This window comes from Lathyrus oleraceus, chromosome 4, assembly GCF_024323335.1.
Source record: "Lathyrus oleraceus cultivar Zhongwan6 chromosome 4, CAAS_Psat_ZW6_1.0, whole genome shotgun sequence".
In the NCBI taxonomy this organism is placed as follows: Eukaryota; Viridiplantae; Streptophyta; class Magnoliopsida; order Fabales; family Fabaceae; genus Lathyrus; species Lathyrus oleraceus.
The window spans coordinates 222,083,317-222,155,405 of NC_066582.1; the positions used below are offsets into that span (position 1 = coordinate 222,083,317).

Sequence of the window (72,089 nt, forward strand, 5' to 3'; positions counted from 1 at the left end):
ACAACAATGTTATCCTGAATGAATCACCCTATCTCTCCTCTTCGAATAAGAATTGAAGAAATTACGCGTTTGCAACCGCGGGGACAATTTCACTCTCCAACAAACAATGCAAAAGTCAATTCAATTCATACAATGTCTAACAATTATAAATGAAAATGCGGAAGCACGAAGATCACTAAGGTCTTTTCCGGTTGTAGCTTGGTCAGGTTTACAAACAAGGGTCATATCTAAGGCCATTGAAAACGAACTTGCCGACGCAAAAGAGACATTCACTGTACAAGCTATTCACACATCTCAACTTCGTTCCACTTGTTTCTCATTTGAAACCTTCACAACTCTTATTTCACAACTCAATTTTGTCTTTCACTATTTTTCTTCCAAGCAAGCATTCATTTTCATTTTTTTTATTGTATTCACAAAACAAATGTTTCTCTTTTCTATTTTTTTTTTCCAATGCTTGCTCGGTTATTCAAGAGTTGTGGCACCTACCGATTCTCATTTTCGTTCTCCCCAACTTATCTTTTACTCACCCCAAGTGAATACTCTTGACTTTTTACGGCAAAAGAACAATTATAAAAAATTTCAGGGTTTCAAGAAAAAAGATTTTGACATCTTGCCTTATTTCAAGCAGAGATTCAACTGTTTAAGCTCAAAGGGGTTCACGAATACTCTCTGCTCACAGGTAAGTTGTATTTGGAACTGGTTGTGCTCGAAAGAAAATAAGTGCCTTGATCATTTCTAATTGCTTCCACAAATTCACAATAATAAAAGACAAAGCATGAATCAACACAGTTTATTAGAATCCAGCATTTTAGTGTACAATGGAGGTTTCCTCACAATTTGTGGTTCTAATCCCTAGGTGAATCATTCATTCAATTATGTTGCAAAAAGAACAATATTCAATTACGAAAAGAGTAAAGTTCTTAATGCATTCTAAAATTCTAACTGGAGGTAACCATGTACCTTAGCATTATTCGCTTGTTTATTTTTATCATCGCCATCCAAGCTCGGATGCACCTTCATTGGATACTTCTTTGAGGAGTAACCAATCTAGAAGGTTTGACCCTCAACAACCAAAAATTTATTAAACAAAAGAAATTCAAACCAAACACAATAATTTAAAACATAAACAATAACCATCACTTCAAAATGTTAAAATGTGCGTGGGGGACAAAACACCCTAAAAAGTACATAACCAAAATACCAAATATCTGAAAATATAAGAAAATAAAACATAACATAAAAAAAACTTAGTCCTCATAGGACTCAGAACTCTCTTCACTACCGGCCTCAGAACCGGAGCCATCATCAGCAGCAGTATCATCATCATCATTAGCATCATCAGCGCCACCAGAACCAGAAGCACCAGCACCCGCCCCCTCTCCGAAAATAGGTATGTCCTCAGGCCAGCTAGCATGTTGCAGGAACTGCTCACGCGTCATCATAGGATGCTCTCCAGAAGGGTCACGTACCTGCAACTGTAATAACTACATAGAGTCATGTATATCAATCATGGTGCGCTGAGTCGCTGCCATCCAATCCCAATTGTAATTGCAAACAGCCTGCTGGAAAGGATCAAACCCCTGAGAAAAAGCACCAGGACCATCAGCAGCCCTGGTATCATCAGCAACTGTACTACCTCGGAAGTTCTTCGGCTTACAGTACTTGGCCACATATCGATCGTCGATTGCGGACAGAATCCTTACCTGACTGCGGGAGGGTAGCTTCACCCTCGACTGTTGGCACAAAGCCATGATGAGACAAGGAAAAGCAAGGGGGCAGTTAACTCGCGCCCCGACTTCAGCCCGCTCTCAACCACGAACTTCATCTCAATCGCAATGATTCGCGCCACATCGATCTGTACATTAGTTAGAATACAGTGGACCAAGTGTGCCACTGGGATCGGCACGGTCGACGTGTGTGACTTGGGCTTAATGTTAGTCAGAACCAGCATCAAGATCAGCTGAGCCAAGGGAATCATATCCTCCCGATGGTACCTCACAGAAACCCCAGATGGGTTCACCTCAACCGACTTTCCCTCAAACAACAGGGTCGCAGAAATAGTATTAGTGTCCCTGTGGAGCCTCAGATCTCTATGGTACACATCCCTCTCATTAACTCCCAGATGGAGCGGTTCACCAAGCACTCAGTTAATAACATCCCTATCAAAAGCGACCTGACGTCTTGACACTCTTGTAGTCCAAGTGAAAGGCTCGTCGTCATTTGGCAGCGCGTTCGCATAGAACTCGCGCACTATCTCAATATCATAGCTTTCGAGTGGAGAGATCAACTTGTCCCATTTCTTGCTATTTATCAACCCTACAAATGTCCGATATTCGCCTTGTTCGTTGATCAAAAACCTCTTCTCAGGTAAGATTTTCCTTTTCTCCAACACCACATAACGTGCGGCTTGCTTCGGCCCAACGAATTTATCGGTGTCAAATTGAATTGGCACAGTGCGAGAAGTGCTCCCGAACTTTCTCTTTTTTGCAGCACTTGACCTGGATGCCATCTGTAAAATCATAGAAAAGAAACAGCACACAACCACAAAACAAATTAGAGATCAAAACAGAAAAACCAGATACTGTCATGGTCGCTACAACTTCGCTTAGTGAGGACCCAACGAAGGTTCGCTATGGGTTCGCTTAGCGAAGTGACAGCGAACGCTCGCCACAGATTCGCCTAGCAAAGATGCTAGTGAATATTACGGGATTCTGAGTTCTCCACTATTTAACAATCCAATTTCAGAAAACCCAAAGTTTAATGATACCCAAACTCCCAATTTCAGAAAACCCAAAGTAATTTAACATGCTAGGAATCGTTCTAAACATACATGCAAACCTAAAATTCAATCTCTCAAATTCAACCCTAATGACTCATCCTTCAGAATTTACAACATTGAAAGCACAAAGGAATGGAGACAGAACAAACCTGATTGAAGAGGTTGATTGATTCTGAAATGCAACAGTTAGGGTTTGCACAAGGATTATTCTCTAAGTTTTTGTGTGAGATGGAAGTGAAAAGTGTGAAAGTGACAGTGAGTTCGTGACCTTATATTCAGACTAAAACAAAATAAATGGGTTTTGGGCCCAAATGAGTGGCCCTCTGAAAAATAAATGGGTTTCTGCCACGCAGCGTTCACCTGGCGAAGAGCTAGCGAACGACTCGCTACTGTCTTTGCCTAGCGAGCAGCTAGCGAATCAGCTCGCTACTATCTTCGCCTAGCGAGCAGCTAGCGAACATGACAGGAACTTGTTTTTTCAAAACCACTGCACAACATAATTCAGCAAGGTTCCACCAATTTGAAAACCAATACCACACAACACAAAGCTGTAAATACTTACAATGTTGGGGTGCCTCCCAACAAGCGCTTGTTTAACGTCGGATAAGCTTGACGGTTCAAGATGCTCACAGAGGAGCATTCAAGCAAATTGCACAGCTCTCGCGATCCACAAGACCGCCAAGATAAATCTTCAAACATTGGACGTTAACCGTCCAACTATCTTTCTTCTCCAAGTCCTCAATGACAACAGCTCCATACTCTTTGACTTCTTTGACACGATATGGCCCAGACCATTTAGATTTCAATTTTTCGTGGAATAGCCTCAACCTAGAATTGAACAAAATGACCAACTGTCCGAGCACAAATTCCTTCTTCCTAAGCTTTTTGTCATGATACTCTTTCACCTTTTCTTTGTACAACCAACTCGAGTGATATGCGGCATTGCGCATTTCTTCCAACTCAAGCAATTGCACTTTTCTTTTTTCACCGGCCAAATCCTTATCAAAGTTCAATAATTTCAGAGCCCACAAAGCTTTGTGGTCCAATTCGACCGACAAATGGCAAGTCTTACCAAATACCAATTGAAAAGGAGTTAGTCCAATTGGAGCTTTAAAAGCGGTACGGTATGCCCATAAAGCTTCATCCAATTTTTGCGACCACTCTTTTTTAGAATTCGACACGATTTTTTCAAGAATTCTCTTAATCTCACGATTAGAGACTTCGTCTTGACCATTTGCTTGTGGGTGATACGGAGTCGCCACTCTATGTGATACATCGTAATGTTTCAAAACGCTTTCTAACGGTGCATTACAAAAGTGCGACCCTCCGTCACTAATCAACACACGGGGGGTTCCAAAACGAGAAAAGATGTTTTTCTTCAAAAAAATTATTACCGTTTTAGCATCCGCCCGAGGTGAGGCAATCGCCTCAACCCACTTAGAAACATAGTCAACCGCCACAAGCATATATTCATTACCATATGAGGGTGGGAATGGTCCAACAATCGAATACTTTAACCTCTTGGATGTTTTGGAGAGGCATCTCGTCTCTCTTACCAATCCCACCACTTCTTTGGCAACTATCACAACTTTGCGCATGGGCATTTGTGTCTTTGAAAATAGTAGGCCAATAAAATCCTGACTGAAGGACTTTAGTGGCCGTTCTTGCCCCATTGTAGTGTCCGCCGTAAGGTGAATTGTGACAATGCCAAAGAATGCTTTGCGCTTCATCTCCAGTAACACACCTCCTCAAAAGGTTATCACCACCAAATTTAAACAAGTATGGGTCATCCCACACATAGTACTTAGCATCCGAGAGAAATTTCCTTTTTTTGTTCGAAGTTAGGTCGGGAGGCACCAAACCACTAGCCTTATGGTTCGCAAAGTCCGCAAACCAAGGCCTAACTTGAACTTTGAAAAGTTTTTCATTAGGAAACTCTTCCCGGATTTCCTTCTCGGAAGCGGTAACCTCCACATTAACTAAGCGAGATAAATGATCCGCCACCAAATTTTCCGATCCTTTCTTGTCTTTGATTTCAACATCAAATTCTTGCAACAAGAGGATCCAACGGATGAGCCTTTGCTTCGAGTCCGGTTTGGTGAGCAAATATTTAATCGCCGAGTGGTCGGTATACACTATGACCTTGGAACCAATAAGATAGGACCTAAACTTTTCAAGCGCATACACTATCGCAAGTAATTCTTTTTCAGTGGTGGCATAGTTAACTTGAGCCTCATTAAGAACTTTACTTGCGTAGTGTATCACATGAAATTTTTTCTCTTTTCTTTGGCCTAATACCGCTCCGATTGCATAGTCGCTCGCATCACACATGAGCTCAAAATTTAAATTCCAATTTGGAGCGACTATAATTGGAGCGGTAACCAATTTTTCCTTTAAAATTTCAAAAGCTTGTAAACACTCATCAGTTAAAAGAAATACCTTATCCTTAGCTAGCAAGTTACTCAAAGACCTAGCTACCTTTGAGAAGTCTTTGATAAAGCGCCGATAGAAACCGGCGTGCCCCAGAAAGCTTCGGACTCCCTTCAAATTCACCGGAGGAGGCAACTTTTCAATCACTTCAACTTTAGCACGATCAACTTCAAGCCCTCTTGAAGAGACTTTATGGCCAAGCACTATCCCCTCGGTCACCATGAAATGGCACTTCTCCCAATCAAGAACAAGATTTGTCTTCACACATCTTTCAAGAACCGTTTCCAAGTTGTCCAAGCATAGACCAAAGGAACCACCAAATACAGAGAAGTCGTCCATAAAGACTTCCATTGTTTTCTCGATAAGGTCGGCAAAAATAGCTTGCACACATCTTTGGAAAGTCGCCGGTGCATTGCACAACCCAAAGGGCATTTTACGGTATGCGAAAATTCCAAAAGGACATGTGAAAGCCATCTTTTCATGATCGGTCGAGTCAACCGCAATTTGGTTATACCCGGAATAGCCATCTAAGAAACAATAGTATTATTGCCCAGAAAGTCTTTCTAGCATTTGATCCATGAACGGGAGTGGAAAGTGATCTTTTCGAGTTGCGGTATTCAACCGCCTATAATCAATGCACATACGCCACCCCATTGCCACTTTTGTCGGGATCAACTCATCCTTTTCATTTCGAATCACGGTAATGCCACCTTTCTTCGGAACCACATATACAGGACTAACCCATGGGCTATCCGAAATCGGGTAAATCATTCCCGCATCCAACAACTTAACAACCTCCTTTCTAACAACTTCCTTCATAGTAGGATTTAAGCGGCGTTGCGGTTGAGCTACCGGCTTAAAGTCCTCTTCCATTAAGATCTTGTGCATGCAATAGGAAGGACTAATTCCTTTGAGATCGGAAAGAGTCCAACCCATGGCTTCTTGATTCTTTTTCAAAACATTGATCAAACGGGCTTCTTCATTCTTTGACAAAAGATTGCTTATGATAACCGGCTTTGCTTCGGTCTCGTCGAGGAATGCATACTTCAAATTAGAAGGTAACATTTTCAATTCAATCGGCGATTTTTCTTCATTAACCTCCTTCTTCAATACTTCCTCCTCAACTTCTCACGAATGTAACTCTTTTAGACTATCAAGTTCCCTTAGGCATTCTTCAAGAGCTTGCTCTTCTTCAATTGTGAAAACTTCAAAGGAGTCATCAAGAGCTAACTCCATAGGAGATATCTCATGAATATGTTTAGAAACTTCAAAAGTTGCCTCTTCGATCACATCAATGCGAAAGCTATCACGACTATCCTTTGAATGCTTCATGGCTTCGAATAGATCAAAGTAACTTCTTTATTTTGGACCCTTACTTTCATCAAACCGTCGTCAACGTCAATCATCATGCGTGCGGTTTTCATGAACGGTCGACCAAGAATAAGCGGAGCATCGTCATCCTCTTCCATATCAATCACAATGAAGTCAACCGGGAAGAAGAATTTGTCAACTTTGACCAATACATCTTGGGCTAACCCATGAGGATGGGTAGTCGACTTATCGACCAATTGCAAAGTCATCCGGATGGCCTTCATTTCAATGTTGCCAAGCCTCTTCATAATAGACAATCGTATTAGATTAATGCTTGACCCCAAATCAATTAGCCATTTTCCGACATAGAAATCCCCAATTGTAACCGGCAAAGTAACTCGTCCCGGATCAACCTCTTTTCTCGGAAGCGTCTGTTGAATGATTGCACTACAACTAGCATCTAGGACAATTATCTCCGGTTCCGTGTACCTCCGCTTTTTAGTAAGTATGTCTTTCATGAATTTCGCATACTTAGGCATTTGCTCCAATGCTTCGGCAAACGGAATGTTCACTTGAAGTTGTTTGAATATATCCATGAACCGGGCGTAATGCCGTTCATTCTCCCTCTTAGATGGAGCATGTGGATACGGAAGGTTTTGGATTGGAGTAACGCCCACTACCTCCTTTCCTTTAGAAACTCTAAAATTCCTCTCTCTTTTCTTTTTTACTCCCTCCACCTTCACTTCTTCACTCTTGTTTTTTTCAACTTCCACACTTTCTTTATTTTCTAATTCACCATTTTTTTCATTCTTTTCAACTTCTTCCTCACTCCACTCCCCAACTTCAACATCAATGCTATCCTCTATTTTTTTCTCCTCATCTTTTTTCTCATCCTCTTTTTTTTCACTCTCATCTCTTTTTTCACTCTCACTAATCAACTCCCTTCCACTTCTCGTCGTTATCGCTTTACAATGCTCTTTCGGATTCGTTTACGTGTTCGCCGAAAAAGATGGTCTGAGTTGTTGTTCCGCTAGTTGTTTAGCAAGTTGACCGACTTGAGTTTCGAGATTTTTGATTGCCGCATCGTTTCTCTTTTGATTAGCCATCAACAATTGCATAAATCATGTCAATGTCTCTTCTAACTTTGAAGTCACGACCGGCGGTTGTTGAGGTTGGTAAGGATTTTGACGGCTAGAAGTACCACCCCCATAACCTTGGTTATGCTGATAGTTAGCCCTTGGTTGGAACCCTTGATTCCCTTGAAAGTGTTGTTGTTGATTTTGAGGATGTTGTTGATACAGTTGTTGTTGTTGTTGCCTCGGTTGGTAGTCTCGTTGGTTCGCCATGTAATTCACCTCTTTGAACCCAGGAGGTGGACAAAACCCGGTGTCATGATCACCCTTGCAAAGCTCACAACAAGTTATTTGTTTAGCTTTTGAAGGCTCTCTCAACTCTTTTATTTGTTGAGTTAAGAGTTCAACTTGTTGTGAAATGAGTTTATTTTGGGCAAGAATAGCATCGTTTGTCCCAAGTTCAAGCACTCCCGGTTTCTTCAAAGTGTTGCCTCTACTTTGACTTTGGAGGTCATTTAGAGCCATACGGTTAATTATATCAGTAGCTTCGTCGGCACTTTTAGACAACAAAGAACCACCCGAGGCATCATCCAATAAAGTCTTGCAATTAGGTTGAAGGCCATTCTTGAAAATGTGGATTTGCGTCAATTCGTCAAAACCACGCCCTTTGCACTTTCGAAGCATGGATTTAAATCTTTCCCATGCCTCATTCAATGATTCGTTGGCTCCTTGCGAAAACACGAAGATAGCCGTTTTGGATTCCATGAACCGGTTGTGGGAGAAAAATCTTTCAATGAACTTCTCTTCCAACACGTTCCAATCCGTCATGACTGCAGGTGTTTGATCCAAGTACCAATCTTTGGCTTTGCCGAGCAAAGCATGAGGAAATAGTCTTTTGAACAACGGTAGCTCTTGAGCTTGATCAACTCCGGCTGCCAATGCTATCTCGTAAAATTTGGTGAGAAAAGCAAAGGGGTCTTCATGGTCCATTCCGGTGAATGGACTTCCATATAGCAAGTTAAAAGTTCCCGTTTTCATCTCGGCTTGCCTTCCCTGGTGGTTGGCAAACTGAGTTGTATTCCTCGGACTGTTGACACATGGTGTGGAAGCAGGTGGTGGTGGATCCATGATAGGTGTGAAAGGTGGTGGGTGTGTTGTAGGAGGACCTTCTCCTTGTTCTTGTCGTTGTCTAGCTTGTTGCCTCCTTCGTCTCGTTCTGCTATTCAGTCTCCTTGCGATTCTTTCGATCTCGGGATCAAAAAGACGTTGGTCCTCAGGAACCTGCCCTCACATAAAACGAAAGCTGCACACTAAACCAAACAAATTAACAAGCACAAGTCAAAAATTCAGAAGTTAAAATTCAGCAACTATTGCGATGCTCGCAATATCAATTCACAATCCCCCGCAATGGCGCCATTTTGTTAGTACAAGGATAGAGTATCAGGATTTGTTATCGTCTCCACAGGGATTATGTGATATTGTCGTCGTTTGACAGTTGTTAAGTTCTTAACTTATAGTAACAAGGGGGGTTTTAGTTTTCGGTTACGGTAACTCGCATAAAAAGTAAGAAATTGCGGTAAAAGTTTTGGTTTTACGATTTGAGAAAGATTGTCAAAGTTAGGGTTCGACGATCACTTTGCATGCATATGTTCGATCAAACAAAACTCATAAACTCCATTAGATGATAAACACATTCACAAAGTCCTCCCAATGTGTTTATTTCTAACACACATTTGAAGGTGAGAAAAACAAGAAAGGGGGGTTTGAATTGTTTGAAAAATAAGCGCTTTTGCAAAATAAAATCACACAATGATTTTATACTGGTTCGCTTATAACACAAAGCTACTCCAGTCCACCCGGCCAAGGTGATTTCGCCTTCAACAAGGACTTAATCCACTAATCTTGAAAGATTACAAACAACCCCTAAGAGAAAAGAAAATCTCTTAGTCCTCTCAAGTCTACAGACTACAAAGAGTCACTTGAGGAAATCAAATAAAAATAGATACAAGATGTGTAATCTAGAGTGCTTCTAAGAAAGCAAATATTACAAACTTAAGAACAAATTTTTCACTTGATAAGCAAAAGCTTAGTGAAAATCTTTGAAGATCAAAGATGTTTTTCTTGAGCGTGATATGATTTCAGTATAGTTTTGGCTAGTGATTTCTTCTTGTATACTGAATGAGATTTCTTCTCTTATTTATAGGAGTTGAAGTAGAGTTGAAGTGGCGTTGAATCTGTTGGATATTGAGATGTAGTTACGCCATTCCATTAATAGCTTCTGCAGTAGACTTTTTCACTTAGAAGTGACTACTTACCACAATTAGTATCTTCTCTCTTGGAAGTAGAGATTAACGTCTCTTTCTAATTGAGGAAATCCACTTGCAGAACTTTAACTTGGCTTAAACGTTACTTCATCATGATTAACAATTCTGATTAGAGTCTTCGTGTATCTGGAGAAACTTGCTTCTGATGTTATTTCTTGAATGTTCAGATGGCGCTGATAACTTCAGAGTTTGCAGAAGGCATATGTTCAGAGTCAGAGCTTCTAGACTTTACTTCATATTCAGATGCTTCTGATACTTGCAGTTTTGTCCAGAGTCAGAGCTTCTTAAAACGAGATTTCTCTTTAGATGCTTCTGATACTTGAGATTTTGCATCTGATCTTGTTTTGCATCTGATGACATCATCAGATTTATTTCTTCTTTCTTTAGAACCCTGCACACTTAGAAACTTTTCGTTAGGGTGCCATTTTTGGTTTCATCCTTTGTTATCATCAAAATCATGGAATCTGTTGTAGAACAATTTTTGTTCTTACAATCTCCCCCTTTTTGATGATGACAAAACAAATAAAATTATCAGATGAAACATAAAAAAATATTAGATCAGATAGACAAAAGCTCCCCCTGAGTTAGCACTAGGGAGTTCAGAAGTTCTTACCAGAGCTTTCCAAGCAATAAGATTTCTGAAAACTTTCTGCAATTTCTTAATTTTAATGTTAGAACTATTTAATCAGAGCTATTGTTTAAACAGAGCTAATTTATATCAGAACTATTTCTACAATTGTTGCAGAATGCTTAAGGTTTTAGACATAGTTTTCATCAGAGCTATTTAATAATTTCTCCCCCTTTTTGGCATAATCAAAAAGGCATAAAACATAAAAAGAATAATAGAGAGAAAAAACACTTCATTAAACAAAAGCACAAAGGCAAGCAGCAGTCAAAACATCAGATTCAAGAGAATATCAGAGCTAAAAAAGAAAAGACAGAAGCAAAAACACTAGGCAACCAAAATAAATCCTAAGTGCCTAAGGGTTTGGAGGAGGAGGAAGTCTCTGTAGTAGCATAGCAAACATATTCTGGAGGTTTTCATTCAGAGCGTCTTGCTTGTCCATCCTTGCCCGGAGCTCACTCTGATCTTGCTTGATCTCTTTCTGATCTTGCTTGATCTCCTTCAGAGTGTTAAGAATCAGAGGGATCGCAGAGGAAGACTCCCCCTGAATCAGAGCCTGCTGAGCTTCAGCTTCAGCAGCAGCTTGGGCTTCTGCATCTGCCTTAGCCTTGGCTTCAGCTTCCTGAATCCTTAGAAGTTCTGCTTCCTTTGCCAGGCGTTCTTCTTCCAACCTCTTAGCTTCTTCTTCAGCTTCCTTAGCCAACCTTTCTTCCTCTAATCTCTTGGCCTCAGCTTCTCTAGCCAGTCTCTCTTCCTCTAATCTTTTGGCCTCAGCTTCTCTAGCCAGTCTTTCTTGGAGTCTTTCCTCAGAGTCTCTGATGTAGCCATTTCTGACTTGTTCAGAGATACTCTTCAGCCTATAAGACTCAGAGGTCATCCAACTAATAACTCTGTTCCAGTGTGTCCTAACAGATTTAGGATCATCACTGACTTCAGAATTTTTAGCCAGAGACTTGATCTTCTGGACTGAGGATTCTGCAACCTGTATAATGGCCTCCTCAAGGGTAGGTATGATAATTTTAGGTTCAGGTTCAGGTGAATGAGGTGGAGAGTTTTGAGGGCTGAGATTTAGAGGTTGAGGTTCAGTTTGATGAGGTTCAGATTCTGCTTGAAGTTCAGAATCTGCGTCTGGTTGAAGACTAGGGGATGAAGCATATAGTGGATTTAGGTCTAAAGGGTCAGAGTCTGGTCCAGGTACAGCGGGAATAAATGGTGGAGTGATATAAGGTTCAGATGGTTGAATCACAAGTGGTTGGGTTTCAGAGGGTGTGGTGGTTGTCTGTTGTGGTGGAAGTGAGGTTTGATTTTCAGAGGAGATAGTGGTTGTTTGTTGTGGAAGAGAAGTTCGGAGGGGAGAGGTTACTTCAGATTGTGTTTGAGTTTGTGGGGCGAAATTTTTAGCATAAATTTCAGCTATTGTTGGGGAGTTTGGGTCAGAGTGTTCTTGGTCAGAGGACTCTTGGTCAGAGGACTCTTGGTCAGAGGAAGGTGAATGGTAAGGGGGTGATTCATAATCAGAGGATGATGAAGAGCTGTGGTGATATAGTTGATTAGGGTCAGAGGTTGTTGTAAAAGTACGAGCAATTTTTAGAACAGGTGGAGGTTGAGAGGTTCTGGTGATTGAAGGTGGTATTTCTGAGGTTGTAAATATGGGAGGTGTTGGGAGAGGAGTAGAAGAAGCCATTACAGGTACAGAAGTAACAGGAGGAATGGACTTACCAGAAGAAGAAGTTTGCAGAGGAGCTGGAGATTTGGTTCCAGAGGTTTCTCCAAGTCTGGCTTTCTTTGCCTTCCTTGCTTCCTCAGCTATCTTCTTCTCAGAAAGGCCTCTTTTGTATCTGACCAAATCTTCTACAGAGTCCAGACAGTCTTCAAGGCGGAAATCAGAAATGTCAATGCCTTCATCCAGACGATCCTGAAGGTAGATGGCAATGGCATCTCTGGGTTCATTCTTGAAGAACCTTTCAAGGCCATGAGGCATCTTCCTCTGATCCTTCAGAGCTTCCCAGGTCACATTCATAGTGGGCTTGACTCTGATGTCTTTGATGATTCCCATACTCCTCAGATTTTTGGCATTCAGAGGCTTTCCCACATCAATTGCCAGATCATCCATACATCTGGTCTTCTCCAGAGCATCTACCAGCCCATGCTCAATGAAGATGTCAGAGAGCAATCTTCCCAGAGGAATGTAGGATCTGGGCTTCATATTATTCCTTGTTTCTCTGACTGAATCCCTCAGATATCTGAAGAGGAGAACAGGGAGGTTGATAGGGATACCCTTCTGAATACAGTAGAGGATGCATTTCTGATCAGCATTAATATAATCTGAAGAGTTGGAGGCTGGACGATGATGGATTGTTCCCAGGATAATCTTCAGCCAAACTCGGAGGTTCTGATGAAGCTCCTTGTTCTTAGAGGGGTTTCCTTCAACATTTGCTTTGAAGATTGTAGGGTTAATGACTTCTGTGATGCGCTTGGACCTTGGAGGAATGTTGTAAATCCTTTTACCTCCAGCTTTCTCCATATTCAGCAAAGAAGCAATAGACGCTTCTGTGATAATGATCTTCACTCCCAGAACAAAAGAAACAATGAACTCGTCATCAGCATCTGCACATCTCCAGAACTCTTTCACCAGAAGAGGATAGATTGGACCATACAATCTGTTGAAGTAGGTTTCCCAACCTTGCTTGCGAAGATCTTCAGTTAAATCAACGCCATTTCTTCTCAAATTCTCAAAATCCACCAGCGATTCACACAGTACATCCAAACCTTCAAAGGGAGTTGAAAGATGAATGTGTTGTTCACGTTCCAAAATGTGAGGTTCTTTGTAAACTGGGGTCGTGGTAACGTCTACAACCATGGGTGTTTGAGTGTTTGAGGTTTGGGGATTAGAAGCGGCTTCCATTTGTTGGGAGAACTTAAAAACTTCTTGCTCTTGAGGATTCATGATGAAGATTGATGAAGAAGATGAAGAACTGAGAAGGTTGCAGAGAAAACTTCGAGAGAGGGTTTAGGGTTTAAGAGTGAGTGAGAGTGATAAGTGTGTGAAATGTGAGAAAAGTGTTTATATACTAAGGGTAAAAACACATGCAAAACGACACACATACCAGCGTTAGCACAAAAACCAAAATAGCACGTTTGGGGAAAAATGATTACAGCTCATTAATGAATGTCTAATCCCAACAGTAAGCACACTGCTCGAGGAGATTTCAAGCGTTCTGACCTTTGATTTCTTTTGACAGCTGTCTAGAAGTTCTAGGGTTAGACGCATGTTCCCCACGTGTTGATGTATCTGATCTTCAGGAATACCAAAGGATTTCTGAAGATTTCTAACTCAGATATCTCCTTAACTTGGTAGAAGTATCAGAGTCAGAGGCAGAAGTGTATTTGTTTTTATCAGATTCTCATTTTACATGTTCAGAGCCAAATTTTACTCAGGACAATTTTTAATGTTCAGATTTTCTAAGATGAAAAGAAATCTATCTTCAGCTAGAGGCTTAGTAAAGATATCTGCCCATTGATGTTCTGTATCAATGAACTTCAGCGTTACTATTCCTTTCTGAACATAGTCTCTAATAAAATGATGTTTAATTTCTATGTGTTTGGCTCTGGAATGTAGAATAGGATTCTTACTTAAACAAATAGCAGCAGTATTATCACAAAAGATAGGAATGTTACTCTCGAATATCTGGAGATCTTCTAGCTGATGCTTCATCCAGAGCATCTGGGTTGTGCACAGTGATGCTGAGATGTATTCTGCTTCTGCAGTTGATAGAGCAATTGTTGACTGTCTTTTGCTAGCCCAGGAGATTAAGTTGTTTCCCAGAAGCTGGCAATTTCCAGATGTGCTTTTTCGTTCTATTCTATCTCCTGCATAATCTGCATCACAATAACCAGAAAGCCTATACTCTGATGTTTTCTCATACATCAGGCCCAGGTTAGGAGTTCCTTTCAGATACTTAAGAATTCTCTTAACAGCTGTTAAATGAGATTCTCTAGGATCTGATTGGAATCTGGCACAAAGACAGACACTAAAGAGAATATCAGGACGAGTAGCAGTCAGATAGAGAAGAGAGCCTATCATACCTCGATAGAGCTTCTGACAAACCTTGTTGCTTACCTCTTCCTTCTCCAGAATACAAGTTGGGTGCATAGGAGTCTTTGCAGAGTTGCATTCAGACATATCAAACTTCTTCAGAACGTCTTTAATGTACTTGCTTTGATGAATGTACGTGACTTCTGGAGTTTGATTAATTTGAATTCCCAGAAAGAACTTTAGTTCTTGCATTAGACTCATTTCAAATTCTGCCTGCATTAACTTAGAAAATTCTTGGCAAACAGAGATATTAGCAGAACCAAAAATAATGTCATCAACATAAATCTGGCATATCACGAGATCATTTTTATGGTTTTTACAGAAGAGTGTAGAATCAACTTTCCCTCTGATAAAATTTTGTTCCAGAAGAAAATTACTTAAGCGTTCATACCAAGCTCTGGGAGCTTGTTTAAGTCCATATAAGGATTTCTTAAGTTTGAAAACATGTTCTGGAAAATTTGAGTTTTCAAAACCAGGAGGTTGATTAACATACACTTCTTCTGAAATATAACCATTTAGAAATGCACTCTTGACATCCATTTGGTATAATTTGATAGAGTGATTAATAGCAAATGATACAAGAAGACGAATAGACTCTAACCTTGCGACTGGAGCAAAAGTTTCATTATAATCAATACCTTCTTGTTGACTATAACCTTGAGCTACCAGTCGTGCTTTGTTTCTGACAACTTCTCCTTTCTCGTTCAGTTTGTTTCTGAAAACCCATCTGGTTCCAATGACATGAGTGCCTCTGGGTTTAGGAACGAGATCCCAGACATCATTCTTGGAGAATTGATCTAACTCTTCTTGCATAGCTGCCACCCAATCGTTATCTTGAAGAGCTTCATCACAGGACGTAGGCTCAATCAGAGACACTAGTCCCAGAGGAATATCTTCAGAAGTTCTGAAGGTAGATCTGGTTCTAACAGGTTCATCTTTGTTTCCCAAAATCAAATCTTCAGATACGTTGCTACGACTCTTGACTTTCCTTGGAATTTCTGGAGATTTAATTTCTTCAGAGTCTGGAGTGACAGTTGCTTCTGGAGTTTTCTCAGATTCTACCAGAGTGATCTCTAAATCTGCAAACTTTTCAACTAGCTTTGACTTTTCAGGGTCAAGCTTATCATCAAATCTAACATGAATTGATTCCTCCACAATTTTGGTTTCTGTGTTGTATACTCTGTAGCCTTTAGAGCGTTCTGAGTATCCTAACATAATACCTTTCTGTGCTTTGGAATCAAACTTGTTCAGATGTTCTTTAGTATTTAATATAAAACAAATGCATCCAAAAGGATGAAAATATGAGATGTTGGGTTTTCTTCCCTTACACAGTTCATAGGGAGTCTTTTCCAGAATAGGTCTAATAGAGATTCTATTCTGAATATAACACGCTGTATTTACAGCTTCTGCCCAAAAGTGCTTTGCTACATTTGTTTCATTGATCATGGTTCTGGCCATTTCTTGAAGTGTCCTATTCTTCCTCTCTACAACTCCATTTTGTTGTGGAGTTCTAGGGCAGGAGAAATCATGGGATATTCCATTAGAATCAAATAGTTCTTCAAAATCTTTATTTTCAAATTCTCCACCATGATCACTTCTGACTCTAACAATTTTAGAGTCAAATTCTTTTTGCACTTTAGAACAGAAACTGGTGAATACAGAGTGAGACTCACTCTTGTGCCTTAGGAATTTTACCCATGTCCAGCGGCTGTAATCATCAACGATTACAAGTCCATACTTCTTTCCATTGACTGATGCTGTTTTCACAGGACCAAATAAGTCAATGTGAAGAAGCTCCAGAGGCTTGGAGGTAGAAACAACATTTTTCTTTTTAAAAGATGTTTTTGAAAACTTTCCTTTCTGACAAGCTTCACACAGAGCATCTGAAGAAAACTTCAGTTTAGGTAAGCCTCTGACTAACTCAAGTTTAGTTAGCTGAGAAAGTTTCCTCATGCTAATGTGGCCTAAGCGTCTATGCCATACCCATTGCTCTTCGTGAACTGACATTAAACATTTAACATTTTGATCTTTTAAATCAGAAAGATTTATTTTATAAATGTTGTTTTTCCTCTTGCCTGTGAAAAGGACAGAGCCATCGTTCTGATTAATGGCTTTACACGTTTTTTGATTAAAGATTACATCATAACCGTTATCACTTAATTGACTTATGGATAACAAGTTATGCATTAATCCTTCTACATAAAGAACATCAGATATAGAGGGAAGAGTACCATTACCAATAGTTCCGGAGCCTCTGATCCTTCCTTTCTGATCTCCTCCGAAGCCTACAAAGCCAGCGTCTTTAAGTTCCAAGCTTTGGAACATAGACTTTCTTCCCGTCATATGTCGCGAGCATCCAGAGTCCAGGTACCATGACTGGTGTCTGAACTTTGCTGCATAAGATATCTGCAACATAGATAATCTTATCTTTCGGTACCCAGAATCTCTTGGGTCCTTTTAGATTAGTTTTCCCAGAGTTTCTTACAACTTTGGGTCTTCTAGCATTCTTAAATTTTTGTTCTTGTGTGTGTGTGTAATGATATGAAAAAGGAGATTTAAGCTGGTTACTGGTAGAAGTTTTATCAGAATCAGAATCATACCCAATTCCCCTTTTATTATTCTGACTTACTCCATAAATCATGGATGCCATAATACTCCTATCTATTCCACTCTTCAGAAACTTCTGAAAGGCTTCTTCATATTTATAAATAATTTCATTTGAAGTTTGTGGTGCTTGAGACAACGCTTCTTCTAATTTTAAGCTTTTTGTTTTAGCTCCATCTTTTTCTAACGTTAAAGATTTGATTGTATCTTCATGTACTAGAATTGTTGTCTCAAGTTCACTACATTCTTCAGATTTTGCTTTAAGAAGGCCTTTAATGCTTTTAACTTTTTGTTTTAATTTCTGAAGAGAGGTAAGAGTTTCTGATAAACATGATTCTAAGTCAGATCTAGAAAGTTCAGAAAATACCTCTTCAGATTCTTCATCTGAGCTGCTGGATGTGGTAGCCATAAATGCTACGTTGGCTTGTTCATCAGAGTCAGATTCTGATGATCCTGATTCACTATCGTCCCAGGTGGCCATTAATCCCTTCTTTGTTCTGAAGGCATTTTTCTTGAAGCTTTCTTTCTTAGAGTTATCTTTCTTCAGCTTGGGGCATTCATTTCTATAATGACCTGTTTCTTTACATTCAAAACAGGTAATATCTTTATTAGGTTTACCTTTTGAAGTTGACTCTGATCTATCCCCTCTGGGTCTTGATCTTCTGAAGTTGTTGTTGTTCCTTCTTTTCCAGAGTTGCTTAACTCTTCTGGTTAGTAAGGACAGTTCTTCTTCATCATCAGAGTCTTCAGGTTCAGAGTCGTCAGTATCTGCAGTTTCTGCCTGGAGAGCTTTGGTTCTGTCTGACTTCCGTCTTTCAGGTCTGGACTTCAGCGCCACTGACTTGTTCCTTTTCTGAGGCTCATCCTCCTCTAGTTCTATCTCATGGCTTCTGAGAGAACTAACAAGTTCTTCAAGGCTGATATTGTTCAGATCCTTTGATAACTTCAGAGCAGTAACCATTGGTCTCCATTTCTTTGGCAGACTTCTGACTATCTTCTTAACATGATCTGCAGTCGTGTATCCTTTGTCTAGCACTTTAAGACCTGCAATAAGAGTTTGGAATCTGGAAAACATAGCTTCTATAGCTTCGTCATCTTCCATCTTGAAGGCTTCATATTTCTGGATCAACGCCAGAGCCTTCGTCTCCTTGACTTGGGAGTTTCCTTCATGGGTCATCTTCAGAGAGTCAAGTATATCTTTAGCCGTCTCTCTGTTGGTGATCTTTTCGTATTCGTTATATGATATAGCATTTAGAAGTATTGTTCTGGCCTTGTGATGATTTTTGAACTCACGTTTCTGATCTTCTGACATTTTGCTTCTGGGAACTTCAGCTCCATTTAAGGTTGGAGGTTTGTATCCATCTGTGACAATGTCCCAGAGGTCAGCATCATAACCCAGAAAGAAACTTTCGATTCTATCTTTCCAGTAATCAAACTTTTCTCCATCAAAAACAGGAGGCTTGGCATTGTAAGAATCTTTCTCATTTGAGTGGGCCATTGTTTTTCTCGCACTGGATCTCTCTACACGGTTAAGTGTTTGATTTGAAAATCAATAACAGAGCCGGAGCTCTGATACCAATTGAAGGTGAGAAAAACAAGAAAGGGGGGTTTGAATTGTTTGAAAAATAAGCGCTTTTGCAAAATAAAATCACACAATGATTTTATACTGGTTCGCTTATAACACAAAGCTACTCCAGTCCACCCGGCCAAGGTGATTTCGCCTTCAACAAGGACTTAATCCACTAATCTTGAAAGATTACAAACAACCCCTAAGAGAAAAGAAAATCTCTTAGTCCTCTCAAGTCTACAGACTACAAAGAGTCACTTGAGGAAATCAAATAAAATAGATACAAGATGTGTAATCTAGAGTGCTTCTAAGAAAGCAAATATTACAAACTTAAGAACAAATTTTTCACTTGATAAGCAAAAGCTTAGTGAAAATCTTTGAAGATCAAAGATGTTTTTCTTGAGCGTGATATGATTTCAGTATAGTTTTGGCTAGTGATTTCTTCTTGTATACTGAATGAGATTTCTTCTCTTATTTATAGGAGTTGAAGTAGAGTTGAAGTGGCGTTGAATCTGTTGGATATTGAGATGTAGTTACGCCATTCCATTAATAGCTTCTGCAGTAGACTTTTTCACTTAGAAGTGACTACTTACCACAATTAGTATCTTCTCTCTTGGAAGTAGAGATTAACGTCTCTTTCTAATTGAGGAAATCCACTTGCAGAACTTTAACTTGGCTTAAACGTTACTTCATCATGATTAACAATTCTGATTAGAGTCTTCGTGTATCTGGAGAAACTTGCTTCTGATGTTATTTCTTGAATGTTCAGATGGCGCTGATAACTTCAGAGTTTGCAGAAGGCATATGTTCAGAGTCAGAGCTTCTAGACTTTACTTCATATTCAGATGCTTCTGATACTTGCAGTTTTGTCCAGAGTCAGAGCTTCTTAAAACGAGATTTCTCTTTAGATGCTTCTGATACTTGAGATTTTGCATCTGATCTTGTTTTGCATCTGATGACATCATCAGATTTATTTCTTCTTTCTTTAGAACCCTGCACACTTAGAAACTTTTCGTTAGGGTGCCATTTTTGGTTTCATCCTTTGTTATCATCAAAATCATGGAATCTGTTGTAGAACAATTTTTGTTCTTACAACATTGTGGTTTTTCCCATTTTGATCCATTGTTGATTTCTCACACAATCTATCAAAATGACAACTTTTAAGTTTAACTTTTTAGTGAACAAACTCATTCAATACTATCTCTAGCTAAAGAACAAGGATGGATGAAAACTTAGGTCAAGAGTTGGAAAACACCTTTCAATCATAAACCAACACAAAGAGTTATCAATAAAACAAGGTTTTCACCATACATTCATCATCAAAGAGTTTACAAATGAAGATCAGCCCATATACATACAAAGCTTCTGATCATCTACATCTAACCTTGACAAAATGAAAGACTTAGCTACTCATTTTCATGGTAGCTTGAACAACAAGTTTCGGAAGAAGGTTGATCAACATCTGAGTCGAAGAATCGAGATTGGATGGGAATCCACCTTCTTTTTGTAAAATAATGTCAAGAGAAGAAGAAGAATGAGAAATGGGGTTTCTAGGGCACAAAAATCACCTTTAGCAAGAAAACAAGTAAAAAGATGATGAAAAAGATCTAAGAGTCCCTTTTCCAAAAAGTAGCCCATACTACTTATATAAATGGTTGCTGAGTTGTCATGCTCGCTAGGCGAGCAGAATGGTTCGCCTAGCGAGCCCCAAAATAAGTCACCAGAAGAGCCTGCGTCCAGAGGAATCACCCCAAACCAATTTGCATCTGTTCGCTAGGCGAACAATCCTTCGCTAGGTGAAGCCCTCGCTTCTCTCATTCGCTGCAGCGAGTCTTGATGATTTTGCTACTGGAATTGTTCGCTACCTGCTCGCTGGATGCTCGCCTAGCGAATACTTAGCTACTTCCCTCGCCACAGCGAGTTTTGATCTTTTTGCTACTGGAATTGTTCGCTACCTGCTCATTGGATGCTCGCCTAGCGAGTGTTGATTTTTTTTGGTTCTGTCCAAGTCTGGGAGTGTTCCCTGGCATCTCGTTGCGTGCTCGCCTAGCGAGTACTTCGCTACCTCACTCGCCTAGCGAGCTTGCTTATGTTTGCTTTCTTTCTTGGTTCCTTTGCCATCTTTCTTGTGCCTTAGTTTTCTACTCTTTCATGCCTAATTTCTGCACAATAACACACAAATTAAAGGTACCAAGATCATTTCACATAGTATTGCAAATCAACAAAAGCAAGGGCGGTTTCGAACACTTTTTCGACAAAAAGGGGTGAAAGATGCCCACATTTGATAGCTCAAATAAGCAAACTTGGGCATCTAACAATAAGGCCCAAAAGATCATCCGCTATTTCACCTTTTCTTGTGAATGGAGACTTTGTCATCTTTCCAATTAAACAAGATCTGCATGTCTCAATGATTCATAATCAAAAGAGTCCAAAAGTCCATCTTTATGGAGTTTGGAAATGCGTTTCTCATTTATGTGGCCTAATCGACAATGCCAAAGGTAAGTTGGATTTAACTCGTTAGGTTTCATCCTTTTAGTATTAATGTTATAAATAGGCATTTCGAGATCAAGGACATATAGTTCATTGCTCATTTGTGTAGTAGCATAGAATATATTATTCAAATAAATTGAGCAACAATTGTTCTTTATTATAAATGAAAAACCAAACTTGTCCAAACAAGAAATGAAAATAATATTCTTGCTAATTGTAGGTACATAATAACAACTCTCTAACTGAATTATTAAACCACTAGGTAAAGTCAATACATAAGTTCATACGGCTAAAGCAACAACCTTTGCTCCATTGCCAACTCGTAGGTCAACTTCACCTTTTGCCAAATCTCTACTTCTTTTTAGCCCCTGCACATTTGTACAAATGTGAGAACCACATCCAGTATCTAATACCCATGATGCAGAAGTAGATAAATGTATTTCAATAACAAAAATACCTGAAGTTGAAGTCTCTACTCCATTCTTCGTATCTTCCAGGTACTTTGGGCAGTTTCTCTTCCAGTGTCTGGTCTTACCGCAATGGAAGCAGGTGCCTGCCTTTGCTATGCCTCCACTAGGCTACAAAGCAGCAACAGTGGGTCTGGGTTTGGCAACTTCCTTGCCTTTCCCTTTATCACCCTGCTTGGTGGGCCTTTTGTTATGTCTCTTTCTATTTACGATCATCATAATGGACTTCCCTTTTGACTTCAGATTCTACTCAGCAGTTCTTAACATGGCTAACAGTTCAGGAAGAGATTTGTCCATATCATTCATATTGAAATTTAGGACAAATTGATTGAATCTATCTGGCAACGATTGCAAGATCAAATTAGTCGCAAGTTCCTTTCCGAGGGGAAAACCCAACCTTTCAAGGTTTTCCACATACCCAATCATCTTGAGCACATAGGGACCTACAGGGGCTCCCTCAGCTAACTTGCCTTGAAAAAGGGCTTTTGAAACTTTAAACCTTTCATGCCTTGCTTGCTCTTGATAGAGCATCTTCAGGTGTTCGATCATATCGAACGCTGCCATGTTCTCATGTTGCTTTTGCAATTCTTAGTTCATGGTAGCTAGCATGAGACAAGCAGTTTCATTAGCATCATCGACATGCTTCTTATAAGCATCTCTTTCTGCCTTAGGTTCAGAATTAGGAGGTTCTTCTTCAGGAACAAGTTTCTCCTAGACATACAACTTTCTATCATGTTTGAGGACAATCCTCAGATTTCGGTGCCAATCCAGAAAATTTGTCCCAGATAATTTTTCCTTGTCAAGGATTGATCGCAAAATGTTGTTAGAGGTGTTTGTTGTCATGGTAATCTACATGAAATTAATGAAAATATAAGTATCAATGACATATTTAATTAGGCCTTTAATTAAATATGCTCCCGCTATTTTACTCAAAACAAATGACCCTCATCATTTGATTCGGAAAATCCCGTTGGAAGATTTTCTAGTGGGTCGAGATCCACATTTCACTTTGTTTTAAGTCCGCGTAAGCGGATTACACAAAACTAGGTTATTTAGGTAGGAACTCCTTCCAATTGTATCTAATACAACTCTCGAATATTTTAGTTGGGTGAATAACTCCTTATTCCAAACCATCACATGGATCATTTCCAACTTTTGCTTCTAAACATATATAATCTTATTATAATTTGTTTAGTTAAGTTTGATCCATTGTTTTAGCAATTGGATATTACAATTATTCCATCGCACCTTACTAATATAGAACATGCACCTCGCGTAGGCGAAACCTACATTATCCGATACTAGTCTTGATGAGTGCTAAAACTTGGAAAGCTTAAACTCAATATTTAATTTGAGGGAATTGTAATTATTCTGATCTCACCGACTTATTTATCATATAAATCGTCTCTCACATGCATCAACATACATTCACATGCATCAACATATATAATGAAACAGTTATGACCCCTAGCGCAATTGTTCTCCCAAGCCAATGAATGAACGAAACAGAAATAGTATATCATATATACCGTATTTTGCATTAAGCTTACTTATATCATATATATAACTTGATTGATCTCAATTGCGTAACCTATGGACGATCAATGTATCGCTGCTTCACCATACTAATGTCGGTTCCGAAGCATAGTCAACATCAATCATCCAAATCATACACACATGATGCCAAATTTAATTACTCATTTATTCTTTGATTCATTCTGTCTTTTAATCATATTAATACAGAAAATAAACAGCTATCCGATGCATGATTTCGTAAGTGGCTCTGATACCACTGAAGGAGAAGGGCGATCTAAAACACAACAAAATTAAAATTTTTCTCCTTTAGTGATCCTTACGAATGGGCATGATCAGTGATAAAATAGTTACCTCTTGTGACGATTGAAACCTTTGATGCAGATCTACGGAGCGATCACGAATGTTGAACGATGACAACGCCTCTACTCAGTCCACACGAACGAATTCCTTCAATCTCAGTGCTAGCTGCTATGAATGAAGGCTTTGAGTGAGTGAGTGAGTGAGAGAGAGAGAGAGAAAACAAAAATGCAACCGCACTGAATGCTTCTGCACAAGGGTTCTATTTATAGAACCACTTGTGTGGGATTCAAGCTAAAAAGCCCACTTAAGTGTATATGGCCCATATCTTATAATATGCCAAAATCACTTAAGCGTGTGGTACATTACCATATTTCATATTCTACTTAAGTACACCGTATCTTACGATGTTCTACAATTCACTTAAGTGCATTGTACCTTACGATGTTCCTTATTTGCTCTATCTCTCATCAATCTGTCCTTTCTGTGTGACCCTGTAGGTTTTCGCGGCATTGACAATTATATTAAATCACGTATTTAACATAATAAACAGTGAACGGTATCTAGCAACACATCACTGCTACCCAAGACACGAAAATGTCATGTGATATGACAAATCATTTTGTGATAATACTTATGTGTACAATTACCCTTTTGCCATTATGTCTATATTGAACACACGGCATAGACCGTGTCATCCTTGTCCAGTTCAATATTGGGCCCATAAACATTTATCCTGTTACGCAGGATGGGAAAATTCCATCTAGGTCACTCATGTCCCTTAGCATGCTTCGTGGAGTACCCATGAACTGTCTTTATGATTATCCAGTTACGGACAACGTTTGATCAGCAATAAAGCACTCGATTATACATCTAGGGTCCATAGTGGTTTCAGGTCGAAGGGTGGTATACACCATTATCATCATGAGAATAACTTATGACACTTTACATAACATTCTATATAGTATTCTCATAGCGGGTCAATCCAGTATAAATATTACTCTTAATATTCATATCTATGTTTAAGACTTGATAACTCCTTATCCATGATCTATGAGATGTGATCATCAGTCTATATACATAATAGTCTTAATGCTTTAATATTATCCCACTTCACAATAAAGCTCGACTACGGATACTTTAAGAATAATGTCCTTATGTTTAATGTGATCTCATGATCAAGTCACACTTGATACATTAAACGGACTAGCTATCCTAGGGACTTTATTAAACAAACATAATAAAGAAAAAAGCCTTTTATTATTAATAAATAATTCGATACAAGCACGTTTTAACCAATTCTTATTCTTATTCTTCCCTCTTCTCTCCCTTGGTAAAATCTAATAGGGTTTCTTGTTATATATATATATATATATATATATATATATATATATATTAGTTATAGAATCATAATTGATGTTGATCGATGATGTGGGACTCTAGAATTAATTATTTTAATCTCCAGTGTGATTACGCGGGGTGGGCTTGCAAGGTTAGCACTGCAACACTCAATTCAGTTAAAAAGTCTAAAGATGATCGTATAGTGAAAAATGGAAAGTAGAAAAGTGTACTTTAAATATCATGTGAGCTGAATATATACATTGGATAGTTTTGATTGGACCATGTGTAGTTGGGCCCTCATACATGGTCTTTGGCCGACCCATAACATATATTAGTAAGAAAGAAGTATTACAATCCATAATGTAGAAAAAACCATACAAACACAAAACTCTGACACAAGAGGTATAAGAAAAATACCAAACAAAAACTACATCAAAAGAAAAAAGTAAGGCTAAAAAAATTCATATAGGACAACAAGACCCCTTAAAATCACATCAGCCGACAAATATATCAACAAAGATTTCTACTTTTAAAGAATACCATATCAAGAGCCAAACATCAATGAATATAAGCTATCAGAACACAAATCTTCACAAGAAAAAGAAGGATACTCTGCATAAAAAGATTATTGCCACAAGAAAAATAAGTATAGTCCACACTATTCAAGGTATGGTTCTCTAATTAATCAGAGAAAGAGCAATAGTAATTCAAATATTTTCCCATATACCATTTTTACACTAAAGCGATGCTCATGACCCTTAAGTCCTTAATGTTAAAAACTTTACCTAAAAAATCATATCATTCAGAGACTTCTAGATAATCCAAACCACAACAAGACAAACCATTAAAAGACTCCTTTTTATCTTAATCGAGACTCCTAAATTACTAAATGACTCAAAAGGATACAATATATCCTTATTGATAACAATAGAAAAATAAATGAGAATCTTATTATGGATCACCACACAAAGAATACAAGATAATCCTATAATATTTAAGAGATCCCTATATTTTTTAAATTTTCTCTAAATGAGAATTTATCCCGAAACAACTGTCGAGAGAAGACAATCATCTTAGAATAAACTCAACTAACCCAGATAAAAGATAAGGCCTATTCCCACTTTCTATTTAAGGGGATATTAGAGTGGATTTTATCCTCAATGATGAAGCTATATACGATGATGCAATTGAGTAAATTCCATCTTTTCTTAATTGCCAGCATCGCTATCAGGCGAATGAATGTCTCCTTGTAGAATATGAAAAAAGTTGTCTACTAAGTCATGCTCACAAATATGTATTTTTCAAAAGCCTAAGCCCAAAGTTTATTTAAACGCCACATTATATGTCCTTATTAGGAGGTCTACATATCCCACTATTATATATGATAAATATTTGTAACAATTTTCTTTTATATTTAGCCATAAAAAAGTTTTTGTCCAATATTTTTTATATATATTTATCAATAACAAATATTTGTATCACACTTTTCTACGCATCTGTGATAAATATTTGTTTCATATATAGTTTTTTTCATTTGATTTCGAGAACTAATTTTTAGTGACAAATATTTGATCACTGCATATTTTTTTACTATACTATGAATTTCTAATGATTTATTTCCAAAATAATAATGTGTGAGATAAAATTTAAAATTCATATATTATTATTATTTATTTATTTATAAAATATAAAAAAAATTATTTTAATTAAATGATTAATAAAAAACATTTGTTTCGTGAATGAATTATATATTTCAACCATTTGTTTAATGAATTGTTTCCATAAAATAATATTAAAGAGATATAAAAAGTTCTACGTAATATAATTTTAACTCATTATTTAGTAGCCAACATTTATCCCTTATACTTTGATCCAACTATTTTTTTACTATATCGTTTCTTAAAAAGTAATATGTAAAAATTATAGTGAATATATTTTAAATACTTTTATTTTAAATTTAATGGTATTAAAAATGTTAATAAATAAATATTTCTCACATTAATTTTTTTATAAATTAATTTATATATATATATATATATATATATATATATATATATATATATATATATATATATATATATATATATATATATATATATATATATATATATATATAGAGAGAGAGAGAGAGAGAGAGAGAGAGAGAGAGAGAGAGAGAGAGAGAGAGAGAGAGAGAGAGAGAGAGAGAGAGAGAGAGAGAGAGAGAGAGAGAGAGAGAGAGAGAGAGAGAGAGAGAGAGAGAGAGAGAGAGAGAGAGAGAGAGAGAGAGAGAGAGAGAGAGAGAGAGAGAGAGAGAGAGAGAGAGAGCGAGAGAGAGAGAGAGAGAGAGAGAGAGAGAGAGAGAGGAGAGAGAGAGAGAGCGAGAGAGAGAGAGAGAGAGAGAGAGAGAGAGAGAGATTTTACACCGTCAGTTAATTATAGACGTCAGATATTAAAAAAAGTTTGACTTTTATTTTAAAAATCTATAAAGTAATACAACGGATGATGATGATGAGTCGACAGTGTAAAACTTTTTACACTAACAGTGTATAGTAATTAATCTTATATATATATATATATATATATATATATATATATATATATATATATATATATATATATATATATATATATATATATATATATATATATATATATATATACAAAAAGTAATATATAATAAAGTGACATAAAATAAATTAAAATGCTTAAGATTTTTCTATTTATCAAAATGAAATAACATAAAATCAAAGAAAATTAAAACGGTAAAAGCTTTTGATATCTTTGTAAAATGATAGGAATAAACAATATTCCAATCTATAAGTTTCTGTGTGCATAAGTGCATATTTAACCTAAAAAAATGGTACATATTTTTTAAATAAAAAAGTTAAATAATGATGATTTTAATTTATGATATTAGTTATTATTTTGTATTTATATAGTGAAGTCAATCGGTCAATCTCATATCATTAAAAATACTAAGTATTAATTTTAATAAGAGATTGAAATTAAAAAATTTGTTTACTTTGGATCTTTGTTAATCTTTCAAGCACGACCGATAAGTATTGGAAGAATCCTTGAGCTATAGCTTGCCACATGCTTTGGTACTTAAGAAAACATAAGGAATGAATACTACATAATACCTTATAGCTTGAAGAATGTCATATATAGAAAAATGACTTTGTTCAAGGATATTTGTTCCCTGATAAAAAAGGCTTGTCGTGTGAGGAAAGTCATCCAAATTATTAATTAGACTCTTCCTAACAACAATTAGGTTACTCTAAACACCGATGAAGCCGTAAAGAAAGACAAAGAAGAAAGATGCAGACGATTGATTATAGATAACTCAGGTGCTTGGTGTGGAGGATTTTCCCATAAAACAAGAATAACATCAATTCTTGAAACTGAGTTGAAAGCAATCTAAATTGGACTCCATCTAGCCAATGATAATGTTTATAGGAAAATCTATCTTATAAAGGAAATATATGATGCAATCACTAGGAACAAACCAATCACCATATGTAACAAATATTGAGTAGAGAGTGAGATATTAGTTTTTCATGTCTATACAGAGGTTAACAAAATCGCAGATGTGCTAGCCAATCTAAATTATAATCCTGACACCAGAACCTTTTTATATGATAAATGTCCTATGGAGGTGGATCCGACCTTTATGTCCGATTTATTAGGAAAAATTTCTTCCCAGATCGTTCATATGTAGTTCTTTTCTTTTGGATATTTAGTGCTTTTTTTTAAATAAAAAAATTTTTATACGGCAAAAACAATCCATATTTTTTATAGTAACACTCTAAAAAAGAAAGTAATAAAGTAAATATAACCAGTGATTAAGCCCTAACGATTTAACGAAGGTAATATTTCCAACCCATTATGCCTATTTTTTTATAGTAATACTCTAATTTAAATATTAACCTATAATAAATACTCATGATAATTTAAAGAAAGTAAATATAATAAAGTGATTAAATGCAAACGATTAATGAAATACTGTATACACGCTAAAACGTAATTAATAACATTGATTTTACCAATAATCTCATGTAGAGAAAAACTAATAACACAACGAATCAATTTTTATAATATTTTTTAATGTAACTATCTATTCAAACAAGTCAATTTAAAAAAAATAAATAAAAAAACAGAAAAAAGTAAAATAATAGTAATACCTGGGTCATACTCATCTCTGTGATATCCCCGATTGGCAACCCAAGTGACGTCGTTTGAATGATATCATTGGTTTGGGCCATACCCCACCCAACCTATCCAAATAACAACTCCCATCTCAACCAACCGACGCACGCAGCCAGACACATAAAACAATCCTTTTCTTCATTTTCCTGCTGTCACTGCACACTCACCACCACCTCACCTTTTTTTTTCTTCTCCGTATCCACCAACGTCACATTTTAAGGTTACCCTCTTCAACTTTTCTAGGGTTTTCCTTTTCTCTTCTTTCTTCATCTTCAGTCCCTCTCTCTCTCTCTGCTTCGTGCCGTAACGATTTTTCTTACTTTTCTTTTCAACTTTTTTTTTTGATTAATTAATAATCTCTTCTTGCCCTCATTCATTGGTTTTAGAAATCTGAGACTCGCTTCATTCTTCCATACTCGATCGATCCGGGATTTAATATGAAGCGCACGAGGAAATCTAACAGGGTTTCGTGGGCTTCTGCTGCTAATCTATGTCAGGTAATCGTTTCTTCATTCTTTAACCGCAATTTCTATTTGTATTTTTGCTATTTTCGATTTGTTGTCGTCGTTGTTGATTATTATTAATATTAACTTTCTCTGTTTCTATGTTCTTTGCGAATCAATCGCTTTCATGCTTCTGTTATTTCTTTTTAGTTTTTTTCTTTCAGTTTTTCCCCCTGACTTTTTATGTATTCGCAGCTATTGGAGAAACAGGGGACATTGCTTTCGTGTAATTTATAATAAAATACGATAAAACAAAAATAATTTTAATCATAATAGGACCTGTACTTCGCGGAATCCAATCAGTTACTATAAACTTGATTGGAACTTGTGAGTTGTGATTGTGACCCTTCGGTAACAGGGAAGCAAACTTTATGCATTGTGTTGTGTCCCCTCAATTTTAATAATAAAAGAAGGAAGAGTGTTCTTTTAAGAGATTTGTAATGATAAGAATATCTTAAAATTTCTTAAACATGGTAAAATCTTTAAAGAGTATTGAAGTTGGATATTAAAGAGTATTCAAGATGGTGTTTAAAAAAATATAACTTCAAATAAAATCTTAAGTTTTAATTACTGGAACGCGTGGACACGACGGAGCTTTAGAACTTGCTGGATGTGAGTTGGTTAAAGTATATTGTATTTTTTTTGGGCATTGTGAAGAGGGTTCACTCAACAATGATAGTGCCATGGCTGCATGGAAGTTTTTTTAACATGGAGTACTTAGCCTTGAAAAATGCTGTGAGAAAGATTTGAGAAATGTTAAAACAGAGATGGGAAGTGGCTGAACAAAGTGGCGGGAGTTTGGAACATAAGCCCGACTTTGCGGCGGGAGTTTGGAACATAAGCCCGACTTTGTTTGGGAAATAAGGGTAGCCTTGGGTGGAGAACGTTTTTGCCGCTGGTGTTTGGCTGGAAAATAAAAAGGGCAATCCAAGGCGTAAAGCGACGTTTGAGTGGAAAGTATGTTGCTTTCCTTACAATTGGTGGATTTAAAGTGTTGTTGACGGATTGACTCATTCGACAAAACGACGTAAGTGGATAATATTTGGAAGCCATGGAGGGTTTCTAACTATCGTCATCAAATCACGATTCAACGAGTGGCCTGACTAGTTTTGAATTCTAAATCATATCGAATAATAAGATTTAAAAACACCAAATGCAACCCGCTCCACAAAAGCCCACAAAAAAAGGGGGCGGACTGAACCATGGTTTTAGTCTCGCCCCACAATTGCCCACAAAAATTGGGGCCGGCCTAAATCCTTGGCTTGCCTCGTGAAAAAATGAGGCGGGGCAAACCCTGCACCCCTAAAGCCTAAAAGTTTCAAATATTAATGCCCTCCCACTTTAATGCACGCGCCAACAAAAACTCGCAAACAAACGGGGCTGTGCGTGCATCGTAGAAAGTGCGGGCCTAAAACCTTGCTTTGACTCGCAATAAAATGCGGGTAAAACAGACATTGCCCTGTGGGCCGGGCTCGTTTTTGCCACCCTGCAAACATGTGTTTGAATGAGTGATTGTGTAAAGTCCCTATTTTGGAAGAAAATACAATAATCAAATAATTGGATAACGTGTCATTAATGACACTTTTTATTTTCTTAGTTACCAATTGAAGTCATTTTCTTTAATGAGTAATGGTGAATGGAGAAGTATGCAATTTGAGTTTTGAATGTTGCAATTCTAATAACTACGTTCCTAAACGTAAAATCTTTATGGTGGCGGGAATGATATGAAATCTCCCTAAAAATGGCAGAAATTGAAGCATTTGTCGAGAAGGACGGGGATTTCGGCTTTAGTGAGGGCATTTGTTGACGGTCAAACTTGAGAGTTGATGCACCCTTTTGAAAAGAGAATATTAAAAACAACTATATTGTTGTAAATAGAGTTAAACTCTTCTGAGTTATGGAGTTCAAAGTTCAACCATTTTTCCAAAGAATTATTTTGAAACATGTACTAGTCATTGAACAAGTGAAGACATTGGCTCCCACATGATTTAGTTGTGATTGAATAATATTAATAATTAAATATATATATATATATATATATATATATATATATATATATATATATATATATATATTTATTTATTTATGGGGATAATAAACATATTGTTGTGTTGTGCATAGATAGACAAAGACATGGTTTGGGACCAAAAGTGTAGAAGCCTTGTAGTGAAATATTGTCATTTAGCAAGTTTTGGATCTGATTTTGTGAATTTCTCAAACTTAATCACTCATGCATAAACTTGTGTGATATTGAGCGAGTTTGAAACTTTGAACGAATATACACGAGTTAAACCGAGTTTTTAGAAAAAACGAGTTGTATGCAATTCAACTCCACTTCTCTACTTAGAAATGTAAAACTCATATGAGTCCATGCTCAATTCGAGATGTTGACATCATGTGGGAAAAGCGACATGACGGTGAATTGATGCTGTATTGTGAAAAATAAATGCAATTTGTTATGGGGAGGAAAACTGAAAAGAAAATGCACACACAAAATAATGCAAATTTTAGAAATATATCACAAACCTTACAACACTAGTCATGTATAGTCTAGGCAAACAAAAAAGAAGTACAAGAAAAGCAACAATGTTTATTAGTGATTATATCCATCAAACTGCCTTGTTAGTGTCATTAATTGAAAGATACGTATTCAAAGCATTATATCATGCCAAAGACCTTTTCCTTATATAAGTTATAGTTGGTGTTCAATAGGCTAGTTCAGTGAATAGTAAAAGTAGAACAAAAAAGGACCAAGTAAAAAGAAATAGTAATTGTTTCCAGGAAATAGTAGAACTAAAGAGAAAATAACACAATACATGTCTAATTCTGTTTTACTAAAGTGTGGCTGACCCTAATTGAAGGATAACAACAATGATTAGGAGAAATTCTTATTATCACTAAATATTTTTGGTGAAGTAGTTATGAATGATAAGTTGTAGTAGTTAAATATATACTAATTTTTTTGTTTGAAATAGTTAGTTATTTTACTTAAGATTAGTAGCTGAATTGTATCAATATTGTCATTGTGGACCAGTTTCATGGAAATTCTTTGTAGGTTACGACTCTCTTATGATAATGATGCTTTGCATGCAGAAAACTTAACATGAGTTTCATGGATGTATCATATTATTATGCGTTTCTTCATGAGCTACTTCAAATGAAATTTTTATATTATGCTCAATTGGGCAAGAATTATTTTCTCCATCTGATTATTTTGTCACCATACTTGTGCTTAAGAGTATTTTTGTTAAGTTTGGTTATTAATTGCATGCCATTAATATCCATGAAAGTCCAAACCTTGATTTAATTTAGAATAAGGAACTGAGTGAAATTGTAAATCGCGGGATCATAACATGGATCACAATGCCCTACAGGGTGAAATTGTAAATCGCGGGATCATAAAATGGATCACAATACCCTACAGGGTGAGATTGTAAATCGCGGGATCATAACATGGATCACAACCCTACAGAAAATTTGAAAGACACACACATGTGTGTGTGGACATAGCTATATTTGTTTATACATGCTTACTATAGTTGGAACTTATATCCAAAATCCTTAAAGGTCATATACAACTCAATAGGTCATAAACTAATTTAAGCTAAAGCACTATAAAATACACCTCAAGAACTCCAAATAGATAAATACTTTTTTTTTAAATGACTAATTAGTAATGTTAGTAATATGCCGAGAGTGAGGATCAAACTTTTGACCTCCTTATCATTGAGCTGTTTAACTCCTCCACCACAACAACCATACCAACCTTGTATCCCTAAATAGGCACATACTAAACACCATCTTTTTAATAATAAAGAAGAGATGCATAAGAGAGAACATATTGAGATGCTCGCAGGCAATGTATACTCATAATTGGGCTTAGGGTTTCCATGTACACCCGGAAATTTAGGTTTTTAGCTATCGGGTGGATAAACCTGACCTGCAACTTACCAAGCCTTTGGTTTGCCGAGAGTCATATAATCCTAGATTGCGGAAGATCTGTTGGGACCCACAACTAATTTTTCATCAAGCCCTTGGTTTACCGAAAATCATATAATCCTAGATTGCAGAAAATCTTTTGGGACCCACAACCAATTTCTGATCAAGCCCTTGGATTACCGAAAACCAATGAAGCACGGTCACAATATGAGTATCGGATACGACACGTATCTGATACGGTGATACATCACTAATGAAAAAATATTGGATACGATACGTTTAACATACATATATAAAAATTATAATTAAATATTAAGTCTGGAGAAAATGAAAGAAACGTGGCAAAAGCAAAGTATTATTCTGAATAAAAATATTCTATTATAAATAATATTAATAAGTAATAATTAATATGAATGAAATTTTAAATATTAGTAATGAAAAGAAGTTGGGAAATCAAACCAATTTTAAAAAATGGTAATTATATGTAAAGAATTAATTAGGATATTAAAGAGAATGACTAGAAACGAAGGGTCATTTAAAAAGGGGAATAAAGGGTCATTAAAAAGAAAATCTGACAAAAAAATCGGATACTCCTTCAATACTAATCGGTGCCATATCGGAGCGTATCGGTATCGAATATGATTCGGCAGAGTTTTTATTTGTTATTTGAACTGCTGGAAACACTAATTAATTAGTTGTTATTTGAACTGCTAATTTCGATTTGTTTATGTTCACATTTGAGGAAAGACCAGTATTGGCAATTTTGTGATGGATTTAATATCTGTATACACTGCTCACAGTTAGGAAAATTTGTTGAAATCCTGGGTATTAACTTTATTGTAAGCATTTTTCATGAAAAATGATCAGGATTAGCATTCAAGTTCTAATTCTGTTATTGATAAATAACTAGCTAAAAGCATAAAGGGAAATTCCCTGGTTATGGAAAAAAGCATAACTCTGAAATAAGCCCATGCATACTAAGTTTTGACACAAAACATGGTTGTTTTGGTGTTATGTGCATCTTCCGTTAATGCCATTATTTATGATGAAATATATAAAGAACATAAACATTAGAATTATGTATCCATCTTAGCGATGAATCGATGAGGATAGAAAACAGCGCTGAAAGTTTGAATATGGGTGGAAACTGTGATATAAATCGCACATGTTGCAATTTATGAGTAGGAAAATTGGAATTAGGAGTTAAATTAGTGATATAAATTGCATTTGTTGCAATTAATGAGCCGAGTTTAAACATTCAACATAAATTATGTTCGTGAGATGTAAAGAAAAGTGTCGGATGGGTCAGGAGTGTTCTCACGAGCAAGTTGTAACTGATGTATTTTTGAAAAAGGGTCTCTGATTATGTGCTGACACAAGTTGGAGTTTTGGGGAGTATCAAATACGTCATGGGAGGCAAAATGCTGTATGGAACTTATGTATTTTAAAAAAAGGGACTCTGATTATGTGATGAAACAAGTTGGAGGAGTTTTGGGGAGTTTCAAATACGTCATGGGACGTGCATCATAACATATACCCTGAGTTGCTATTATTCTTTCTCCTTTCTCTCTTAAACAACACAAAGCCCCCAAACCCAAACTCCTTACATCCTTTTCTATTTTCTCTTTTAATACCCATGACATGACATTGCCAACAACAACTGATGTGTCTCTGTTCTCTGCCTTACCTTCTGCAGCAGTAACACTTTTAAAAATGTGTATTTGGACCTCTGCCCTTCATATCTCCGTGCAAAATTGTGTGTCTAATTTGGTCCGTTGCCTGTGTTGAGGCTTATAGATAGCCATGAATTTCATATCTTAGGATTTATAGATAGAGTTGTAATGTATAAATATTACTGTCACTGTATTTTAAGTAGTCTTTTACACTTATATTCAAACCTATTTGTGATGTACACTTTCTCTTTTAGCACTCATAGAGATTTATATGACCTGACAGGTAAAATTGTTCTTGTCGGAAGATTTCCCGTCAAAAGTTGGTCTGGTATCGCACGATAATCTTGAAGCAAGGGCGTCGTCATTGTTGAGTTCCAGTACTAATGATTCTATTGATTTACCTCCTGGGTTTGAAAGTAGTCATTTCCTGAACCAATCAAAGGTTGAATTCTCCCACATTCCAAAGATAAAATGGGAATGCCCTCGACCGGTAATTCTCTACTGCGTGCTATTTAGTCTCTATGTTATTAAAATATGTATTTCACATTGTAATTTTTTGTTAATCTATTATGTTTCATAGTTTGCTTTCTCTAACTGGTTGTTTCAGATTTTTTTTTTGTCAAACTATTATGTTTCATACTTTGCTTTCTTTAACTGATTGTTTTAGATTCTTTTGTCACTATGCTGATTTATTTACTCTTCTATACAGTTTGTTTTCAGTTCTCGTTGGCTACTTGCAGCTGGTGAACAAAGTAGGGAGAAAGATGTTCAGAAGCTGAGAGAAATAAGAGTCCTTGAAGCAGTTTATCCCAGACTCTCTGCCATTCCTCCTAGGTAAAGTGTTGCATTACTTTAGAAAGCCTTGTGTTGTTTCATTTTCTCTTGTTAGTGACATTGTTGGCTGGCGTTTGGGTATGTAGCCCTTCTGTTTCTCTGGATGTAGAAGAAGAAGATTATGATGGTAGCATTACTCCTTTGATCCCTATCATTCCCATTGAGGAGGAGGAAGAGGCCATGGCTAATTCGCCTGAATCGGATGCAGCAGCGAACCCTCACCCCAATGTTCAGTCTCCGAATTTGCATCAATATATGTCAGCAACAAGTTCCATTAATTCAGACCGTAACACCTCTGGCACTGTCTCCCCGGCTGCCTGTTTATTGCCTTTCGCCGGGGTATCTTCTGGTTTGGAAGCTGATGTAGTGGCAGCCTCTGATGCTGTGGCAGCCATCCTTAAGAGTAATGAGCATGGAGGCTTAATTGATATGGATCTACTAGTTAAAATATTTAGTGACCCAAAAATGATTGAGAATTTGATCAATGAAGCCTCCAATGTAGGTGCATCCTCAAATGCAGTGTCTTTACCCACTTCTGGATTGAAATCTTCTATTCCATCATCTCCTTTTTTTACATCTGCACCTGACATGTCAGCTTCTAGGAATACACACATTAGTTCTGTGGGTTTTTCTGGGTTGAATCCTGCAAGTCCATCAGTTTCATATTTGAATTCTACATCTGGTAAGCCAGCAACTCTGTTTGCTCCTTCAATTCCATCATATTCTACAGTGACTTCTCCACATGACAGGTCAGCAACTGCATCAGTTCCATTTTCTAGGCCGACGGTGTCTGGTCAACCAGTATCCCCCTCAGTTTTTGTGCCCACACCTACACCTGCACCTCATATGCCCAGACCTGTCGACAATAATTTTCACATGTCAAATGGAATGCCAACTGCTTTAAATTCCCAGCCTCAGCCAGATTCATTTCGGGCATCTGGGGCGAAGCGACCCGCCTCTTTTGCTTTTGCTTCCATGTCTTCTAGTGAACCAAGCACAGCTCCATTGCCTCCTCCTACCGGGAACCTGCATACTGTTTTCAACCATGGACAAACCAGTGCTAGAACAAAGCCGTATCAAACAAGTACAGGTTCAGCATCTGCTGTAAAGGATGCCAACTATTATAAAAACCTCATTAGGCAACATGGTGCAGATGGACAAGATAAGCCGGACTCTCAAATAGGTAACCGTCATAGTAACTTCCAAGATATGAAATTGGGACATAATAATCAAGGAGAAGTGAAACACAAAAGCAAGAAACCATGCATTTATTTTAATAGCCAAAGGGGGTGCAGGAATGGTGCCAGTTGCCCCTTTCAGCATGATGTTTCAGCTCAGTCGGGAGCTGGTAACTTACTAGGGCCGAAGAATGTTAAAAGTTTTAAAATGTGATCAGAAATTTAGGGGGAGAGCGTAATTCTAAGCTGAATTTTTCTATGGTAAAAACTTCAAACTTTTTTAACCATGTAAAACAGAGAGTAGTAGGTTGAAACAGAACAGGAACAGGGAGTGAGAGGATAATGCAACGTTGGCAAGTTTTTGTGGCTGTGGCCTGGAATTGTGGTGGCCGGATTTTGGTATGTTTGTGGGCCGTACATTTGGGTCCAAGGTTTTGAGACTTTTGACAGGTCCTGTCGGTTCCTTAAATCGACAGGCATTTAGTGTTTTAGACAAATTGGTATTTTCTTCTATTTTGCAGTTTGATGAGATCTTTGCAGCCTGGATCCAATCAAAGTGGTGGTCCATCCATGCAGTTCAATGGCCAATGGGTATCCATCCATTCATAATTTTTCATTGCACAAAAAGAAAAAATATATTGAAAAAAATATTAAAAACATGGCAGAATTTTAATTTTGTGAAAGATAGTAACTTTATATGGTCAAATAATAATAATAATAATAATATGAATAAATAATTTCAATATTAATTAAGTTTTTGAAAATTTACTGCAGTAACAGTTAAGTACTGTACTAATACTAAGCATATTAATCTGAAATTTAGTAGTGTTAGACTGCAAAACAAGTGATACAAGATTGAATTATGGATAAATATTTTCACACTCTTTGCGAATGAGATAAAGTTGCAAGGTATGAATATGATTATTGAATAAATAAAAGATGTAAAAATAAAAATATGTAAAACAGACAAGGTTTTAAGAAAACTATACTGTAAAAAAACTATAATGTTCGATAACTAGTTTGAAACTAGAAAAAAATGATAAAAGATTAAACTATAAAAAAAAATGATAAAAGATTAAATTTATCAATGTAAAATGCATGACAAATAAAAGTTGATACTCAAGTTATTTTTAGAATTTTGTTCTGATTTGAACGCTGACTACTTTTATGACAATTTTAAAATTTTTAGGATTTTGTTCTGATTTGAATGTTAATTTCTTCTATGATAATTTTAAAACTTTTAGGATTTTGTTATGATTTGAATGTTAATTTCTTCTATGATAATTTAAAACTTAACTAATTATTCTTGTCGTCTTTAATTATAAGATTTAAAAAAAAATTGTTGTTTAATATAAAGATTGTTTACAAAATTCTACACATAGTAACAGTTTTATAAATAAGAATATCTCAATGTAATTTATAATCATAAAACAAAAATTATTCTCTAATATAATGTCAATTATCATGTAAAAGTAGCATATCTTTTAACAAATTGAATTTAAATATTTTCCCCTTAATATTGGTGAAATTTATAAGAGATCATCTTACAAGAAAAAGACAAATTAAGTATATATTTTACTCTTTAGAATAAAAAAATTGTTGGCAAGATTATTAAAAAGATATTTTTAGAAATCAATTAAAATATAATGTTTTATGGACTTAAACATATGAAAGTGAAATTTAAAACAATTTAGTTTATTTTCTAAAGGTGTAAAAATTGTTTACATTGTCAATGATTGATAATTGTTGATCATGAGAGTGATTAACTTAAGTATTTTTATTTTATAGTCATACAAATGATAGTTTGTGATTGATTAATAATATACGAAGTTTTGAATTAATAAAAGTATAAAAATTAATCTCATAAATAATTGCTCAAATCCCAGTTAGAATGCACTAGTATAAACATCACAACAATAACATTATGATATGAGTCATATAGACTATAACAGAAAAAAATAGTTGCATGAATATAGAACATGACAAACAAAATAAGAGACAAAGATACTTGACTTTTGATGTCATATTTTTTAAAATAGGTTTTTTAATGAAAATGTCAAGTGAGTGTCATGATATTGATTCCACTTTTTATTTGTAACTCAAATAACTAAACGTTAATAATATGTTTTTCTTTTTCCATTCCATAATACTAATAATAGAAATAGTACCTAACTCATACATGTAAATATTGATTCCACATCTCCACGAACGTAAAACACCAATAATATCATTTTATCTCATCTTACTATAACTTAAGCACGTGCCTTAAAATGAATAATCATGCATGCATGTGAATATTTAAGTTGTGAGAAATATATAACATTTGAGCTCATGCTAGCTTGATAATATTAATATCAATGTATTTTCATGCACATAGTGGTTTGTTTGTACGCTGATACAAGACCAAAATATAGGCCTCTAAATGAAAAAAAAATACTCAGTGGAAATGAAAATTATTCTATAGTATACTGAAAGATAAATAATATATTCATTGTGTGCAAAAAAATGTTTGTTTTAGCTGTATAAACATGTTTCTGAGTTATGTTTCAAAGTGGTTCATGTATAGTCTGGTTGGCTGTCCATGACCATGGTCATCATGAGGAATTTTGATTCATGTCCTATTGGATGAAACAACAAAAAAAAGAAACAAACGTAAATCATGGAAATTAAAATCGAACAAGAAATCTCAAAGTTTAATACACTAATTGATCATGAAAATTAATTAGTGTTTTGTATATTGGGACAAAATCAATAATATTTGAATTGATACCATGGATAATACTAATACAAATTATTATATTACATAAACTCAAAACGTAAAGCCTAACATTCAAGTTTCAATTTGTTGTGATCAACAACAAAAAATATTCTCAATAACACTTACATATTTTGACAATTTATTAAAAAAATTTGCCAAAAATTTAGTTTTATAAAAAGAAATTTAATACTAGTATCAGAATTTAGTTTTACCAGGTTTAGTCGGTTTTTACTGGTTCAATAGTTTAACCGATTCATCTATCAAATCTGATCATAATTCTTTCGATTTTCATATAAATTGATTTTCAAATATTTACTTTCTAAAAGTTTCAACTATCTTGATTTTTGGATAATTCAATCTATATCTAAAGAGATACTTTTTCTAAAGGAAGAATTTGTGAGAGTGAACAATCCTTTATAGTCATAATAACTTGAAATCGATCTAAATAAATTTGAATGAAATTCTGAGATTTCTTCTGTTAAATTGTAATAACTTCTCGATATCATTTAAATTCAAGTTACGAATTTGATCATTAGTGAGTTGAAGTTCTGCAATGAATATAAAAGATGATATGTAGTTTACAAAATGATGATGTAAAGTGTAGTATGATTTTGAAGTTTACAAAATATTTCTAGGGTGTAGAGTGCTGCGGGAAAGTATGGGTTACATAAGCGAGAAAAAGGATGGTTTACTGTCGATCAATGACAACCATTTATTCTGTCAAGTCAGCTATTAAATTTTAAATTATTTATATGATTTGACACTTTAAAATATTTTGATTAGATGCATGTGTAATACTTTTTTACACTGACAGTGCACTACCATTAAACTCTATATAAGCATGAAAGATAAGAATTCTATTTTTTTTTTGGACAACACCATATTTAAACATCATCATATCACCAACCAAGGGCAAATGAAGATTAAATGTGTAGTATGATTTTGAGCTTGATTTTTGAGTTTTTTGAATACTAAATTTTAGTTTGGATTTGAGTAAAGGAGGTTGAGAGTATTCCAAATTTACAAAAATTCCAAATTTTAGTTTGGATTTGAGTAAAGGAGGTTGAGAGTGTCCACCATTATTGCCGATAAGTTTTTGAGATTTTGTTCAAGTAAGTCTAATCCTGATTTTTTTCTTGTGTTTTAATGTTTATACATGTTTAAGAAACTTATTTCAATCATTAGTTGCATAAAAATACGTTTAAATTGAATTTTTGAAAAATCAGTGTTCTTGAGCATCCCACTATAAACGATTAATTTTAAAAAAAAATTATTGTTTATTGATTTTTAAGCATTCCATTATGTTGTGAGATCGAGTAGATGAATTTTCATTATTCATTTATGTGATTTCGTAAAAGTTTGAGAAGTTTACATGTGAATCAAATTAACTAGTAATGTATTTTATGTTACAATTTGCAGTATTTTTCAAAAATTGTTCTTACAAATGGTTCTTACTTTTTTTTTACTTTATTATTGTTTTTTTATTCTCTTTTATTTTTATATAATTAATTAATTAATTTTGTTAATTAATTTTTAATTAACTTGATTAATTAATTAAATTTATTTTAATTAATTAATTTTGTTATTTGATTAATTTGATTAATTGATATTTAATTAATTTGATTAATTTTTTTAATTAATTATTAAATAATTTTATAAAATCAACCTTTTAAAAATTAAATTAAATATTTGATCAACATCAAGTTGGTTTTCAAAGTATTTCATCATTTCATCGTTATCAAACCACTTTCCTAAGTAAATATTACATAAAAAATCTTTGTATAATAAAATCGAAAGAAGAGGAACACTGAGATTTCTTCTGTTAAATTGTAATAACTTCTCGATATTATTTAAATTCAAATTACGGATTTGATCATTAGTGAGTTGAAGTTCTGCAATGAATATAAAAGATGATATGTAGTTTGCAAAATGATAATGTAAGGTGTATTAGATTTAATTATTAGATTTAATTCATATTTAAGTTTGTTAGATATTAGATTTAAATATTAGATTTGATTCATATTTAAGTTTGTTAGATATTAGATTTAAATATTAGATTTGATTCATATTTAAGTTTGTTAGAGGCTTATAAATAGGGTGTCAATCATTGTAACTTTCAATCATGTTTTGTAGCCTCCATTCTTAATAGAATATTCATCTTTTATTCTACCTTTGCACCAACAATTGGTATCTAGAGCTCCGGTTCGGATTCATTGGGAAACACGGGAAACACGAGTGAACGTGAGGTCTTGTGTGTTTGGTTTTGATTCTTAGATTCGTGTTGAATCTTGAACAAAATCTGATCAGAATTTTAATTCTGTGGGTTGGGAAACACTGTGTGAGAAATCTGAGTGTACTGTGCAAGGTAGAAAGATGAACGGAAACGGCAACATGAACACCAAACTTCCAGTATTTGACGGTAAAAACTGGAATCGTTGGATGATCCAAATGCGTGTACTGTTCGGTGCTCAAGATGTTCTAGATCTTGTCACTGATGGTTATGTTCCGGTAGCAGCAGATGCGACGGATGAACAGAAAAACGCGCAGAAGGAAGTAAGGAAGAAGGATCAGAAAGCATTGTTCTTCATTCATCAATGTGTTGATGTAAATGTGTTTGAGAAGATTGCAGATTCAACGACAACAAAGGCTGCGTGGGACACACTGGTTAGATGTTATGGTGGTGACGCATCAGTGAAGAAGGTGAAGCTTCAGTCCTTGAGAAAGCAATATGAGAATCTCAACATGAAGAATAATGAGAAAGTTTCTGAATACATCTCCAGAGTGATTCTGATCACTAATGAGATGAAAGCGTGTGGAGAAACTCTTTCTGAAGAAACAATCATGGAGAAGGTATTGAGATCCCTTACCTGTCAATTTGATTACATTGTGGTAGCAATAGAACATTCCAAAGATCTGAGCACCATGAGAATTGAAGAGCTGCAGAGCAGTCTAGAAGCGCAAGAGTTGCGTTTGATTGAGAGAACTTCTGAAAGGGAAGTAGAGCAGCAGGCTCTGAAAGCAACTTCTGATAGGAGGTATCAGAAGCAGTCAGAAGCCAGGAGAAGATCTGATGGTGGTCAGAAGTCAGAAAGCTCAACCTCTGATAGACAAAAGAATGCTCAGAAGGGAAAAGAGAAGTATGACAAGAAGAAGATCCAATGTTACTGTTGTAAGAAGTTTGGTCACTTTGCTAGAGACTGTTGGTCAAACAAGGAGAGAAAATCAGAAGAAGCAAATATAGCCAGAAGTTCTGATGACGAATCTGTGCTATTGATGGCCTCTGAATCTGATGATATGGATCTGATAGACTGGTGGTATATGGACACTGGCTGTTCAAATCATCTTACTGGAAACAAGAAATGGCTGGTTGACTTTGACTCTGAAAAGAGGACAAAGATCAGATGTGCTGATGACAAATATCTTAATGCAGAAGGTATGGGAAATGTCAGAGTGATTCTGAACAATGGGAAAACAGCATTGATTCAGAACGTGTGGTATGTACCTGGCATCAGAAGCAATCTGATGAGTGTGGGACAATTAATTGAGAAAGGTTTTTCAGTTACCATGAAAGACAATCTTCTGAAGTTGTATGACTGCAATCAGAAGTTGATTATGGAGTCAGAACAGGGAAGGAATAGAACATTCAAGGTGAATGTCAGAACTGCAGACTCAGAATGTCTTAGTGCAACAAGTGCTGAGAAGGAGAGTGAGCTGTGGCACAGAAGATTTGGTCATTTGAATTTCAGAAGCTTAAAACATCTGAATTCAAAGAAGTTGGTACATGGAATTCCTGCAATTAAGAAGCCTGAAAAGTCATGCAAAGTTTGCATGGAAGGAAAACAACCACGATTGCCATTTGCGTCAGAAACTGCTCCAAGAGCAAAACATGCCTTGGGAGTTGTACATTCTGATGTGTGTGGTCCATTTCCAGTAGCATCGATGGGAGGGAATAAATACTTTGTGTTATTTGTTGATGAATTCACAAGAATGACATGGGTATCCCTTATTAAGTTCAAACACGAGGTGTTTGATGAATTCAAGAAGTTCAGAATGAAGGCTGAGAATCAGAGTGGTCAAAAGCTGAAGATTCTTAGAACTGACGGTGGAGGTGAGTATAACTCCAAAGAGTTCCAGAAGTTCTGTGAGGAGAATGGAATTGAGCATGAGGTTACTGCTCCTTATACCCCTCAACACAATGGTCTTGCTGAAAGAAGAAACCGAACTTTGCTTGATATGGTGAGAAGCATGCTAAAGGAGAAGAAGCTTCCTCAGAAGCTCTGGGGAGAAGCTGTTGCCACCGCAACGTATGTACTCAACCGATGTCCTACGAAGAAGTTGAAGGAAATAGTTCCAATACAGAAGTGGACTGGAGATAAGCAAAGTGTTAGTCATCTGAAGGTGTTTGGTTCTGTTTGCTATAAACATGTTCCAGAAGCCAGAAGACAGAAGCTGGATGATAGAAGCAAAGTGATGATTCTGATAGGGTACCACAGTACAGGTGCATACAAGCTCTATTGTCCAGAAACCAATAAAATTGAATTCAGCAGAGATGTGATTGTGAAGGAATCAGAAGTTTGGAATTGGGATAAGTCTCAATCTGACTCTGATGTTAGAACCTCTGAAGAAAGGTCAGAGTTCAGAATTTCTGAGGCTGGAGTAAACTCTGATATTGATTCTGATTCTGATAGTGATTCTGACTCTGGAGAAGACTCAGAAGATGAAGGTGACTCTGATGATCCAGACTCTGATGACCCAGACTCTGATGGTAATCCAGATTCTGGTGGCAATTCAGACTCTGGAAATATGCCAGACCCTGAAGATGGTCAAAGCTCTGGAGGAAGTCAACCATCTGAAGCTAGAAACTCTGAAGCTCAAGACTCTGAACAAGTTCAGAGACCACAAAGAATCAGAAACATCCCCAGAAGATATGTAGAATTTGACATGCTGAAAGACACTGAAGTAGACTTTGAAGGAGAAGTTATTCAGTGTGCCATGTTAGTAGACTCTGAACCCATAAGTACAGAAGAGGCTCTTAAGCAGAAGCTCTGGCTGAAGGCCATGAAAGAAGAACTTGATGCTATAGAGAGAAACAAGACTGGAAGTTCTGAACAAGAGATAGCCAAGTTCAAGAAAGTTCTGATGAATGAATTCGAAATGACTGATCTAGGCAAAATGACATACTTTCTAGGGATGGAATTCAGATACTCTGAGAAAGGTATTATTTTGCATTAGCTCAAGTATGAATTAGAACTTCTGAAGAGATTTGAACTGGAGAATTGTAAGATTGCTGTCACACCTTCTGATACAAATCAGAAACTGGATTCTGACTCTGATGGAAAGGATGTGGACGCTACAACCTTCAAACAGTTGGTTGGTTCTCTGAGGTATTTGTGCAATACCAGACCTGATATTTGCTATTCAGTTGGGATGGTTAGTAGGTTCATGAGTAAACCTAAGTGGTCCCATTACCAAGCTGCAGTCAGGATTCTGAGGTATATCAAGGGAACTCTGAAGTATGGAGTATTATTTCCTTCTGGAAGAAAGGATGAGTCAGAACTTCAGAGTTATTCAGATTCTGATTGGTGTGGAGACAGAGTTGACAGAAGAAGTACGTCTGGGTACTTATTCAAATTTCTGGGAGGTCCCATTTCTTGGTGTTCCAAGAAGCAACCTGTTGTGGCGTTGTCAACTTGTGAAGCTGAATATATTGCAGGTGCTGTTACTGCATGCCAAGCTGTGTGGATTCTGAATCTATTGCAGGATCTGAAGATTAAAGTAAACAAACCTCTGAAGCTGATGATTGACAACAAGTCTGCAATCAATCTTGCCAGAAACCCAGTGTTGCATGGGAGAAGCAAGCACATTGAGACCAAGTATCATTTTCTGAGACATCAAGTTCAGAGGGGAGTGTTAGAAGTTGTACACTGCAGCACTCAGAAGCAGTTGGCAGATGTTCTGACGAAAGCTATCAAGACTGATCAATTTCTCAGATTAAGGGATGGAATTGGTGTTACAAGTTTTGATGGAATATGAATTAAGGGATGGTATTAGATTTAATTATTAGATTTAATTCATATTTAAGTTTGTTAGATATTAGATTTAAATATTAGATTTGATTCATATTTAAGTTTGTTAGATATTAGATTTAAATATTAGATTTGATTCATATTTAAGTTTGTTAGAGGCTTATAAATAGGGTGTCAATCATTGTAACTTTCAATCATGTTTTGTAGCCTCCATTCTTAATAGAATATTCATCTTTTATTCTACCTTTGCACCAACAAGGTGTAGTATGATTTTGAAGTTTACAAAATATTTCTAGGGTGTAGAGTGATGTGGGGAAAGTATGGGTTACATAAGCGAGAAAACGGATGGTGCACTGTCAATCAATGACAACTATGTATCCCGTCAAGTCAGCTATTAAATTTTAAATTATTTATATGATTTGACATTTTAAAATATTTTAATTGGATGCATGTGTAATACTTTTTTACACTAGCAGTACAGTACCATTAAACTCCACATAAGCATGAAAGATTCGAATTCAATTTTTCTTTTGACAACTCCATATTTAAGCAACATCATATCACTAACCAAGGGAAAATGAAGATTAAATGTGTAGTATGATTTTGAACTTGATTTTTGAGTTTTTTGAATACTAAATTTTAGTTTGGATTTGAGTAGAGGAGGTTGAGAGTATTTCAAATTTACAAAAATTTCTGAACTGAAAGTTTGTTTGGACCTTCGCCAGAGCTTGATTGGATAATCGCTGTGTCCACCATTATTGCCGATAAGTTTTTGAGATTTTCGTTCAAGTAAGTCTAATCCTGATTTTTTTCTTGTGTTTTAATGTTTATACATGCTTAAGAAACTTATTTCAATCATTAGTTGCATAAAAATACGTTTAAATTGAATTTTCGAAAAATCAGTGTTCTTGAGCATCCCATTATAAATGATTAATTTTTTAAAAATTTATTATTTATTGATTTTAAAGCATTCCATTATGTTCGTGAGATCGAATAGATGAATTTTCATTATTCATTTATGTGATTTCGTAAAAATTTGAGAAATTTACATGTGAATCAAATTTTAACTAGTAATGTATTTTATGTTACAATTTGCAGTATTTTTTAAAAATTGTTCTTACACATGGTTCTTACTTTTTTTTACTTATTATTGTTTTTTTATTCTCTTTTATTTTTATATAATTAATTAATTAATTTTGTTAATTAATTTTAATTAACTTGATTAATTAATTAAATTTATTTTAATTGATTAATTTTGTTAATTAATTTTGTTATTTGATTAATTTGATTAATTGATTTTTAATTAATTTGATTAATTTTTTTAATTAATTATTAAATAATTTTATAAAATCAACCTTTTAAAAATTAAATTAAATATTTGATCAACATCAAGTTGGTTTTCAAAGTATTTCATCATTTCATCGTTATCAAACCACTTTCATAAGTAAATATTACATAAAAAATCTTTGTATAGTAAAATCGAAAGAAGAGGAACATTAGAGTCTCGCATTCCATGAAAACCTCAAATGATCGGCCCCGAGACATACGTTTTAGATTAACCATTTATTCTTTCTTTCGTTCTAAAACACTTAATTAAAACTTGGACAAAAAAGGAACATTGTAGTCTCGAATTCCATGAAAACCTTGAATAATCGGCTCCGAGACACACATCTTGATCTCACCGAACGTTAGTTGTCTGCAAACAAATTTTATAAACACTGAAAAAGGAACATTGGAGTCTCGTATTCCACGAAAGCCTCAAATAATCGACCCCGAGACACACGTCTTGATCCTATTGAGCATTCCTCATTCTCTTAAAAAACACTCAACAAACCACCTTTTGTTTTTTTTTCTTTTTTTCTTTTTTTCTTTTCCTTCTATTTGAACTAAAGTGAAGAAGTCACGTAGGCCCCTGCGACCCCACGATCTTTTTCTTTTTTCTTTTTTCTTTTCTTTTATTACTTTTTCTTTGTCTTTTTATATAATTAATTGATTAAACTTATTTAATTGATCGATTTTGTTAATTAATATTTTTAATTAACTTATTAGTTGATTAAATTTATTTTATTTGATTAATTTTGTTAATTTATTTTTAATTAACTTAATTAATTAATTAAATTTATTTTAATTAATTAATTTAGTTAATTGATTTTTAATTAGCTTGATTAATTGATTAATTTTATTTTAATTGATTACTTTTATTAATTGATTTTTAATTAGTTTGATTAATTGATTAATTGATTAATTTGGTTACTTGATTAATTAAATAACTTGATAACATAAAATCAATCTTTCAAAAATCAAATTAAATACTTGATCAACATCAAGTCGGTTTCCAAAATATCTCACAACTTCATCGTTATCAAACCAGTTTCCTAATTAAATATTATGTTAAAAATCTTTTTATAATAAAATTGAAAGAAAGGGAACATTAGAGTCTTGCATTCAATGAAAACCTCTAATGATCAACCCCGAGACATACATATTAGTTTATCGATTATTCTTCCTTTCGTTCTAAAATACCTTAATCAAGCTTGGACAAAAGGGACATTGGAGTCTTGCAATCCATGAAAACAATGAACAATCAGTCCTGAGGAACACGTCTTGGTCCTACCGAACGTTTGTTGTCCCCAAATAAATTTCATAAACGCATCAAATGAAAAATTTACATTGGAGTCTCGTATTCCATGAAAATCTTGAATAATCGGTCCTATCGATCATTCGTCATTCTCCTAAAAAACGATTCAACACATCAAATCTATTTTTCTCTCCCCCATCCGATCGAAAACCTTTTCAAAAAAAATATTGTTTAGTCCGTTCTACCGCAATACGAACAAACGATTTAAGTCTCCCATTATGAGCACAAGCAACGTTTAACCGCTACAGCGCGATCTAAATATTCGTTCAATAAAATAAACCAACCAACACGTAGCTTTTTATCCATAACTACGTAGCTTGAGTTCCCCATCACACTTGGGGGTACATAGGAGTGAGATTCAAACGTCTCGTCATACACTATTTTGAAAATCCAAAAATAATTCATTTCTCGCCCAAGTACAAATATTTTCAAATTCATTTCTACTCAAGTGCGAATCCTTTGCAACAAGTCTTTCTTCGCCCAAGCGGGAGCCTTTCTTAACTATTCTTTTTCCTCCCAAGTGCGACTAAACCCATTTTTCACAATTAAAGTCAACCAACAAACAAAGTTCTTTCAACGAAGAACTGCGTAGTTTTGAATTCCTAATTGTACTTGAGGATATGTAGGAGCAAGACCCACAATCTTGTCAAACACCATAACAAAAATCTTTTTGCAACCCCTTTTATTTTCCTTTTTTAACTATTAATCATTTTAAGAAAAATAACGTAAGGTAACATTCAATCGCAAATCTAACTAAATGGTTCACATCGAGTACAACAGATGTGAGTGGTGTTAATACCTTCCCCTTACATAACCGACTCCCGACCCTAAATTTGGTTGTGACGACCATTTTCCTTTTATTTTAAGGGGTTTTACTGATATTTCCCCTTTCCTTCTTTGAAATAAATATAGTTTGGTCGCGATTTTGTTCAATCATTCCGTGATCGCGCGAACGCTCGTGAGGTCGTATTTTTCGAGATGCGACAATGGGCTCCGTCTCATGACTTTAGAGATTTCTTATTAGGATTTCTAGACTTATTGTATTTAAGTCCTTTGCTTCTTGAATGCTTATCCCATTTGGTTTATATTTGGCAGGAATACTCCTAAGAATCTTCTTGACATGATCAGAAGTTATATAGCTCTTGTCCAGAACTTGAAGTTCAGATACAAGAACTTGAAACCTTGAAAACATGGCTTCAATGTCTCCATCTTCCTTCATTCTGAACAGTTCATACAGTTGGACAAAAAGGTTAGCCTTTGCCTCTTTAACCTGTTGATTGTCTTCATAGGTAGCAACCAAGGATTCAAAATATTTTTAGTAGTAGAATCATTGATTGTTTGGAGGTACTCATAATGGGGTAGAGCATTTATCATAATGCCATACACTCTGTGATGTTTACTATAGGTTTTATTTTGAGCAGGAGTGAGGCTCTTTGTATCAACCACCATTCCCACTCCATCCATTAGAATTTCAATACCAACTTCAAGAATATCCCACAACTCATCATCAACACCTATGATGTGAGTGTTTATCTTACTTTTCCATCGTTCAAACTCAGTAGAATCTCCACTGAAGTTTGGAGGTTTATAAGTATATTTGTTCATTTAAGAGGTACTATAATCATGGTTTACAATAATGTTTCTAGGACTAGAGGTTTTAGACGTATCAGTCAAGTTTTTTTCTTAGGATCTTTTTCGTACCACTGTTAACTGAAGGTGACAAAAACACAAGAGGGGGAGTTGGATTGTGTTTTATTTCTTTTTCTTTTCTCTAAGTCTCTTATAAGATTCTTAACGCAAGGTCTAAAATATGATATTTAGTTAAGAGTTTACAGTTGATAAAACACGTTCAGAGTTAGAGAGAGAGATCAAAATAGAGACACAAGCAGATTTATCCAGGTTCCTCCCACAAATCGAGAGTAGTGCAGTCCCCTTGTACTTCCAATATATTTCACTATAATCACAATTGATTACAATTTGCTCCAGCACACAAGCAAGATAATTCCAATGCTCAAACAGACAAGTAAGAGACTTCTAATGCTCAAGTACACAACTAAAGACTTCAGATGCTTAATGTAACACCTCAAAATTTGCCCTCCTCTTCTTGGGACTAGTTTAACACATTGCATTTCATATTTTAGGGCATTAGGCATTGCATTTTTGCATATCATATGAGAATAAGAAGGTCATCCTCCAAAGTCTTTTCAAGAGATGGAGAAGTTACATGATTCAAGCCTGAGGGTCACTAGGAGTTGATCATCAACCATCTGAGGGTTTGCAATTCAGTTAGGGTTTTCTTGATTCTTCAAGAGTATTGAGCATTATCTTGTTTGAAAGGATATATTACCATCATCATGGTTCTATCATCACCAAGGGTTTCAGAGTGCATCCTCAAGTTCCTTTGGATTAGGGTTTTGACCTCTGGTCAACCCTAATCAATGACATTCTTTCAACTAGGGCTTCTCAAAGAAATAAGGTATTGGCTGATGATGAGGATCACATGGTTATCATGAGGAGCTTACATAAGCTAGGGTTTCATTTTTGAGCATTTTTCTCAAGTGGTAGAGGCTCAAGCTGATCAGGGCATTTCAAGGTCATCTGTGGACCAGAAAGTCAACTGAGGGCTATGAGGTGGGGAAATGAGTTTCAACACCTCAATCATGTTCAAAAGAGGTCCATTTTTCATTCTAAACATCTATCTTGAAGATTTTGAAGTCATGGCAAAAGTTTCCCAAAATGGAAAGTGACCTGTAATTGAAAGTTTCTAAAAATGGCAAGTTTTTGGTCCACATTCAACTTGACTTATCAACATCAAAGAAGCTTCAAATGGATTTTTGGTGAACATGAAAGTTGAAGATATTTCTCTCCCATTTTCAAAAAGTCCTGTTTCATGTTCATTTGATAATTGGTTGAGAAATTATGGCCAGATGATCACAACGCATGCATGGAAGTTCAACATGGCATAACTTTTGATTCAAAATTCCAAATTGGTCCACTCTTTTTGCAAAATGCTTGTCATGACCAATACTTTTCAAATGAAGCCTTGCCTTGCATGGAAGAAGCTCATGTGATAACTTGTTCATTCATGTACATTTTGGAGGGAAATTCAAGAATTCAAATTTGGTTCAAGCTACAATCAAATTAACACTTCCATGCTGACCATTGGATGATTTGGAGTGATTTCAAGCCCTTGCATAGCACTGTTCACGTGCACATGGCCATGCATAACCTCATTTGCATTTTTTGCACTTTGCTTCATTTTTCCTTAATCTCAATTAACCACAGCCTAATTTGATTAACAACATGATTAGCACATCATATATAAGCCTAATCATAACTGCATTTGCCATAATAACACATTTCAGATCTGAAATTCAAGCTTCCCTCCATTTTTTCTCTCACTTCAAACTTCATTTTTCTTCACACAATTCATCAATTTCTTTGCATAATCATGATTATGGAGTATCATTGAGCAAGAATCCACGTTTGGTTTGAAGAATTTGGTCCAGAATTGAGCAGATCGAAAGCACGAACATGTTGATGGAGCTTGAGAATTGAGCAAGATCCACGTGCCTTCAACCACTATTTCTTGCACAAAGCTTCATAGGAGGATTATTGGAGCATATCTGGAGAGTTTGAGCCCCTGAACACGCGATTCCAGCTACTGCTATCTCAAGTAGGTGAAAATTTTATCATCTCTTTTCTTCAATTTCTTGCCATGAACATGTAGATCTTGCTTAGGTGATCATGCTGATATGTTTAAAATTAATTTTGGTGAAGAAATGAGGAAGTTATGTTGAATTCAAGTTTAGATCTAGAATTTGTTCTTGCTCGATTTGAAGAATTCATGATGAATTAGGATGAATGAATATGATATTTGAGATGTGTGATGAGAGACCTTTCGAACGGTACCAATTTTATGCATTTCTGGAATTTTTTGGTTGAAGGTCACCGGAATACAACCGGAGAAGACGACCGGAACTACTGTTCCGGCGTCTGGTTCGCTGCCTAGGGTTTTGCCTATATGGCATCCATGCATGCGCTTATGTGTTGGTTTCATTGGCTGTAGTGTGTTTGACTGGCCTCGCGTGTTGTTTGACTGATGAGTGTGCGCGCCACATAGATTAATGAAACGCTGTGTTTCATTGTGCTGGCTTGGCGCTGATGTGTGCTGTTACGTGTGTATTCCATTGGTTCTTGTTCATTTGACCTCGCTTGTGTGGCATTTGACTGCTGACTGTGTGCCACGCGTTTAATGAAACGCATCGCTTCATGAGCGCCATTGGCCTGGCATGCGTGGGTTCGATTCCCCGCTTGTGTGGTTTCTGAAATCCAATTGATTTTTCTCAATTACCCTGGATGCGTAGGTTCGATTCCTGGCAATGTGTTTTGTGAATTTAATTTTTTTTGAGCGCCTTTTGTCAACCTTCATGGCATGTGTTCGAACCTGGCTGATTGCATTTTGCTGATTTCATTTGAATCCAATGTTTCCCTCCAATTTTCATGCATGATCCATTTTATTTGTTCTAATTTGAAAAATCACAAAAAATAGTAGACATGTCCAAATTGATCCCAATTTTTTTTTTCACATGCTTGTTTTAATGTCTAGTATTTTTTGATATTATTTTCATGAATTGTTTGTTTCTGGATTTTTTAATTGTGAATTTTGATTGAGCCTTGTATCATTTTGATATGTTGCATTCATTTGCTTGTGAAATCTCCATTGTTGATCCAATTGCTTTGAAATTTGACATGCTTGATCATAACATGTGATATGATTTTTTGGCTTTGGTTTGAGATTTTTCTCATATGCCATTACTGTTTTGGACACATGAACATGTAGTGTGACAATTTGTGTCACATTCTTGACCTTGCATTTATGCATTTTCATTTACCTATCATTTGAGCTCTTCTGGATCTTTTTTGCATGATGATCATTCATAACATGTTGAGCTCTCATAAAAGTTTTCATGATCATTGGATTCTTTTCTGTTTTGATTTGGATTTTCTAATTTGGATGTCCAACTTTGTACATATTGTTTGCCTTTGCATAACATGATTTGTTTGACGGCTTTGCCTTATGAATTGGTTTTGGTCCTTTTGAGGACTCTTTCTTGTTTGATTGAATGTGCTTCATGTGAAATATTGACTTCTGTTTTGGTCATTTGACTTGCTTTTGAACCTAGTCTTTGCACTAGTGGTTTGTACACATACTAATTGTGCTTTGTGTTTCAGGTTTGAGCATTTGGCACTAATGGTTGGTTTGGTTTCACTTTGTGAGATGCCAATACCTTTGATTACTAACTCTTGTTGTCTTGTAGGTCAATTGATGTGGTGAACTCACTTGAGTGCTTTCACTTATGACTTGCATTGTGTAGATATTGGAAAGTTCCGCTGTTGTTTTCTGATTGGTTGTCTGAGATACTAACTGTTAAGCTTTTATACAGGTACATTAGTTGCTTGCTAGCTAGATTTTGCTTAAGCTTTGGAGTGTGGTTGATACACCACTGAGGTAGTTTAGCCTTCTTACTCCATGTAGTCTGGAAGTCCTGTCACCTTTTTGGCAGGCATTTTGGCTGAAGTCCTCCTTATGAGGCTCTGATTGTGTTTGTTTACATTTATGCCAAAGACCTCCAAGTGAGGCATGTTACTTGTTAAGTCCTCCTAAGTGAAGAGGCAATTAAAAGATAGAAGGGATTAGCAATCAATCCCCTGTTATTCAGTGAGTCGTTCATTATGCTCGCACTACGTGCTGATGCTCTTGAACAATGTACCCAAGATCTTTGTATAGAGTCAGTCAAGTGGAATAAGGTCCCTCTTTCTGGATCCCCACGCTTTCTTTGATTTGAGCTCACCCAGGCCAGGGTTAAGAGCATGAGGTCTAATCCTCATTACCACATTTCATCAGCTTCACCCTAACTCTCAATGTTAGTGGTTAAGAGCTTCAGCATACCCCTACAGTTTTGGCTTGTTTGTCGAGGTTGATATGACCCCTCTTGACTAAAGCCCAACCATTTGTCTGAGCCTCTTGTATGTATATAGTGTGTGATGGTTGATCATTTGTGATTGGTGTTTACTTGCTGTTTGGACTGACTTGCTTCCTGTGTGAGTTAGGTGCATGATTAGAGACCTTAACTTAGGGATTTGTTTGCATGACAACTTTTAGGCTCGAGTTAGTCTCCCTTTTAGTTTGTTTGCTTCCCTGGTCTCTGGTTAGGAGAGAGTTTCTCCCCTGTTAAGGGGAACTACGTCGCCCTGATTCTCATACCAGATGAGATACGTAGGCAGGAGATCGAGCGAGATCTCTCTGGGCACTTTTTTTTCTTTTTGGTGTGTGTTCAACCTTTTGTTTCTTTTGACGTCTCAGCGTCTCTTTGTGTTTGTGTGACAACTATTAGGCTCGAGTTCCCGACTCCCTATTAGTTTGTCAATATGATAACCTTTTGCTTTGGTGTTCGCTGGTTAGCGTGTGTGTGTTTGGAGTCGGGTGTAAGTCCATGTATTGGCATTCTGTTTCCTTTTGTTTGGTTATTGTCAGGAGTTGGATGTAAGTCCATGGATTGGCATTCTGTTTCCTTGTTGAGTTTTTCTTCTGACGTCTTAGCGTCTCTTTTTGGTGTTTTGTTTCGGCGTGCGTTAGCCGAGCTACGAGTGCTCTGATTCTTACTCTGGATAGAGAAGATACGTAGGCATAGGATGCGATATCCTAGCGAGCATGTTGCCCATTTCCCCGAACTACGTTGACTCTGATGTTTGTTTCTTACAAACTACGTAGGCCCAGGATGCGACATCCTGCCGAGTCCCCTTCCTCCATCTTCTTTCACCTGTTTTATTATTCCAGTTTGTGCAATTTCTTTGAGCAGTTTATTAGCAACCTTATTCTATTCTTTTCCTATTCTTTTGAGCGTGGATCCCGTCGAGTACGGCGGACGTGAGGGGTGCTAATACCTTCCCCTTGCGTAACCGACTCCCGTACCTTGTAATCTCTAGTCGTAAGACCGTTCCTTTTCCCTTTCTTAGGTTAGTCCTGCGCTTCCTTTCCGTCATAGGATGAATAGCATCGGTGGCGGCTCTATAAACTTGTGTTTTTTCCGCCGGTTATTTTTTCGCGTTGCGACACTTAAACACTTAGCAAGAACTTCAAATGCTCAGACACCCAAGCAACAGACTTCTTACAATCTAACTCACAAAGAAAAGATTTTTTGTTTCTTACACTTGATATACAATCAGAGGTGTAAACAAAATACAACACAATAAGACTCTTAAGACTTAAGAACTTCTAAGATATATAAGTGTTAAGAAATACTAAGTTAAACTTGTGCTTTTTGTGTGACAGAGTAATAGCTCTTTTATTGTCAATGGTTCATTGTTTATTTCTTCAAGTCCTCAGTTGCTTATATAGAGAGATATAAAAGATTTGTTGAAGATCACAAGTGAGTCTTGGAGAAGCTTGATCAGAGACGTTGGAATGTTACTTGATATGGTTAATCACTTTGAAAATATATTTGAAATCCTTCGCTTCAAAAGGAATTATTTGTTTTATTCCAATTGTCTGTGAATATTTTTATTTAAATCGTCACATGATCAGAAGAAGATAAATTTTTCTCTGAGTTTGAAAGTGGCATGTCAGAGTCTCCTCGATCCTTGAATTGACTGGCCTCAGAGTCTAGTTGTGACCTATCACAGTCTTCTTGATCCTTTTGTTGACTGAATTCAGAGTCTTAGTCTTCAGAGGTTGAATTTCTTAAAAAGTTGACCTCCTTCAGAGTATGAGTCCTTAGAGTCTGGTTCTGATCCTTCCGATTATGGATCTTTTAGCTTCTCTTTAAATGTCCACTTTTAGTATTAGAACTGACTTTATATCAAAATTTTTAATCTTTGATCCTGCACACTTGAACATATGTTAGTATACCCAATTGTTCTTTAAATACTTTGTTATCCTACAAAATTAGAGATATGGTACAAACCAATTATGTTCCAACACTAGTAAGTTAAGGGCGGGTCATCCTAAAATGGCATTGTAAGGGTGCAAAATGTTTACCACATGATACTTCACTTCAATTGTTAGCGCTCACTTTTGAGCTAAACTTCACTTTAAGAGTTATCTGGCCCCTTACATGTACATGCTCACCTAAAAGTCCAATTAAAGAACCTTGGAATGCTATGATGATTTTGGGGTCAAGTTGGAGCCTTTGGAAAGCGCTTTGTAACACCCCGAATTCAATTAATTAATTTAATTGAATTTAGTTGCATTTTACTTAAATTATTAAGTGATTTATATTCTTTTATTTGGATAATTGGAGAATATATGTGTTTTAGAGGGTATTTGAGAGAGTTAAGGAAATGGTAGAAATTAATTAGATTAATTTTAATTAATTAAGTTGAGTGAAATAATTAAAAATAAGATAGTTGTAGAAAAATAAGGGAAATAATAAAATTTCGTGGATAATTGAATTATTAGAAATTAAAATAAAAGAATTAGAGTTAGTGAGAGGAGTAAGGGCAAAATAGAGAATACGAGAGTAAGTTGAGAGTAACAAGAGAATAACCTAATTAAGGAGAATTAAGATTTCGTTTAAATATAAAAGAGTGAGAGTTGAACTTTGATAGTACATATTATTTTGGGAACAAGAGAAAAGAGGCAAGAGAGGCAACCTAGGACTTAAAGAGAAAACACCTTTGTTAAGGAGCTTAGGGCTTGCTTTGCTGGAAATCCAAGATAATTAGTTTTTTCTTTTGATTTCACCATTGATGATGTTTTCATGTGTTTATTTATGAAAATAATGTAAATTATATCTCCGATTATTGTGATTCATAAATTGATTTATGTGTTATTACATGTTTAATTGTTATCAAATTAATCCATGTTATTAAATTCATGTTACGATGTGTTTGGATGTTAGAATAGAACGAGTATGATCTATGAGCGTTATGGATTGGAGGAGATGAAGTGAACGTGATATTAAAATTGTTTTTTTTTTGGAAAATTGGATGATGTCAATCGATTGACCCCTGATGTAAGTAGATTAATCATGTAAAAATTAGTTTTTTTTTTGGTAAAAGGGATAATGTCAATCGATTGATGGCTTGATGCAATTGATTGATGCTAGAGTAATGAACAATAAAAATTAGGAAAATAAAAGGTGTCAATAAATTGACACCCTGGGACAATCTATTGATGTCAATCGATTAATGGGGATAATTAATCGATTAATTGTTGAAAACAATGTCGAAACTAGAAAATTGTCATTTTAGTGTTTTTGTCATAACTTTAGTTCCGTAAATTCAAATGAGGTGCAGTTTGAAGCGTTGAAAATTTAACGTGTATGGATATCCTATAGTGATGTATTAACAGGCTAGATAGGTTATGAAATTTGTGAAAAATATTTATTTTACTTGTTACGTAATGGTTGACAGTAACGAACGAACAATTAATTATTGTGAAATGACGCATTAATGATGAAGCAATGATAAGATGAGTGGATATGATTAAGTACTATGTGGGTGTTTATTCTATGTGTGAATATATATTGTGAAGTGAAAGTATAATTATGTGAATTTTTATACACACTTGCTGATGATTATTGAGATGTATAGTCCGAAGTAAGGACTATTGGTGATGCTTTATATGCATGATTATTTACAGTTATATGCGGGACTACAATCATTGTTTTGTTATTTTTATGCATGGTTGTTTAAATTTAGACGTGGGCCTGTAATCATTGTTGTGTTGTTGTCGTTGCATTGTTGTATGCCATGCATATATGTTGTCGTTGTTGTGAAATAGCCGAGTCACGAGTTTAGATGTGGGGACTAGTGACTTGTCCCAAGCTCATAGAGGGGGGTTGGAGCTTAGAGAAGGGGGCTCGGTGTTTATATGTTGGGACCCGGTTCATATGAATAACCATTATTGAGTTGACACCACATACATATAGAGTCGAGGTGTTGTCACATTGCATACGCATTGACATTTGTGAATTGATGATTGTTGTGTTAATATATTACCTGGTGATAATTCTTGTTGTTGTTTAGGCTACCCTTCTTGATCTTTTGAACCGCTAACATATTTGAGTGTGTTCTCACCCATTTGTTTTATGTTGTCTACCATGGACAACCTGCGAATACTCAGGAGTAAAGTTTTTGTTGTTGTGAATGGAAGATAGCTTCTTGGAGCCCATCTTCATTTATTTTTTCGTTTATCATTATTACTCAGTCAAATGCTCTGATCTATAACATCAGGAATAAGGCGTTTTTACTATATTTTGAGTTAATGTTGAATTATGTGGTTTAAAGTCTAATATTTATTTGTGAACTTTAAGTTTGAAGTTGTTATTGTGTTAATTTCGGCCGAATGTTGTTAAATGTTTTTGAAAGTTTTTGGCTGGTTGTCATAGTGACATCTTAAATTATCGATTATATATTTTAATATAAGTTTCAGGGTTTATAGTGTTACATAGTGTTATCAGAGCAAGTCGGCCCATCGGTCCAGGTTGTGTAATTTTGTTTGTTCCCTGGTATACGACATGCTTGTGAAACACTGTCGGTGCTTGTTTGTTTTACTAACCGTTTGTTAGCAAGATCGAGATTGAAACAAGTGGGGGAGAAACTTCTGCTTCTCTAGGGTGATTCGGGTGTGGAGGATTGGTTCAACGTGCTACCAATTGCAAGAGTACATGTGTTGTTGAGGCTGAATTTTTTCTTGAACACTAAGAGATTTAGTATGATTCACTGACTACTTTGTTGGTGTGTTTGAATTATCCTTTGACAATTTATGGTAGAGATTTCAGGATTGAATTACTTTGTCTGCCTTAAAGTCAACTCGATGTTATTCTAGGGATGAATTGGTTGGAGTTCAACCATGTGCACATCAATTATTTTGATAAAACGGTGAAGTTTCTTGAATTCGAGGAGAGTACATAGTCGAGTTTCATGATCGCAAGACAAGTAGGAATGTCCTTGAGAGAGAGAGAGAGAGATTACATATCTACCTATTGTGCGTGAGTTCCCTAAAGTGTTCTTAGATGACATTAGTAATTTTCCATCAGAGCGCGAAGTTGAGTTCGTTATAGACTCAGTACCTGGTACTAGTCATGTGTTGATGGCTTCTTATAGGATGTATGCCTTAAAGCTGAATGAGTTGAAGAAACAGTTAAAGGATCTACTTGACAAGAAGTTTGTTCGACCGAGGGTTTTGTCGTGGGTAGCTCTGGTTCTGCTAGTTAAGAAGAAAGATGGTAGCATGAGGTTGTGTGTTGACTAACGACAATTTAACAAGGTTACTATCAAGAATAAGTATTTGCTTCCCGAAATTGATGATTTGATGGATCAGTTGGTTGGTGCTTGTGTATTCAGTAAGATTGATTCATGGTCGGTTTATCATCAGATTCGTGTAAAGTCAGAATATAATTTGTAGATTGTGTTCAGAACGAGATATGGTCACAATGAGTATTTTGTGATTCCGTATGGTAATGTCTAATGCGTCTGGAGTGTTCATGGAATACATGAATAGAAGATTCCATCCTTATCTAGATTAGTTTGTTGTTGTGTTCATCGATGATATTTTGATATATTCTAAGTCTAATGAACAACATGCAGAGCACCTGAAAGTTATGTTGCAGACCTTGAAAGAAAAAGAGTTGTATGTGAAGTTATCTAAGTATGAGTTCTAGCTAAAAGAAGTGAGTTTCCTTGGTTATGTAATATCTAGTGGTGGTATCAAAATGGATCCATCGAAGATAGATGCAATGTTGCAATTGGAAGTCCCAAAGTCTGTTACTGAGATCATAAGTTTTCTTGGTTTGGCTGGTTATTATAGAAGGTTTATCGAAGGCTTTTAAAAGTTAGAATTTCATTTGACTCAGTTGACTCAAAATGGTCAAGCTTATGTATGGAGTATTTAGTGTAAAGAGAGTTTTCAAGAACTCAAGAAGAAGCTGACATTAACTCCTAGTTTTGATTTTGCCAAGTCCAAGTGAATCTTTTGTTGTGTATTATGATGCTTCGAAGATGGATCTAGGTGGTTATCACGCTGCAAAAAATTCATGAGTGCATCGCCTGCTCGAAGATATAACAAAGTTGTGTAAGGAAGAGAAACGAGTAAGAAAGTCGGTTATATAAGGGGAAGGTATTAGCACTCCTCACTTTCATCGTACTCAATGGAAACCATTTTGATTGTTCTTTGCGTGGATGGGTGTTATTATCTAAAGGTTACTTGCAAATGATAAAAAGGAGAGACAAAAAAGGTTAATAATTAGTGTGTTCGCAAAGGATTCGAACCCTCATGCCTACGTATTCTCACAGTGCAATGAGAAAATCAGAGCTTCGTAGTTCGTGGTAGGAAATATAGATATGTTGTTTGTTTTTAGTGAACAGTATTAACGTTCACACTCTAGTAGTTAAACGTTGCTTGTATGCTCGCACATGGGAGACTTAAGCGTTGTTTGTTTGTGGTAGAACGAAAATAACATGTCCTTTGTGAAAAGGTTTTGAATGCCTTAAGGAAGATAATTGAGTTTCATGGGTTATGATTGATTTTCATTTTGAAAAATATTGTCTTGATTTGAATTGCACTAAATGCTATGAAAGAAGCCGAATACTTTGAACAACTGGGTCAAACGTCCCGTATCCAAAGATATTCAGAAAAAGGGTAGGAATATTTTAGTATTAAATGAATAAGGAAAAGAAAAGGATGGATGAATTACAATAATGATCAGGGCCTTGATGTCCATTCTACTTTAGAGTCTTGGAAGGGAATTCTTAAACATGAGGTCTGATGTAGTGCACGTACCAAGGTATAACCCAATCAAGTGACCAAGAGACTTATGATCACTTGAATGAATAAGGGAAACATTCTAATTATTAAAAGTGATTAATTGATCAAGAATAAACTTGATCAACTAATCAAAGGGGTGAACACGTCAAAACAAACATTAAATACATGGAAATGTAAGCAATTGACAAGGCATTGGAAATTGAAATCAATCATGTTAGAACCTAATTTTTAATGAATTTTATTTAAGGATTAAAGAAACTCCACAATTAAATTCAATTAAGTTCTAAAAGAGTAGTCTACTCAAATTAAACAAATTCATGCATTTTCTATGAATTTATCATGAATTAAAATGTGCATTTTCATGAATTAAAAGTATAGAAAAATTGATAAAAGAATTGAAAAAAAACAAGAAATACGAAAATGACAATTATTTCTTCAGGGGTGTAGAAACCAGAGGGTGTGCAGCCTGGAAATAGAGGCTTTAGGTCTAACAGATAAGGCCCAAATACAAGGTATTGTTATTGGGTTCAACATGGGGTATACCAAGCAAAACAGAAGTGCAAAGATGCAAAACACCATGGCAAGGGAGGGGGAAATATTCAGCAACACAAATCTTTCCTCTATACATCACGTTCATGTCATATCTCTCTAAAGAGCACCTCTACCGGAGTTTTTGCTCCACCATGTCGGAGGCGCAGGTGTTGGCCGGAATCACCAAATAACACCACCAACCTACTCCTATCAACACCCTCTATCTTAATCTCTCATCAATTCATTCCAAAGATTAACGAATTTTCAGAATTTCATCAAGAAAGTGATGAACCCTAACCTCTAAAACAAAAACCAAATGATAGAGGAGAAGAATAAAGCCACCAAACCTTGGGGATTTGATTCTCCATTGTGGTATCAAAATTTCATCAAATAAAGAAGTAGAAAAATTTATCGACCTGCAAGACGGAGGTTTGTCCTAGAAATTGTTGAAGATGAAGATGATTAATGTGAAGAGAAAAACCAGAGAATCTTTAATATGGTAAGTTATCCAATTCCTTGATGAAATGATCTAATCACTTTTTATTCTTCCTTGAATGTAATGTAGAGATCAAAATTGGATTCTTGTTGTTGTTGTTGTTGTTGTTGTTGATTATGTGTTGAATGTAGCAGTAGCAAGGTGTAGTAATGGAGTGTACAAGACTTAGCTCAATTGGTGATAAGCTTCAAGGTAAAGCTTGCTCCAAAAATGGTGCTTAAGAGATTTGGTGTGAAGTGAAAGAGATGAATTGAGATAGTGAATTCTGAATTTGTAGTGGAATTTTTCAGAGAATGAATGGTTGTCCCTAGATTGAAGAGAGTGGTGCATTTATATATGAATTTTATAACTATTTCGGTCAGTTTTCTGGGCAATAACGGTTAGAAGCTTAGAAAGCAGTTAGTGTTAATGGATTCCAAGAAGAAAGTGGTTACAAGAGTTAACAGTGTTAGTGAGCTATTAAATTGTTAGTTGGAACTATTATTAAAGTGTTGAATGCATGAACTGTTATGGAATTCATCTTGGCTTGATGTTATAATGGGAATGAGTAAGTGTAGTTTAAGTATTGATGAATGTTAGTGATGTTTGAATGAATTAGTGTAAGATATGAAGTTGTTATTTGATGCTGCATAATTTCATTGTTGTTATTTATTGATGTGTAGGAATTGGAAATGTTTTGGAAGACTTGGAATGACACTACAATGCTGAAAAATGATATATTTTGGCTACTGGTTCAGGTGTAACCGGTTACCTGATATTGGGTAACCAGTTACCAACTCGAAATAATGTGTTCTTGTGTGGTTTATTGAAACCGGTTACCTAATTATGGATAACTGGTTAGAAACTCGACATTTTGCCACTGGATGTTGGAGGAATGCAGATATAACCGGTTACACTGATTTAGGTAACCGATTACCAGAACGACATGTTGGCTTCTGGACATGCTTGAATGCAGGTGTAACCGGTTACACTGATTTAGGTAACCGGTAACCAACATGAAAATTGGCCATTTTTGTTATGTTATGAAGTATTGTCTTGTGTATGTGTGAATGGAGCATTGTCTTGGTTTTTGTGGCTAATATGTATCGAATATGGCATGGTTTTGCAGGTCTAGCGCATGGCATGAATAACGCTTTAGCAAGTTATTTTGGTCATGAAGAAACTTGAAGATTTGGAAGCTCAAACATGGAGGACTCATGAGGGATGAAACAAACAGGGTCTAGGATAGTCAGTTGACTTTGGTCAACAATTTTGACCAAAAAATCAACAACTGGCCAAAAGTCAAGTACAGGTCAAATGACGCAAAATTGTGTACTTGATTTGGATTTTGTTGTATAATGAAATTGGATGTTTTTGAAATGAAAAATGCCCTTTTTTGAATGCATTGTGTCTTGTGTTTTTTAGAAGAATATTTTCCTCCAAATCTTGATTTGAACATTTGAACTCGTACTTGAATGAACTTGAATAAATCTTGAATTTGAAGGAACGAATCTTGATTTCTTTGCCTTGACTCTGAATTGCAAAGCGTTGTCTTGAATCCATACTAAATGACCAATTCCACAAAGAGATTATCCCATCACAATTGCAATCCATAATCGGATCCAATGCCATGATGTAGTTCACATGATCCACAAATATTACAGACCAGAATTAAGGTTCCAAAGCTTTCAGCCCAGGAGAAATGATCATCACCAGTCAACTGTAACATTAAGATACCATAGGCTTGATTCTAAATAACACCATAATGAGGATCCTATCCAACATTAGTGTCGTGAACAACAACCTCTGAATCAACGATGTTTATGCAATTTAAATGAATTAATATGGCATGAGTATGCAGATGAATTAAGGATCAAAGGTTAGGTGGAAAGTGGAAAGAAGGTAGGGAAACATTTGGGGTATAACAGTGGTGTGTTGATGCAAAGTGGTCAAGATATGGCTTATGCTTCTAGACGGTTGAAGGTCCATGAGACGATTTATCCTACACGTGATCTAGAGTTGGCAGCTATAGTGTTTGTGTTAAAAATTTGGAGGCATTATTTGTTTGGTTTGATATTTGAAGTATTTATTCGATCAGAAGGAGTTGAATATGATTTGAGTTTTAGTTACCATTATGGTAATGTCAACATTGTAGTTGATGCTTTGAGCATAAATTATTTGCATATGTTGATCTTATGGTTTGAGAATTGGAGTTAATCGAGCAATTTAGAGATATAAGTCTGTTGTCTAAAAGGACTCTTAACAGTGTGAAGTTGATTAACTGGCTAGTGTTAATTAATCAAGGTAAATTAGATGATTTCAGAATAGATGAGAATGGTGTTATGCATTTCCGTGACAGAAATACCTGATGTGCCAGAACTTAAGAATACTATTGTTGAAGAAGGTCACAAAAGTAGTCTGAGTATTCATCCCGGTTCTACTAAAATTTATCAAGACTTGGAGAAAATGTTTTGGTGGTCAGGAACGAAGAAGGATTTAGATGAGTTCATTTATTCGTGTTTGACTTGCCAAAAGTCGAAGATTGAACATCAGAAACCGTTGGGTTTGATGCAACCATTGGATATTCCTGAATGGAAGTGGGATGGTATTTCCATGGATTTTGTGACGGATTTTCCTAAGACTTCTAAAGGGAATAATTCAATTTGGCTTATAGTGGATAGATTAACTAAATTGGCTCATTTCACTCCGATTAAGATCAGTTATTCATTGCAGAAGTTGACTGAAGTGTATATTGAGAAGATTGTTAACTTGGACGGTATTCCTTCGAGTATTGTTTCTGATAGAGATTAGCAGTTTACATTAAGGTTTTAGGGGAGTTTGAAGGAAGCCATGGGTACTAAGCTAAAGTTGAGTTCTACTTATCAACTGCAGCTGGACGGTCAGACAAAGATGATTATCCAGTCTTTGGAGGATTTGCTGAGAGCTTGTGTTTTGGAGCAGGGAGGTAACTAAGACAATTACTTATCATTGGTTGAGTTAACTTATAACAACAATTTCCATTATAGTATTGGGATGACACTGTTTAGGTATTTGTATGGTAGAAGGTTTAGAACACTTTTATGTTGGTATGATTCTGGTGAAAGTATTGTGTTTGGGCCTGAGATTGTTCAGAAGGCTATTGAGAAGATCAAGATGATCCAAGAAAATATGAAAGCTTCACAGAGTCGACATAAATCAGATTATGAAGTGAGAATAGCCTACAAAGTTTCTTTACCACCATCTCTTTCGAATGTTCACAATGTGTTTCACGTGTCTCAACTTCGGAAGTATGTTATGAATCCTCCTCATATGGTTCAAATAGATGATGTAAAAGTGAGAGATAATTTCACTATAGAGGCATCACCAGTGTGAATCAATGACTAAGAAGTGAGGAAACTGAGAGGTAAATCAATCATCTTGGTGAAGGTGGTGTAGGAAGGACCTGCTGGAGGCAGCATGACGTGGGAGTTGGAGAGTCATATGAGAGAGTCGTATCCGACTATATTTCCTTCAGGTAATTTTTTAGGGTAAAAACTCTATAAGTGGTGGAGAGTTGTAACACCCAGAATTCGATTAATTTATCTAATTGAATTTAGTTACATTTTATTTAAATTATTAAGTGATTTATATGCTTTTATTTGGATAATTGGATAATATATGTATTTTGGATGGTATTGGAGAGAGTTAAGGGAATGGTAAAAATTAATTAGATTAATTATAATTAATTTAAGCTGAGAGGAATAGTTAAAAATAAGGTAGTTGCAGAAAAATAAGGGAATTGGTAGAATTTGGTTAGTTGAATTATTAGAAATTAAAATAAAAGAATTTGAGTTAGTGAGATGGGTAATAGCTAAATAGGGAATATGCGAGTAAGTTGAGGGTAATAAGAGAATAACCAAATTAAGAGACATTATATTTTTATTTAAATAGAAAAAGAGTGAGGGCTGAACTATAACAATACATATTATTTTGGGAACAAGAGAAAAGAGGCAAGGGATACAACTAAGGTTGTGGAAGAAAACACCATTGTTGAGGAGCTTAGGGCTTGCTTTGATGGAAATCCAAGGTAAGGGGGAGATTACTCTTCTATGAGTGTATATTGTATGAAGGATAGAGAGAGATCCTCATTCTCTTTTAGGTTTTTCTTTTGATTTCACCATTGATGATGTATTCATATGTTTCTTGATGAAAATGGTGTAAATTATATGTTCAATTATTGTAATTCATGAATTGATTTGTGTTTTCTAACATATTTAGTTGTCATGAAATTGATTCATGATGTTAAATTCATGATTTTCATACCCCAATTTTCTCCTGTATTTTAAAATTTCATGCAACCCATCTCATTTTGTTTTGTTTAGAATGAAATTTCGATTTTACAGATAGATCAGTTGAATCGATTTCTTAATCGTGCGTAAAATCACTGAATACTTTTTTTAGGTCTTGGCTTGTAACTGTATGTTTTATTGATCTATGTTACACGTAGTTTAACTTGGTGTGCTCGATTTATTTTTTCGCGCCTTCAGGCGGTCGCATTTTGATATGTCTGAGCTTTTTCATCCTCGTACTTCGGGCGGTCACATTTTTTCCTTTTTATGATCACCCCTCACATACGGTTCTCACATACACACCAAATACACTTGCATTTGGAGAATCCACTTTCATTTTTTTCCTTTATGCAAAATCTCTCTCACACATTCATATCACTCCTAAACTTTTTCCCACGCCACAACCTCACCCTTCAGCTAACACCATCTTCTTCTCAGTTCCACATACCTCTTGAATCTTAACAACTATGTTCAAAATTCCTTCTTCTAACCAAGCTATTACCTCCGCGTTAAACCCAAAGCTACTTCGGAGACTGCACAATACTAAGTTTACACAACTCAAACTCCTAACAACCACCATAATGCAACTATTCATCCACCATAACATTAAACACGACCACCTCCATAAAACCACCTTCACCAACTTTCCATACTTTCCTACCTCCATCAAAACCCAATTGAAAACCTACAATACACAACTAACATCCTTTCACCATTGATGTGTACTACGTCCACATTTCTTCCTTAACCTATAGTAACTAGACTCTCTTCATGTTTTCCAAACAACTACAAGCTTATTCAACAGTGACGGCCTCACCACCATCCAAATCGTGAAGCACCACCACACCTTAACAACCTCCCTTCATTTTCGAAGCTTTTGGCGAACCCCAAACAACAGTCATATGTACCACCAACCACAACATCAACTTGGATCCTTGCACTCCTCCACCGCGACCAAACACAAGAAGAACCAACGATAATACAACACTTCCAGTCTGCTTCGGTGATGCCAACAATAACGATTCGACATTGCGGTAATGCTTTGAACCGAGTTTACTATGGTCTTTCACAATACATTATGTTCGTTATGTCATTGAGTACGTTAAGTTTCTTTTTGTTACGATCTCTCCTATTTATGTTTTGTTTCGTTCATATTTCAATTTGTTTGCGATGATTGTGTTTCCCGTTAGCAACTTATTTTTGTTTGTTTCTGTTGGCACGCGACATTTCGACGTCATTACGTTTAAATCAACCATACAAAAGAATGTGTGGCCATACGAAAGAATTAGTGGCCTTACGAAAGAATTTGTGGCCTTATGAAAGAACTTGCATCCTTACGAAAAAATTTATGGCCTTACGAAAGAACTCACAACCTTACAAAAGAATTCATAGCCTTACAAAATAATTGTTTGCATTACAAAAGAACTTGCTTCCTTACCAGAGAATTCGTGTCTTCGCGTCAATACACGACAAGGTCTGGACTAGGTCCATGACCAGATTCGGACCAGGTCAATTTTGCAACCTCACGTCTTTACGTTTTTACTCTTGTGTGTAAACTTTTTTGATTATTTTGCACGACGTTTCTTCGAACCTACTTTCACAACTTGATTAAATATTTTTACAATAAATCGGACGAAAAAGGAAATGGTCTAGTTTCTACTATTCTTTTCCCCAATTGTTTGAATACGAGTTGCCTAGCTCGACCATCTGAGCAATCGTCATCCATATAAAACTTAATGACCCGATTAAATATTTTCATAATAAATTGGACGAAAAAGGAATGTTCTAGTGTCTACTATTATTTCCCTGATTGTTTGGATATGAGTATTCTAACTCAATCATCTGAGCAATGGTTATCCAATAAAAACTTCTAACCTAATTCAGTTCAAACCTCCTTCGTAATCAAAACTGAAGCGATCTCACTTTTGTAATAAATCAAACAAAAAGGAAATGATCTAGTGTCTACTATTCTTTTCCCTGAATACTTCGAGACGAGGTATATAGCTCGATCGTTCGAGTAGTCATCGTCTATTCAAAGTATCTTAACCCTATCAAATCCTTTTGCAACACAAAGGATGAAAAAGGAAATGGTCTAGTGTCTACTATTATTTTCACTGATTGTTCGGATATGATGTCTAACTCAACCATCTAAGCAATCATCATCCATTCAAAAACAAACTTCAACACAAAAACCTTTTTCAAAAGAACATTGTTTAGTCTGTTCTAACATGACACAGACAAGCGCTTACACTTCCCCCGTGAGCATACAAGTCAATGTTTAACCGCTAGAATGTGACATAAACATTCGTTTTCTAAAATTAACCAACCAACATTCATTTGCTACCAAGAGCTACATAACTTTGAGTTCTCCATTGCACTTGGGGATACGTAGGAGCGAGATTCAACATCTCGTCAAACAGTATAACAAAAAACCCAAAAATATCATTTGTCTTGCCTCGAACTTTGAAGCTTTGAATTCTTTATCGCACCTAAGGATACGTAAGAGCAAGACCCACAATCTTGTCAAACACCCTAATAAAAACATTTTTGCGACCCCTTTTCTTTTCCTTTTCAATATTTATCACTCGAAGAAAAAAATGACATACACTAAAAATCCAATCACAAGTCTAACTAAAAGGTTCTCGTTGAGTACAACAGATGTGAATGGTGTTAATACATTCCTCTTGCGTAATCGAATCTCGAACCCGAATTTGGTTGCGACGACCTTTTATTTTTCTTTTAAGTGTTTGTAGCGGGGTATTCGTTACCTTTATATTTATGGACTAAATCAAAAGTAAATCATACAATTCGAGTCGCCACCGCACTTCTATTTATCCAAAGGAGAGGTTAGAAAGCGAACAAAAACCGAGAAGTTTTATCAAATCAAAAACTAATAAAAATGTCAGAGATCTGGGTAAGGGGGTTGGTTATGCAATGGGAAGGTTTTAAGCACCCAAAACATGCTTAGTACTCTAAGGGAGCCCTTTTTGCAAATGTTGTATGGTAGGTTGGTATTTGGGAAAATATTTGTGCAAACATGATTGGGGAGATGAGAAAAGAATATACAATTTATTTACAATTTTGTTGTTTGAATGGATAAACCCATTGCCTACGTACCATCACAAAGGTAGGATTAAAACCTCGTAGTTCAGGGTAAAAATCTCAAAAAGGTTGGTGAATTGATTTGACAAAAGCCTTAAGGCCTTTTGTTATCAAAGGGAGAAAACTCAACCTAAACCAACAATACACCATGTGAGGAGAGCTTCAACATACTAGTGAGGGATCCACCCTATAATAAGTATGAAAGACTTATAGTCCAATCACTAAGGATAAGGTGAGGTTTACATCAACCACTATGATAACTCAAACCTATGGCTAATGTTTATGAAAAAAGATTTTAACAAAGCTGGCCATTGGAACCACAAAAACACACTTGAGTGGGTTGTATTTACAAATTAGAAGTATTCACAAAATGAAGTCAAAGTTGACTTAAGATTCAATTCAAAATAAGTATTAATGAAAAGAGTTTGAAAAATCAAAGGCATATGGCCTAGGTTTCTAGTTTTGAAAACAATGTCAATTTTTGCACAAAATGAGTTTGGCTTGGGTTAGAGTGGAGAGAAGAAGAGAAGGACTAGTCCTAAACATGCAAAGATGAGAGAAGAGAATAAAACCCTTGGAGTTCCTTCCTTGAGATCATAAAGATGATTCAAGATGCTCCTTTCCTTTGGACTTAGCAAGCAACAAGCAATTAACTCCAACAATCAAGCAAATATTCAATCAAGCTCCTAGGATCTCCATTTAGATTATCTTTATCTTAACTTGGATGTTCATGACAATGGTCTTTCTAACTATCTCAAGTTTGGAATCCCTATCACACAAGAACAAACAATCAAAAAGTTCACAATATAATAAAAGGAATGGACAAAGAGAGTTTAGATTAGGGGTTCTTTCGAAGTCATCTTCAAGATTTAAGCATTCTAAAGGCATGAGGCCTAGTTGCTCTTCAACAAATTTAGCATTCTAAAGGCATGAGGCCTAGTTGCTCTTGAACTCCATTAAGCATAGGTAAGGTCCTAATTCTAAGTCCTTTCTCCTTTTTGCATTGGGTTCACACAAACAAAGACAAAACAAGCACAAGACAATAGTATATTTACACAATAATGTGCTCAAGTGAGCAAAAGGAAAATGGAATAAACATAAACATGAGCTCAAATGAGCAAAGGGAAAAAGACAATATGAATAAATGAGCAAGAAATTAAATTGCATTAAAGTAAATTGCAAGAATTAAATGCTTGAATTAAAAGTTAGTAATTAGTAGTTAGTGTTAGTGTACCATAAGGCAATTTAGCGCTATGTTAAGCAATCGTAAGTGGACTAATGTAGTAGTCACATCTATCTGAGGCCGGTCAATAAAACTATAGGCAAATAAACACAAGTTAGAGATCATGACTAGTAAGCCAAGCTCCTACAACTTGCCGTGCCAAAAGAAAAGAAGAATGACCTTGTATGGATTTTAGGTTTTTTGCTTGACCAAGAAGCAACCTATCTTGGACACAAAGCAATTCACTTGATCTTTGATCAAGTTGAATTTGATTTGGATCAAAGAAGGTTAAGCCTCTCATATGTCAAGGCTAACCACAAATCATTAACTCATTGGTCAAAATAAAAAAGATGAAGAAAGGAGATGAAGATAGAATGTACAAAATGAAAATTCAAATGACATAACCAAAACACAATGATCAAATGTGAATGGAATCAACATCAATCAATGGTAAACAAAAGTTAAATGAAGATTAGAAGTCAAGAAATGTCAAACATATTTTTGGTATTTTTTGGAATTAAAATAATACATAAAATAAAATGAACAAAATGAGGTCAAACTTAAAATCCAATTCAAATCAACTTGGATAAGTCCAATTGGATCATCATAAGTCTAACATGGTCAAACAAGGTTTGACAAATTTTCTCAACATTTTTTGAAAACAAAAACTAATTTTAAACAATTAAAAATGAAGAAAAATAACATAATTGGACTAAAATCTCGAATAAATCTCAAATCAATTAAGAAATTGATGAGAATATTTTTCATAGACTTATCATCATCCAATGATGTTAAGAAAATATTTTTGGCATTTTTGAATATCAAAAGGTATTTTAAATGAATTAAAAACAATCAGAAATGAAATAATTCACAAAAAATATTAAATGGAATCACAAAAGTAATTAAAAATCATATTATGAAACTAGAATTTAAGAGAATTTTTTTGCAATTGGTCCCATATTTTTGTGATTCCAAATGA

General features: G+C 35.7%; 1 protein-coding gene across 1 annotated transcript; it reads left to right on the plus strand.

Annotated features, from left to right (window-relative positions):
* Positions 1 to 29,174: 29,174 nt before the first annotated feature.
* On the plus strand, positions 29,175 to 37,867 carry LOC127074657 (zinc finger CCCH domain-containing protein 6). The gene is made up of 5 exons (XM_051015998.1): positions 29,175 to 29,351; positions 29,518 to 29,628; positions 35,530 to 35,736; positions 35,956 to 36,080; positions 36,167 to 37,867. Exons 2-5 carry the CDS (start codon positions 29,569 to 29,571, stop codon positions 37,470 to 37,472), a joined length of 1,698 nt encoding a protein of 565 aa, XP_050871955.1. The 5' UTR covers positions 29,175 to 29,351; positions 29,518 to 29,568; the 3' UTR covers positions 37,473 to 37,867.
* The last annotated feature ends 34,222 nt before the right edge of the window (positions 37,868 to 72,089 follow it).

Coding starts and splice junctions, on each gene's coding strand:
- LOC127074657 (XM_051015998.1), top strand. CDS start 29,569: ATGAAGCGCACGAGGAAATCTAACAGGGTTTCGTGGGCTTCTGCTGCT. Junction 29,629..35,529: donor CTGCTGCTAATCTATGTCAG/GTAATCGTTTCT, acceptor ATGACCTGACAG/GTAAAATTGTTCTTGTCGGA. Junction 36,081..36,166: donor CTCTCTGCCATTCCTCCTAG/GTAAAGTGTTGC, acceptor TTGGGTATGTAG/CCCTTCTGTTTCTCTGGATG.